The 64,391-nt window shown below is 43.0% G+C and overlaps 1 protein-coding gene across 1 annotated transcript; it reads right to left on the reverse strand.

Moving 5' to 3' along the window:
* Nucleotides 1-16,240: 16,240 nt before the first annotated feature.
* On the reverse strand, nt 16,241-38,714 carry LARP6 (La ribonucleoprotein domain family member 6). The gene is made up of 3 exons (XM_027553098.1): nt 38,439-38,714; nt 22,991-23,201; nt 16,241-17,819 (listed from the first exon to the last, which is right to left on the reverse strand). Exons 1-3 carry the CDS (start codon nt 38,636-38,638, stop codon nt 16,752-16,754), a joined length of 1,479 nt encoding a protein of 492 aa, XP_027408899.1. The 5' UTR covers nt 38,639-38,714; the 3' UTR covers nt 16,241-16,751.
* Nucleotides 38,715-64,391: the final 25,677 nt, after the last annotated feature.

The raw sequence follows: 64,391 nt of genomic DNA on the forward strand, positions 1-64,391 counted from the left end.
GCAAAGTGTGTCCAGTGGTTCCATTTAAAAGGGAACTTGAAATTGAGCCACGGAGCTTGGCTGCAGTCCTCATGCTAAGTGATTCCAAGAGGAGACATTCGCTCATGACCAAGGTGACCAGGGCTTTGAAGAGGAGAAACAAAGCAGGAAAGAGGTACAGAAACAATTCAGGAACTAAATGAAATGCCCCCTTTGAATGGGAATTGGCTACATGGGGGAGATAAAAAGGAAGGAATCCGTGATGTGCAGGCTTAAACCTCTCTCTCTCTCCTCTCTCTCTCCCCCTCTCTTTCTCTCTCTGTCTCTCTCTCACAGGATTAATATCTGTATAACCATTTTGTTGGTATTTGAGTTGGCATTTTTGCTACCAGCCACAGGGTCCAGCAAATAGACACTTCTATTGGTGCTTAAGCATCATCTCTTTTCTGCATTAAATGAGAAGACACTAAAGTGGTGACTCATGGGCCTTCCAATAGTCTCATTTTCCAGTGCTTTCTGAGGTCAGAGGTGCAGGCCCTTCCTGTGATGCTCTGTGCTCCACGGTTGAGCCTCCTTTATCCAGGGGGAGTCAGGATGACATAGAAACAAGTTCCAGTAGGTGTTCAAACTTGCCCGGGGCCTCCTGAGTGGTGTGTTTATAGCAACAGGACCCACACTGTAAACTGGCTGTAAGGCTCCTGTGGTCTGGGTTGGATCACCCTGTACCTGGGACCCTCAAGAAAGCTTGGAGACACCACGTTTGTTTATTCTGAGACAGAAAGCCAAGAAAAGACATCGAGAGGAGCCCTGACCCTTCATCCTCAGAGTTAGCTAGACATGGAAATTCTCTCTAACCGCAAGACAAAACCACATTTTAAATGCAGACTGTTTTTTGTCCCTCCCAGTCCTCAGTCCCAGTTCAATGTTCCAATTATTTTGACCTCTCTTCTCAAGCTATGATAACATTTCTTTTTAATCAATCTTTTTTTTGTAATGAAAAATCCCTTTTCCCATAATTCACTGTTACAGATTCATTTTCCACATCGCGGCATGAACAGATTCCTTTCCAACTCTTTCTATGGCTCTCCATGGGCTCGCCCTGCCCTTCTGTCTGAATTCACTGTATCTCCTCCCATCCCCTAGCTCCAGCCACACTGGCCTTGGTACCAAGTGCTTCAGGTCTGGGGGACTGATGAGGATGGGCTTCCCAGGTGGTAAAGAATCTGTCTGCCATTGCAGGAAATGCAGGTTCATCCCTGGGTGGGGAAGACCCCCCCAGGAGAAGGAAATGGCAACCCACTCTAGTATTCTTGCCTGGAGAATTCCACAGACAGAGGAGCCTGGAGAGCTACAGTCCATAGGATCACAAGGAGCTGGACATGACTGAGCATAGCACAGCTAGCCAGCTAAGGATGGATTAGGTGGCATATACTCATCAACCATTTTCATTACTTTTTAAAAAAATTTACATACAGTAAACTCCATTTTTGTTGTTGTTCAGTCCTATGAGGTTTTATACATGCATAGATTTTTGTAATCACTGCCATAAACAGGATACAAAACAACATGTACACCCAAAAGAATCTCCTCATGCTGCCCTCGTATAGTCAGTTTCTGGCCCCTCCCCATGGCAACCATTCATCTGTTCTTACAGTTTTGCCTTTTCCAGACTGCGATATGAAGGGTGTCATACAGTATATTATCTTTTGAGGCTGATTTCTTTTACCTAGAATAATGCATTTGAGAGTTATGCAAGTTGTTGTGTGGTAGCAATAGCCCATTCCTTTTTTTTTTTTCCTGACTAGTGGATATATTGGAGAAGGCAATGGCACCCCACTCCAGTATTCTTGCCTGGAAAATCCCATGGATGGAGGAGCCTGGTAGGCTGCAGTCCATGGGGTCACTAAGGGTCGGACACGACTGAGCGACTTCACTTTGACTTTTCACTTTCATGCACTGGAGAAGGAAATGGCAACCCACTCCACTGTTCTTGCCTGGAGAATCCCAGGGACAGGGGAGCCTGGTGGGCTGCCATCTATGGGGTCGCACAGAGTCAGACACGACTGAAGTGACTTAGCAGCAGCAGCAGTGGATATATTTCTATATTCTATATGTATTTCTATATATCCACAAATATATTTCTATTTGTGGACAGATCACCATTTTTTTTTCCAATCCATTTACTCACAGGAGAATATTTGAGTCATTTCCAGTTTGGGAAAATTATGAGTAAGGCTGCTGTTAAAAATTAATACACAGGTTTTTGTGTGGATATAAGTTTTCACTTCTCTGTAATAGATGAATACCTACAGAGGAGATAGCTCAGTCAAAAGGTAAAATATATGTTTTTAAGTATATTTTTATCTTTATAAGAAAATACCACACTATTATCTAGAGGCCTGTCCTGTATCATATTGCATTCTCGCCAGCCATGTATGAGAGTTCCACTTGCTCCATATCCTTGTGGACATTTTGTATTATCAGAATTTTTATATTAGTTGTTCTGATAGGTACATAATGGAACATCACTGTGGTTTTTAATCTACATTTTTGTGATGACGACTGATGTGGATATCTGTTCATATATTTACTTGCCATCTGTATATCTTCTTTGGTGAAGTACATGTTCAATTCTTTGGTCTGTTTAAAAAATTGGGTTGTTGGTTTACTTACTGTTGAGTTTTGAGAGTTCTTTATATACTCTGGATGCCAGTCTGTGGCTTATCTTTTCATTCCCTTAACAGTGTCTTTTGTAGAGCAAAAGTTTAAGGTGTTAGTTGCTCAGTCATGTCCGACTCTTTGTGACCCCATAGACTGTAGCCCTCCAGGCTCCTCTGTCCATGGGATTTTCCAAGCAAGAATACTGGAGTGGGTTGCCATTTCCTTCTCCAGGGGATCTTCCTGACCCAGGGATTGAACCTGGGTCTCCCATATTGCAGGCAGATTTTTTTACTGTCTGAGCCATCAGGGAAGCCCCTTTAATTCAATAAACTCAATTATTTAAAGGATCTTTTGTGATCCAAGAATCCAAGTATTTTCTCATATATTTTGAATCTAAGAGTTTCATAACTTTTAAAATTTTACGTTTATATTTATGATGCATTTTCAGTAATGTTTGTATATAATTTGAGGAATAGTTGAGGCTCAAATTTACATATGAATATCCAGTTGTTCTAGCACTATCTGTTGATAGACATCTATTGAATTGCTTTCAAACTGTGAACAGACACTTCACAAAAGAAGATATACCGATGGTAAATAAGCATGTGAAAAGACATTCAATTTCCACATTAGGAACATTCAGATTAAAACCACAACAAATAATCATCATGCACTTTTTAGGCTAGCAAGAGTGTCACAGAGCTGGAACTCTGCTGGTAGAAATGTAAAATGGTATAACAACTTAGGAAAACAGTTTGTTAGTTTCTTTGAAAGTTAAACACACAGTTCCCATATAATCCAGCCATTATACTCCAAGATATTTACTCAAGAGAAATAAAAGCATATTTCCATACAAACACTCATACAGGGTACTCTTAGCATCTTTATCCCTAAAAAGGAGACTAGGTAAGCCCTGAATGCCCATCAACAAGAGAATGGATAAGCATGGTTACAACGGGGTACTGCATAGCAATAAAAAGAATGAACTATTGATAGATGCTACAACACGGATAATTCTCAAAGTGATTATATCACATTCAAGAGGCAAGACAAAAAAGTACATTCTGTGTGATTCCATTGATATAAAATTTTGAGAACTGTAAGCAAATGTAAATGACAGAAAGCATATTGGTGATTGCCAGGAGATAAGATGGGGAGGTGGAGAGGAGAAGACATAAGGCAACCTTTGGAGATGAGAGATATGTTCATTACCTTGATAGATGTGATGGTGTTACAGATGTATATGTATGTCAGATTTATCAAATTGGACACTTTAAGTATGTGCAATTTGTTATGTCAATTGTACCTCAATAAAACTACTTAAAATTGACCATATTTTATGAATCTATTTTTGAAGTCTCTATTCTGTTTCACTTTTAGTCAATACCAAGGTATTTTGATCACTGTAGTTTTATTATATATATATTAATTAAATATACATATTATATAATATATTCAGTTCAGTTCAGTCACTCAGTCATGTCCGACTCTTTGCGACCAGGCCTCCCTGTCCATCACCAACTCCCGGAGTTCACTCAAACTCATGTCCATCAAGTCGGTGATGCCATCCAGCCATCTCATCCTCCGTTGTCCCCTTCTCCTCCTGCCCCCAATCCCTCCCAGCATCAGAGTCTTTTCCAATGAGTCAACTCTTCGCATGAGGTGGCCAAAGTATTGGAGTTTCAGCCTCAGCATCAGTCCTTCCAATGAACACCCAGGACCGATCTCCTTTAGAATGGACCGGTTGGATCTCCTTGCAGTCCAAGGGATTCTCAAGAGTCTTCTCCAACACCACAGTTCAAAAGCATCAATTCTTCAGCACTCAGCCTTCTTCACAGTCCAACTTTCACATCCATACATGACCACTGGAAAAATCATAGCCTTGACTAGACAGACCTTGGTTGGCAAAGTAATGTCTCTGCTTTTTAATATGCTATCTAGGTTGGTCATAACTTTTCTTCCAAGGAGTAAGCATCTTTTAATTTCATGGCTGCAATCACCATCTGCAGTGATTAAATTATATATATAATATATATTATAGAAAGCCTTCCTCAGCGATCAATGCAAAGAAATAGAGGGAAACAACAGAATGGGAAAGACTAGAGATCTCTTCAAGAAATTTAGAGATACCAAGGGAACATTTCATGCAAAGATGGGCTCGATAAAGGACAAAAATGGTATGGACCTAACAGAAGCAGAAGATATTAAGAAGAGGTGGCAAGAATACACAGAAGAACTGTACAAAAAAGAGCTTCACAACCCAGATAATCATGATGGTGTAATCACTCACCTAGAGCCAGAGATCCTGGAATGTGAAGTCAAGTGGGCCTTAGAAAGCATCACTACGAACAAAGCTAGTGGAGGTGATGGAATTCCAGTTGAGCTATTTCAAATCCTAAAAAATGATGCTGTGAAAGTGCTGCACTCAATATGCCAGCAAATTTGAAAACTCAGCAGTGGCCACAAGACTGGAAAAGGTCAGTTTTCATTCCAATCCCAAAGAAAAGCAATGCCAAAGAATGCTCAAACTACCGCACAATTGCACTCATCTCACACGCTAGTAAAGTTAATGCTCAAAATTCTCCAAGCCAGGCTTCAGCAATACTTCCAGATGTTCAAGCTGGCTTTAGAAAAGGCAGAGGAACCAGAGACCAAATTGCCAACATCTGCTGGATCGTCGAAAAAAGCAAGAGAGTTCCAGAAAAACATCTATTTCTGCTTTATTGACTATGCCAAAGCCTTTGACTGTGTGGATCACAATAAACTGTGGAAAATTCTGAAAGAGATGGGAATACCAGACCACCTGACCTGCCTCTTGAGAAATCTGTATGCAGGTCAGGAAGCAACAGTTAAAACTGGACATGGAACAACAGACTGGTTCCAAGTAGGAAAAGGAGTACATCAAGGCTGTATATTGTCACCCTGCTTATTTAACTTATATGCAGAGTACATCATGAGAAACGCGGGGCTGGAAGAAACACAGGCTGGAATCAAGATTTCCGGGAGAAATATCAATAACCTCAGATATGCAGATGACACCACCCTTATGGCAGAAAGTGAAGAACTAAAAAGCCTCTTGATGAAGGTGAAAGAGGAGAGTGAAAAAGTTGGCTTAAAACTCAACATTCAGAAAACAAAGATCATGACATCTGGTCCCATCAGTTCATGGGAAATAGATGGGCAAACAGTGGAAACGGTGTCAGACTTTATTTTTGGGGGCTCCAAAATCACTGCAGATGGTGACTGCAGCCATGAAATTAAAAGATGCTTACTCCTTGGAAGGAAAGTTATGATCAACCTTGAGAGCATATTAAAAAGCAGAGACATTACTTTGCCAACAAAGGTTCGTCTAGTCAAGGCTATGGTTTTTCCTGTGGTCATGTATGGATGTGAGAGTTGGACCGTGAAGAAGGTTGAGCGCCGAAGAATTGATGCTTTTGAACTGTGGTGTTGGAGAAGACTCTTGAGAGTCCCTTGGATTGCAAGGAGATCCAACCAGTCCATTCTGAAGGAGATCAGCCCTGGGATTGCTTTGGAAGGAATGATGCTGAAGCTGAAACTCCAGTACTTTGGCCACCTCATGCGAAGAGTTGACTCATTGGAAAAGACTCTGATGCTGGGAGGGATTGGGGGCAGGAGGAGAAGGGGACGACAGAGGATGAGATGGCTGGATGGCATCACTGACTCGATGGACGTGAGTCTCTGGGAGTTGATGATGGACAGGGAGGCCTGGCGTGCTACGATTCATGGGGTCGCAAAGAGTTGGACACGACTGAGCAACTGAACTGAACTGAACTGCACTGAATATATATTAAATTATGTATAAACATATATATTATATTTATATATAATATATATTATAATATATAATATATATTAAAATCAGGTAGTAGAGTCTCAACTTCTTTTTCAACTTTGTTTTGGGTATTTTAGTGCTATAAACAGCTTATCTATATCTATAAATAATCATACTGGGATTTGTTTAAGATGATCTTAAATTTATGGATCCATTGGTTGAGTGTGACATATTAGCTATAACGAACCTTCTAATACATGAACAGAATATGTCTTCCCATTTATTAAGGTTTTCTTTGATTTCTTTCATCAGTGTTTTGTGGTTTTTACCATATAGACCCTGCACATGTTTTGTTAGAGGTATAGCTGAGTATATGATATTCTTTTGGATGCTATTATAGGTGTTAATGTTCTTAAAATTTTGATAAACCTTTTGAATGCTTTGAATTTCAGTTTCCAATTGTTCATTTGTTGGTATAGAAAAATGGTTGATTTTGTGTGTTGACCTTGATCTTGCTAAACACACTTAGTTCTAGAAGTGTGTTTTATAGATTCCTTGGGATTTTCTTCATAAACAATAATGTCATCTGTGATCCCAAACAGTCTTATTTCTACCTTTCCATCCCAATGACTTTTATAGGCTGTCTATTACTTGCCAGGATTTCCGGTGCAATACGGAACAGTTGTGGTTAGAGTTATTATGGTCCACTGATCATTTTTAACATAACAAAAAGAGAGACAGCCAGACAGCAAGCAAGTCAGTTTTAACATGATGCACAGTCAGCTATGAGGTATTTTTGACAAAAAATTGAGCCTGAGACCAATCAAGCCTTTAGCCAGAGCTGATACTAGGGGATGCCAAAAAAGTCAGTGATCAAGATAAACAACATTTTAATGCAGGTTTTTAAAAATAGAAATTACTGCAAAACAATTAGGAACAAAATAGTTTAAATAAAGACAGAATCAGAATCACTGATTTCTCCTTTGCCCCAGGCTCCATTACGGCTCAGCACCATTGCTGATTTGACCCTGGTCTAGAGTCTGGATCTCATGACCACCTTAGACAACAGATAGAAATAGAAGAAAGATTGAACAGGTCTGGTATGTGGGAAACTATAAAACAATGAGATATTTCTTTAATAAATAAATTGCAAAAGAAGAACCCTGAAGTGCCATAGTAGTAGTTACACAGATGTGTTCACTTAAGGACTCTTCAGCCGACTATAACCTTATGATGAAGTGTACTTTTCAACAGTATGTTATATTGTAATAAAAATATTTTTTAAAAGATGGAAGAAAAAGCATCTAGGGACTTCCCTGGTGGTCCAGTGGCTGACTCTGCGCTTCCACTGCTGGGGGCACAGCTTAGATCCTTGGTCTGGGAATTAAGATCCCGAATGCTGCATGGCAAGGCCAAAAAAATTAAAAAATACAAAAATAAATAAACTGTTTAATAGAGAAATAAGAAAACTCACGTCTCCATTTTTTAAAAAAAGCACCTAAATTCAAATAGTCACTAAGTTTGGGTGACTAGATTATAGCTATTACATAATTTAATTTTTAATGTTGTTTTATAATGTTAATTATTTAATAATTTATAACTTTATAATAGTATATATAATTTCTATAACTATTATTAATATTAAAATGTAAGGTTATGTTGTACTCTCATATGTTTATAATTTATACAATTTTTATGAATTACAAACTTATTTCAACAAAAGTTAAAAAAAAAAACGTTACCTAGCCCTTAATTATTACAGATGCATACTGAAGAATGTAGGGGTGACGTGAATGAAATCTGGAATTTATTTTTAAATATTTCAGAAAAAAAGAAGAAAAAAGGAAGGGAAAAATGAAAGAAAATCGGAATATGGCCAAATGAAATAAATGTGGAGAACACTGACAATCGTTAAATCTGGGGAATGTACTAGTATTCATTGTACTCTACTTTTGGATTTCTTGAAATATTTTCATTATAAAAATAAATATAATATACAGCCTCTCACCCTCACCTACTGTCATCTTCTGCTCCATTACATTGTTATATTTTTAAAACTATTATCTGAAATTATCTCATTTATTGGTGTATTGTCTGCCTCCTCCCAGAGGAGGCAACTGCAAGTACCACATACACAGAATGTACCTGAGCCATATTCACGTCTTTACTCCCAGCACAGCTTAAAACAATGAACTTTATCAGCATCTTACATCTATTGTGATTGCCCAAACAGGGGATGTGTTGAGTTGGTAGGTATTTTATTTTTGATACTATTTAAAGAATGGGCTTTCCCGGTGGCTCAGACAGTAAGGAATTTGCCTGCGATGAGGAGACCTAGGTTCAGTCCCTGGGTCAGGAAGATTCCCTGGAGAAGGGAATGGTAACCCACCCCAGGGCTCTTGCCTGGAAAATTCCATGGACAGGAGCCTGGCGGGCTCCATGGGGTCACAAAGAGTTGGACACAACCAAGCAACTAACACTTCATTTAAAGAATAAGATCTCAGGATGGCCTCACTCTTTGTCTCAAAGTGATCCCAGCCCTTCACACACACGCCCCAGCTCTTTTCTCCTTGGATGGACAGCAAGGATTATGATGATGTAGGGACTATGTGCCCTCCAGAAGCTCTTCACGGTCATTTCATGGCCCTCAGATTTGGTTATCTGCCAATATGTAAAAGGCACCAAAGCCCAGCACTTTCATCTGACCTACTGTTAAGTTCCCCTGTGAGGTTGTTGATTTCAAAGATGTTTAGGTTTTATAGGTTCTATCTTCCTTACGTTGTTTCAAGGCTATACACGAAGAACAGATGGTGTGCTCTATAAATCTGCAATTAACAGCGTCTAATCAGTCAGTTCTCAATGCCAAATTCACCTTCCCCATCTTGAGAAGGGGCTGTGCAACTCAGAATAAGCACGTGTCTCTTCCAAATTTAGGTCGTTAAAACTGAAAACACAGTGGACATTTCTGCATATTTATTGTGCTTAAAACTAATCTATTTGTGTCATTTATTTCCTCTTCTGGGTTTTGGGTTTCTGGACTTGTGATATTAGAATAATCATTTTTGGATAAAGAAAATATTCATGTTCCTAACAGTTCCTATTCATTCTCTCTGAAGTCTGCCCCATGGCCACTCAAGACAACATTTACAGACATAAAGATATGTGTATAATGGAATTCATCCGGGCGCTTGTTAACTGGGGTTGACCTTTCATGTGTACTCCAGGTGCTTCAGGTTAGGACCATCACCCTCTTTTTATCGAGAGAGGCAGCTTGGGTGGTCTTTTGGTCCTGACTTCCAAAAGTCTCTATTGCATCGCCAAGTTCCCCTGCATCCATCCTAGGGACTCATGCTCATTTTCAGATTCCTCAGTGATTCAGAGCTCAAGAGTCCCCATTCCAAACTTAATCACACAAAAGATGCTTTTCCATACCTTTGACTGGATACTCCAAGGTGGAGTCCAGGGTCAGAGTATTTCAGGACAAGGTGAAGTTGTCAAATGGTGCAGGAATGTAGAGCCCTTAGAATCTATATGCCCTGCTTGGATGTTTGGAAACACTGAATTTATATTATAGTGCACAATAATTTTAAGACTGGAGAAAATAAGTTTTTATTCGGGATCCATTCAACAACGATTTCCTGAGCTCCAGCCGTGGACTAGATTCTAGAAGATGTTTTGAGATATTGATTCTTACCTTGTGGTTCATAATCCAGCAAAGAAATGGGCAAAACAACTGCTATAATGCAAAGTGACTAGTGCTCTGAATAAGTCTTTCTCTCTTATTAGGATGAGTTTACGGCCAAGAGTTATGATTATGATGTACTTTGGGGAACTGTTGGGTTTTTTTTTGGCTGTGCCTGGTCATTTTGGTGTCTGGCTTTTCTCTAGTTGCTGTCAGAGCACAGGCCCTAGGGCACACAGGCTCAGTAGTTGTGGCTTGGGGGCTTTTGCTGGCAGCATGTGGGATTTTAGTTCCCTGACCAGGGATTGAACTCAAGTCCCCTGCGTTGGAATGGTGATTCTTAACCACTGGACCACCAGGGAAGTCCTGATGAGCTATTTATTCACAGAGAGAAATTTCCATGTATTGCAGTATCCCCTTTAATCCTTACAAGAACAGTGATGTTGTAGTATTATCATTCTCATTTTACAGATGAGGAAACTGAAATTTAGAGATATGAGACAGGCCTCATAATTTGACAGATGGCAAGATTTTCATTTGTTTCTCAACCATGAGAATACGCGCTGGACTCGGACTCTGCAGGTGCCAGGTTATGCTCCCCTTAGACAGGGCTATGTCCCAATCTGGACACTAGAGGGCACTGAGAGAGTATAGGAATGAGAAGAATTTGCCTCTGGGCTACCTCTCCGTGAACAGCTACAACAAATTGCCCTTCCCAAAGTCATCTTTGAAGGTGGATTAACTGTAACTACAACAGTGAGAAGGCAGGTCTGAACCTACCGCACATTCCAGTTACAGAAAAGGGCAAGGTTCACTTAGGATTAATCTTTCATCCAAAGCACTTCAGCTCACTACTACTTTTACGCATCGTGGGGAATGTGTGTCGAATTTAACTGATGTTTGTGTACAATTACAGTTTGTGTACAAGCCTGTACACCACGACAGGCTTGCTTATGCTCATCCTGTAGCTGATGCCATAACAGGGCTGTTATGCAGACAGTTGATCAAAAAGAAATTCATCCAAGCAAAAGTAGCCTAGTTCATCTGGGGGCTACATACACTCTCCTGAATCGTCCCCCACAACCCCATTTATTCCAGCTCCCAGAGCAATGAGTGGCTGGCATAGCCCCCATTCCATTGGCAGCATTTAAAAGACTGTCCATCAGCATGATTCTCAACCTGAGGGATGCTCCACAGGGAGGAAGTTCTCAGGCTGTCACCTGCAGGATTACCTCTCTGCTTAGAGAAGGAGCATTCGATGGTATCAATCAGTATTGGAAACAAGAAGTCAACATTCCCTGCTGTTTCAATCCTTTCCTTTTTAGAAAGTCAAAGTGGTAGTTCCTCAGTCGTGTCTGACTCTTTGCGACTCCATGAACTGTAGCCCACCAGGCTCCTCTGTTCATGGGATTCTCTAGGCAAGACTACTGGAGTGAGTTGCCATTCCCTTCTCCAGGGGATCTTCCCAACCCAGGCATCGAACCCAGGTCTCCCACATAGCAGGCAGATTCTTTACCATCTGGGCCACCAGGGAAGCCCCTTCCTTCTTAGAGCTTTGCCATTAGTTGCTAGGTATTAATAGCTTTTCCAGCATGTTTACAACTCATAAGCAGAATATGTAGCTGAAAACTACTGGAAAAAACTAGTTCACATTTTAGGGAGAGGATTTAAAAACAATCAGTGACCAATGTATCTTCAAAAAGTACTTTCTCACATGGTTCAGTCCCGCATGGCAAAAACCAAACAGAGCCTTCTCAACCCACCACACCCTGGGGTGATGCAATAGTAAACAAGACAGAGGCATGGACATGTTTCTGGATGTGAAGCTGGCCAGCAGCTCAGGTCACCCTACAGTCCAACAGGCTGTGGATCAACCAAGCTAACGATCAGACTTCCCTCCAAGATGAAAAGCATGGCCGGAATTTGAGGCAGTTCGGCACTTATTCTACGTTCAGGAAAGGGGCAGCCAGCAATTTTTTAAGTAGGGAAATTATGCAAACAGAACTCTCCTTTAGTAAGATGGGTTTGGTGGCACGATGGGGGGATAGATTAAAAATGGTGACTGAAGACAGGGAGGAGGGTATGTGGATGTAAGTAAGCACATGGGAAGGGAAAGAACACGTAAGGAACATTTCAAGGATGGAACTAACAGTTCTGAGTTGTTGATTGAATATGGGGGAAAAATGAAGAAGGTATAAACATGATGACCTCACATTCTTGGAGCATTTACTATATGCCCATTCACTATGGGCTTCCCTGGTGGCTCAGACAGTAAAGAATTCACCTGCTGTGCAGGAGACCTGGGTTCAATCTCTGGGTTGGGAAGAGTCCCTGGAGAAGGGAACAGCTACCCACTCCAGTATTTTGACCTGGAGAATTCCACGGACAGAGGAGCCTGGTGGGCTAGTCCATGGGCTGGCAAAGAGTCGGACACGACTGAGTTACTTCCACATGTGCAAGACAGTTTGCATTTTATGGGAATTGACTCATTTAATTATGACAAATTGGAGGTGGGAATTATCATCCACTTTTCCTGGGACAGGAAACTGAGGCACATAGAGGCTAAGTCACTTGTCAAAGTGACTAGGATCTGAACTCAGGTTGTCAAAGTCCTGAACCTCCACTTATCACATCGCACAGTCTCTTCTCCAGTCTGGGGGACAAGGATGACAGTGAAGTCACTGGCTGAGATAGGAAGTCAGGAGCAGTAGGTGTCAGTGTGTGGGTCGGTGGGAGTGGGAGGAGGGCAGACAAGGTGATGTTTTGGACTTGTGAGGAATCTGGATGTTCTGCCAGCACCTCGGGCTTCCCTGGTGGCTGAGTAGTAAAGAATCTGCCTGCCAATGCAGATGCAATCCCTGATCTGGAAAGATCCTGTGGAGGAGGGCATGGAAACCCACTCCAGTATTCTTGCCTGGGAAATCCCATGGACAGAGGAGCCTGGCGGGCGACTGTCCATGGGGTCGCAAAGAGTCCGACACAAATGAGCAACTCAACAAGAAGCTGGCACCTCAAGTGCTGATGTACAGCAGGCTTCAGGTCCCAATTTGGAGAGGGAGCTGGTTTTCATTAAAAATATGAAACATCTGTAAAAATGCTGTTGGCTGACTTCCCTGGTCAAACTATTCCAGAAAGTCCTGTTATGCTCACAAACAGGAAGCCCATGCCCCAGCTGAAGGTTTGGCCAGAAATTTAGGAAGGTCAGGTTCATCAGCAAGGTGCTCAGGGTCTCTGGGCTGCAGAGAGGTCTATAAAGGAGACCACACCCCAACCTGAATAAGGGGGAAGGATCGGTGTCTCTGAGACTGTCAGTTATCTCAAGTCCTCTCCTTGTTCCAACGAAGCAGTGCTTCTCAACCCTGCCCACTCATCAGAATCACTCAGGGAGATTTAAAAAGCACTGATGCCCAGGCTGCACCCCAGATCCAGTTAAATCAGCCTATGTCAGGGTGGGCACAGGCAGTTTTGAAAAGCTCTTTAGGTGACTCCCGTGTGAGACTTGAATTAAGCACCAGAGCACAGGAGGAGGACTCCGTCTGGAGATGATCAGAGAGCAGGGAAATGACTAACATCTATAAAGTACTTTTCAATTCATAAGAAACTTTCACATACATGGCCTTATGGCCTTTTTTAAGGAGTATCGTCTCATTATCTACAAGTTAGAAGGGGAAACTATGACTTAAAATGAGAGAACTGACTTGCTCAAGGTCAAACAGTTACTGACTGGAAAAGCCATGACTAGAATCCAGATCGGCTGAAGTCCAGTCCAGAGTTCTTTCATAAGGCCACACAGGGCAGCGCCACAGAAGGAAGGCCAAGCTCATCTGCATTCACATAAAAAGGTGAGAGTGTAGCTACCTTTTAAAGTAATAATGATCACAGGAGCAAATCTTAAAACAAGAGCTGCAGCTGTGGCCAGGGCATAAAGGAGTGGGACACTGGGAATGTAGCCAGGCCAGAGATAGTTGGTGAGGTCTGGGCGTCCCATTGTCAGGGGGTGATGGGAAAGGTCAGGGAGACGGTGAGTGGGACTGAAGGTAAGAGAGGGAAGCCCAGGGCAGGACCCGGTGTGGCACTGTCCAGAAGGCCTGGGGGCCTGAGCTCCAGATATGAGTCTTGGGCGACCTCAGTTGTAGTGGTGGAAACAGCAAATCTGAGTAATTCCTGGAGGCATTTACCAGTTAATAGGAATTCTTCTGGAAATTTAGGGACACATCATCTTACTAGCCAGATAACAATCACCTGCTAATTTGCATTGAGCTGTGTAATTAAGAATACACTTTCTCCATTTTCACAGTGGCCTGAGGTATTATCCTGCCATAGCAGCTTCATGAGTAAAACTGTATAATAATTCTTCATGGAGACACAGAGGATAAATGAAAGGATGTGTCTAGCTAAACGCCCAGCACATGCTGTGCTGTGCTCAGTCGCTTCAGTCGTGTCTGACTTTGCAACCCCATGGTCTGTAGCCCACCAGGCTTCTCTATCCATGACATTATCCAGGCAAGACTACTGGAGTGGGTTGCTGTTTGCAACCCAGGGACTGAACCTGTGTCTTTTGCGTCTCCTTCATTGGCAGGCAGATTCTTTTACGACTGTGCCATCTGGGAAGCCTGTCTAGCCCATAGGAGGTGCTGAATACATGTTAGCTCCCTTTGTGGTTGCTTCTTTTTAGGATGTGGATGGTGAGGTCCCACATGCTGAGTCCCATCTGGTAGTGAAGAGTGTGGGCTCCACAGCCAGACTGCTAGCTTCAAGCCAGCTCCGCCAATCATCTAGTCCTTAAACCTTGGACAAGTTAGTTACCCACACAGAGCTTGTTTCTTCCAGTAGGAAATAGAAATAACATGTGAATCTTTCTTGTGTGGTGGTTGGGAGGGTTACATGAGATAAAGCATGGAAAGCTCTTGGCATAGTCCCTGGCATCCAATCGCTGTTCAATAGTTGTTGACAAATTTCATTAAGGATGACTTGCCTAAAATACCCCCAATAGCAAGTGGATTAGCCAACACTGGAATCTAGCACAACACTCTTTCTGCTACACTGTGGCAGCTTCCATTGAAAATGAGCTAACATTGATGGAGGACCACCATCTCAAGACACTGACATCAAGGCAAAGCACTTCACAGGGATATTATGAGCTGAGGAGGGGCGAGTAAGTCTCTTAACGTCACAGAACTAGTTAGCTGGGAATATGGGAGTCAGACTGTCTGACCTCAAGTCCCACAACCACTGTCTATGCCAGTCACTCTTAAAATTCTAGTGTGGATCAGAGTCACCTGGAGGGCTTGCTAAAATTCAGATTACAAGCCCTTCTTCCAGGGATTTCATGGGGTTTTTTCTTTCACTTCTGAAATTAAAAATGGGTTTTATTCCTAAGAAGGAAATATGGCTCTGATCCTACTACTACAGTCTTAACAACTTTCAAATATACAACAGGGTATTACTAACTACAGTTACCAGACTGGACATTGCATCCCCGGGACTTATGTATCTTATAGCTGAAAGTGTGCACCATCTTAAAAAGTTTTTTTTATTGGTGTATAGTTGCTTCTCCCAGAGTTTTTGATTCAGTCAGCCTGAGGTAGAGCCTGAGAATTTGCATTCTTAACAAGTTCCCAGATGACGTCAATGAATTTGGCCTATACTAAGCTGCCTTTGTTGGGTACAATTCATTGTGATGAGAGATTGTGGTGGTCTACCCTGAATAGTCATTGGAAGGACTGATAGCTCCAACACTTTGGCCACCTGATGCGAAGAGCTGACTCACTGGAAAAGACCCTGATGCTGGGAAAGATTGAGGACAGGAGGAGAAGGGGGTGACAGAGGATGAGATGGTTGGATGGCATCATTGACTCAAAGGACATGAGTTTGACCAAGCTCCGGGAGACGGTGAAGGATAGGGAAGCTTGGGATAGGGTGCTGCAGTCCATAAGGTGACAAAGAGTCGGGCACAACAGAGACTGAACAACATCTGCAAAAACTCCGCTGACCTCTCAGGCTGCTAGGAGCCCCAAGGAGAGCCCTGGGGCACATTCAGGAAATGTGTCTCTGTTAAGCTCCTTGGAGCCTCATGACACCACCGACACCTTGTCAGATGCACATTAGGCACAGTCTATGGGTTCAGAGCCAACACTCCCTGTTAGGTGTTTTATTATTTATTCACTTGACAGGAAACATACATTTGGTCATATAAAACACCATGCTACTGGCTTAATTCGTTGCGGTTGTACAACAGAACTCCTTTGGGCATTCAGGAAGCCCTTGCATGGCCAACTGAGGACAGCTCAGTCACTGGAGAGAAGAATCCTGCCCCGAAGAAGAGACCCACTGCCAGGCCCTCTCTGGGCAGCCTCTGTCCCAAAGCCCTGCAGAGCCATTCACACAAGTTGGGTATTATCAAAATAATGGTCATGCTGGGAGGAATGGGTGTTCTGAACTAGAAGATGGTCTTAAAACCAGAGCATACCAGGCAATTCATATATATTACAAATATATAAATTAAGAGGTCTACAGGTATACAAAATCTTTCCAAGGGGACATTAATTTCTTTCAATGTCATGCCAGGTATTTGTCAGAACCTTGAAAACAAAGGCGATGTTCAGTGGAGCTGGTATTAAAATTAGAAGGTATTTATACACAGGCCCTGCTCCTCTCGTGTCCACCATGGAACCCTCTGGTGTTGTCAGGGCCTCTGGGCAACCTCAGTACCCCCACAGGTAGCCCATCCGCAGTCTGCATCTTCCGAGAGAGCAGGGGACTCGCTCGAGGGCTCTTCTCCTGCGGCCCCATCTCGGCTTGACGGCGCCTGCGAACCCAGGGGCTGCCAGAGGGAGTGACGCTGCTGTCCGAGGAGTAGTCCGCGCACTTGCGGACGATCTCAGGACTGGCGCTTGTGTTCGGCCTGCCTTCTTCGGCCAGTGGGGATTTTCTGGAGACCCCTTTGCGCTGAGCCAAGGGGCTGCTCCAAGGACTGGAGCACGGGGAGGCATTGGGGCTCAGAAAGAGATTCTGGTGGCTGGAAGGGCTGAGCTTGTTGGCAACGGCATGTCGCCGGCCAGCCATAGGGGACGTCGGATTACTCTCAGGGTCGGAGGAGCTGTTGGCGGAAGACTCGTCCCCCATGTACTGCAGCTCCTCGACTCTCCTGTTGAGGGACTTATTCAGGTGGATGCTCGAGGTGGGTTCTTCGTCCTGATTCTTCTCTTTGGATGGTTTCTTTTTGGGTGGCTTCATGCCAATCAGGATAGCTTTCATGCTTTCCCTGCCCTGAGACTCTGTGATCATGAACTCGTGGGCTTTGATGGCTGCTTCCACCTCCTCGAACTCCACAATGGCACACTCTTGGGTCCCCACTTGGCTGTACCGGTTGCTGATCCTGCGGATATCAGGGGGCAGCTCTCGCCCGGGTTTGAGCATTCGCACTGACGAGATGACTCCGAAGGTCCCGAAGAGCTTGAGCAGGTGTTCCATCACCTTCTCCTGAACCCTTCCATTCTTCTGGGGGGTGGCCAGGGCCCACAGCTTGGGGGACAGGTAGAGGTCATAGACCAGGAGCATCTTGCTGGGGAGGTTCTCGTTGGGGAAGAGTGGGACAGGGGTGGTCCTCCTCACCTTGCGGTGGTCCTCGTTCAACTCCAGGGTCACTGAGTACTTTAAGGCGTGAGCTGTGGTTCTCCAGTCCCGGGTAAGGTGTTTCACCTGAAGAACACAGAGCAAATTGGAAATGGTACCTATTGTCCTTGTCCTCTTGGCGCCCTCTATAATCGCCCTCCCTCCTTTCCCTACCCCCGTAACACCAGGATCTGGAATCATACCTGGTGTGTGCAGGCACTCAAAAACCTAGTGAGTGAACGAACACACTCTCTATAATTATGAACAAGGTGGGATGGTTTAGAGCACTGATGCCCAACAGACCTTTCTGAGGTGATGGAAATATTCTATTCTGTGCAGGTGGAGAGGTTAAATCCAAAACAAGTCTATTGGATACAAAATTCCAAGGTCCACCTCTGGCTGGCAGTAAGACCTGAAGACTAATTCAGTCTCTCAGTACCCCAACTTTCTCATTTGTAAAATGGAGATATTAATATTGCCTACCTCAGAGAACTGTCATAAGAATTAAATGAATAGAGAAATATATACATATCTACACCCAGATACACATTTATATAAAACTTAGGGCAGTGTCCAGCTCACAGAGTATTCAATAAATATTATGTGGTATCCATATTTCAAATATTACATGCTACCGTTTTGACAGGATCTGGAGATTTTAACATTCGAATCCTTCTCTGAAGTGATATTTCTGCATTTAATACACAGAAGGTGCCAAAAGATCTTTCAATATCTCCCTCACTCCTCTTCTTTTAGTGGAAATTGTGTGTATCAATGCTACAGCCCAGGGAAGCTATATTTATACTGTAAAACAGTAATTTTCGAGAGGCCCACTTCCGGGAAAGGGAATGCCATGGAGAATGAGTCATCCCAAAGAACCAGCGGAGGCGGGTGGGGTGGGTAACCTGAGCCAGTGCAGACAGTGGGCAGAGGCACCCTGACTCAAACAGAAACTTCCCGGAACGAAGAAGGGAGGGCTCCCAAACAGGGCAGGTGTGGGAACTGGTACTGCCAAGCTCCTGTGGAGCGGGCACCGTCTACTGTCCTGTGGCCTCTGGGTGAAATGGCCCAGACTGGGGCTTGGGATTCGGGAATCACGTGTCACCTACAAACAGACTCAGGGCTGATCACGGTAGCATGAGCCAAGGGCAGAGAGAAGCAGATCCAGGCAAAAGGGTGGACTTCAGGTGGACAGAGTCAATGAGGGACCCAGAAAACGTGAAGAAAATGACCAAGGGACAGTTCTGGGTCATGGGACACCCACACAGTGGCCCTGTAGGGTGAAACATAGGGGAGCCTTGTCTGTTGCTGGTCAGGGAGGGAGAACTCAGGAGAGAGGTGAAGACAAGGAGTGTTGGGGGAGGCCAAGGCAACCTGGCTTTAGAGGGCTGGAGAAGCTGCTGGAAGACCATGCCCAATCCAGAGAGAAGCAGGACCCAGCACCTGCTGCTCAAAGCCAGGAGTCAGGGCCACTAGAAAACTTCAGTTAGGACCAAGCATCCCAAGCCTGGGTCTGTAAGCCTGGAGAAGGAGTGTCCAGGTATAATCTGGGAAGAGGAGCCAGGCAGCTGCCATCTTTGTACAGTTACTAGAGCTTGGTAAAACTTTGTGAAGCTCTGTGATTGCCCTGTTAGTTACCTTTGTAACGCTTGGCAGGTTAAGTTGCTTCAGTCATGTCTGACTCTTTGCGACCCTATGGACCATAGCCTACCAGGCTCCTCTGTCCATGCGATTTTCCAGACAAGAATACTGGAGTGGGTTGCCATGCCCTCCTCCAGGGGATCTTTCCGACCCAGGGATCGAATCTGCATTTCTTATGTCTCCTGCATTGGTAGGTGGGTTCTTTACCACTAGTGCCACCTGGGAAGCCGCTGCTGCTGCTGCTGCATCGCTTCAGTCGTGTCTGACTCTGTGCGACCCCATAGACGGCAGCCCACCAGGCTCCCCTGTCCCTGGGATTCTCCAGGCAAGAACACTGGAGTGGGTTGCCATTTCCTTCTCCAATGCATGAAAGTGAAAAGTCAAAGTGAAGTCGCTCAGTCGTGTCCGGCTCTTAGTGACCCCATGGACTGCAGCCTACCAGGCTCCTCTGTCCATGGGATTTTCCAGCCAAGAATATTGGAGTGGGGTGCCATTGCCTTCTTTGTAGGAAGTCCCTACCTTTATTATATATGCTTCCTATTATGATTAGCAGGAAATCTTTTAGAATGAAAAAGGTCTTTGCTATTATTTTGGAGCTGTTGGAGAGTCTGTGTCTATTCTGCAGCCAGTTTTCAACAGAGGAGAACGCTCCTAAACAGATCCAGTTAAGTGGCAGCTTAAAAGTGAAACAAAATACAAGTCAAGTGCGTCGCTAAGTTGTGTCCGACTCTTGCGACCCCATGGACTGTAGCCTGCCAGGGTCCTCTGTCTTTGGGATTCTCCCGGCAAGAATACTGGAGTGGGTAGCCACGTCCTTCTCCAGGGGATCTACCCAACCCAGGAATTGAACACAGGTCTTCTGCATTGCAGACAGATTCTTTCCTGACTGAGCTACGTGGGAAGCATGAAACAAAATTAGGCTCACTTTAAAAGTCCCTGTGGAGGAAAAAAAGGAAGGTACAGGATGATTCCACTGGGGTCCCCCACAAACACCTTCCATGTGAGGGCTTGCTCACTGTTCTCTGGGCATGTGTGATCTGTGATTTACACTAAGAAATATATTTATTTGGTCTTCATCCCTGGTATTAGCACTGAGTTCCTAAGACCTTTATAACTTTTCTGAGTGATAAGAGCACAAGAAGCAGCTTTCCAGAGGATGTAGTGATAAAGAATCCACATGCAATGCAGGAGACTTGGGTTCGATCCCTGGGTCAGGAAGATCCCCTGGAGAAGGAAATGGCAACCCACTCCAGTGTTCTTGCCTGGGAAATCCCATGGATAGAGGAGCCTGGCTACAGTCCATTGGGTCCCAAAAGGGGCGGAAGTGACTCAGTGACTAAACAACCACAGGAGCATCTTTTGTTCTAATAAGGTGACTCTGGGTGGGCTCTTGGATGGGGCAGGGCTGGTTACCAGAAAGACCAGTCATGATTTGAAGCTTGGAGCTTTCAGCCCAGCCTGCCATTCTCCAGAGAGGGGAGAGGGGCAGGAACTGCAGTTATAACTGATCATGACGACTTGATGAAGGCCCAATAAAAAGTCCAAACACGCAGGGTTTGGAGAGATTCTAGGCTGGTGAACACATCCAACCTGCCAGGAGGGTGTCACAGCCCAATTCCATGGGGACAGAAGCTTCTACACTCAGGACCCTCCCAGACCCTGCCCTATGTGTCTCTGCATCTGGAGGTTCATCTGTATCCTTTACCTTATTCTTTAATAAACTGGTAAATGTAATTAAGCTTTTTCCTAAGTTCTGTGTGCTGTTGTAGCAAATAATCAAAGCCAAAGGGTCATCAGAACCTCTGATTTGTAGCCGGGTTGGACAGAAGTTGTGGATTCTGGGGATGTGCTACTTGTGATTGGCACCTGAAGAGGGGTACAGAATCCTTAATCTGTGGGACCTGATGCCATCTCCAGGTAGATGGTGCCAGAACTGAGTCAGACCACAGGAGATCCAGCTGGTGTCGCAGAATTGCTTGGTGTGGGGAAACCTCCTTTACATCTGGTGGCAGAAGTACTGTGAGGAGGCAGAGTGGGCTGTCCTTCATAGCCTGAAATGCCCCTTCCCTTCTCCTCTACCTTGAAAACTCCTACTCATCCTCCAAGATCCTATTTCAATGTCACCAATTCTGGGAAGGCTTCTCAATCTTCCACGCAGGGTTAGCTGTTCTGATCAATTAGCTCCGAACAGTACTTTGTTCTTTTCTGTTGCAGGTTGATGGTCTATTGTGATTACATTGGTGGCGATATCTTGATGTGATCTATTGATGGTCATATTGTGATCCTTTGCTGGTTTCTCTCTCTTACTGGACTTTGCCAGGGCATGGAGAATGCCATATTCATTCTGTATATCCTATGACTAACACAGCATTCAGCATATAGAATAAATATGTTTGGTGAATGAATAAAGGAAGGAGATCAAGAGAAGAGGGCAGAGAATTCTAACAGGCAAGGCAGAGAAGAACTCTGGGAGGAAAGCGCCCTCCAGGGCTCTCTAACCAAGTACACCAGCAGCATAGGCTGGGACCCACTCGTTACACATCCCGTTATGCCAGGCCACACGGGCTTTTCCATTCTAGTAAATACACTTCTCCCAAGGGAGACACCGAGTTCTTACTCCAACTGGCCTGTCACCTCATCAACAAGTAGGAAAGGTACAACCCAGTTGCTGGATCTATACAGCAGAGAAATAGATGAGGATGTTGGCATTACACAGCAAAGGTGGCTGAAGTCTTGGAGAAGGCCCATCTCCCAGACTGAGATGGGCCTTCCTGAACCTGAACCTCTTATTTACTCAATTCCACAAATGAAAAGCTTAGATTTCATGTATTTCTAGGCCTGGTAGCTGAAGCTCCAATACTTTGGCCACCTGATATGAAGAGGCAAGTCATTGGAAAAGACCCTGATGCTGGGAAAGACTGAAGGCAAAAGGAGAAGGGGGAGGCAGAGGATGAGATGGTTAGATAGCGTCACCGACTCAATGGATACGAACTTGTGCAACCTCCAGGAGACAGTGAAAGACAGGGAAGCCTGGCATGCTGCAGTCCACAGGGTTGCAAAGAGTCAGACAAACTTAGCGACTGAACGACAAGGCCTGGTAGGTGTCTCTCAAGGCCTCTGAGCCCCCCTGTCCTGGCAAAGCATGCTCCCGGCCACCCACTTGCCCAGCAAGAGTGCTTAAACTTTGCTAAGACAAGGAATGTCATGCCATAACTGCTACCAGCTGAGATTTATCTCGATACCCAGGACCCTTTCAATGGTGTAGGAGGACATTCTTTTCATTTATTTATTTGGTTGTGTAGGATCTTAGTTGCAGAGCACAGGCTCAGTTGCCCAGTGGCATGTGGGATCTGAGTTGCCCAACCAGGAATTGAACCTGTGTCCCCTGTAATGGAAGGCAGATTCTTAACCACTGGACCACCAGGGTAGTTTCTGGGAGGACATTCTTAATAATGATCCTAAATTCCTTCTTTGGATCATTTTTTCCCTCTTTTTCAGGGCTCAGAGGAAATAAAAAGTTGTTAGTTATCAGGTTTCAAGGGGGTAAAAAATATTTAGAACCACAACCCACAGCACCCCTGAAATCCTCAGAGCAGCTTCTGAGAATGAAGCCTCACCTTTTTGAAGGAGGTGAGTAGCTTGACACTCACATATCCCAGCTTGTTCCTCCTCACGTGCTTGAGCAGGAAGGCGTCTTTCTCCAGGTTTTCATCAGAAAAGTAGAATTCGATCTGGTCCACCAGCTTCTTGATTAACTCCTCGTCTGGCGGCTGCCACTCCTGCTCCAGGTCATCACGCTCATTCTCGCCCCCACTTGTCGTGGCACCACTGAGAACCAGAGGGGACATGAAGTGTTAGGGGTTGAACTCTAATCTCCCCAAGTTTCATATGTGGAAGTCTCAACCCCCAATGTGTCAGAGTGTGATGATATTTGGGAAAAACGTCTTGCAAGTGTAATGAAAGGGTGAGATCATACTAGAGTTGGGGGTGGGCCCTATTCCACTCAGAGTAGGGAGAGTACCGTGTGAGGATTAATGAAGGCAGAGGTCGGGGAGGTGTGGCACAAGTCGAGGAGTGTCTTAAGATTGCCAGCAAACCACCAGAAGTTAGGGGACAGGCCTGCACAGACCCTTCCCAGCACCTCAAGAGGTAGCCAGCCCCTGCTGACATCTTGATCTTGGACTGCCAGCCTCCAGAACTCTGAAGCAATACACCTCTGCTGTTCTAAACCACGAAGTTTGTGGCTCTTTGTTAGAGCGGCTGCAGGAAACTGTAATGGCTCGTATCTGAACTGGACTCCTCAGAGGTGAGAATCACATGGCCACAAGGGGATGGTTTGCCCCTAACTAGCTAAGAAATCAAGTTTTTGTTTAACCGTCTATTAACAGTTATGTTGCTCTGCCGTTGACAGCATGCTTTTCATACACCCTGCTTATTCTTCCCTCCCCACTCCACCCCACAAATCCCTATTTCTACAAGACTGTTCAGCAGAGTGACTAAGAGCCCTGGGGTTCTAGAGTTAGGCTGCCTGAGTTTGAATCCTGACACCAACATTTATTAGCTGAGTCAACTTAGGCAAGAACTCCACTGCCACACCTCAGTACTTACTAGCTGTAAATCGGGATTCACGATTATCACTTTCTTAATAGGGCTGTATGAAGATTAATTAATTTGTGGAAAGATCTATGAACACCCTGACAGCTCAGTAAGTGATACATTCATTTATTCATTCATAAGTGCCAGATAAAGGATTAAAACTCAAATTTTCTGTCTCCAAAGTCAGCTCAGATGATACCTTCCATATTATGTTGGGACACTGCATGGAATCTGGAAACAATCTCATTCACTGGGGCCCCTCTGAATGAATCCCTTTCCCCAGCAGCTCCACCTGGACACACTTCCTCTCCCTCTCTCCCAGAATATTAGGACAGGAGGACTAGGCAAAGAAGTACTGGGGCAAAGCTTTTTTAAGAAGGCCAATATTTCATGAAGAGACTACAAAATCTTCATAATATTTTAAGGAATTTCTGGTTATCCACATCATAGTTGATACGATTATTAGAAGTTATCAAAAGTGAGTTCTCTTTTGTATATTTAATTACCAAATTATGTATTATATAAACGCTGTATTTATAATTCAATACAAAGGACTGGTTAAAATTACTTCCAGAGAAAAGAAAAAGAACTGCTCTCCTTTGTGGCAGTTTGATGTCTAGGACTTTGATGTCTAGGACATCAGACCCAGGACTTCTGTCAACATGTTCTGAGCAGAGAGCATCTCTTGGGATGGAGGCACACACCTAATCCCCTAAATGATCCTGGTCTGTCTAAAGCACTCAAGGCACTTCCAGTGTGTTGGGAGAACTTGCCAGGCTCCCCAAAGGGCTTGGTGGGCGCATGCGTGCTCAGTCGCTCAGTCGTGTCCGACTCTTTGTGACCCCGTGGACTGTAGCCTGCAAGGTTCCTCTGTCCATGGGATTTCCAGGCAAGAATGCTGGAGTGCGCTGCCATTTCCTTCTCCAAAAGGAATTAGAGAGTTCATATAAACAATGAACCAATTAAAAATGAGGTTCGTAAAGTAAAAGAATCTATGAATGTGACAGTTGATAGTCAAAAAAGACTCATACACATAAGTCCTTCAACTTCAGTAAAATTTTCACTGGCTCACAACCTTAAAAAAAAAAAAGCAATTGTGTAAGAGTCAAAATGAGAACAAAAATCAAATATTCTGGCAGGAGAGGAAAAAACTAAATAAATCTACCTTAATTTTTCAAATCCAGAAATTATATTTAGCATAAAATACAGACATTGGTTGACTTTTAAAATGAAGTGTTTTATTTATTTGCCTGTAGATAGTTTGGAAGTGGTTTTTTAAAATACCTTACTGATGTCACAAGACAAATGTGTACATTTGTAAAGAAAAAAGAAAACAACAGAGAGACTAACTTTAAGAGTATGTTTTTTAGAAAGGCTTTTTTAAAATGTGATGATAAACTAGGAGCATGCATTAAGGCAGCCCATTAGAGACAACAGGTCAAGTGCAACTTAAACAGATAAGCTGAATGTTTCAGAAGTCCTAAAGGGCACCTGTGGCAGACACCAGTCTGACTCACCTGACGTTTAACAGCAAACTCTTTCTCACTTACCCTCCTTTACTGTGGAGGTTATGAAAACGAAATGCTCACTTTCCCGTCTCTCTTACACATGGCAGCCATTGGTCACGTTATGGCCAATAACATACCAGTGAACATCTCTTGGCCTTGTCCTTTCACCTTTTATCTGTTTTGAGTGTGGATGTAATGGCTGGAGCAATAGCAGCAATTTTACTACCATAAGGAAAAGGCTAAGAGAATCAGCTTCGTTTGGTTTATTTTCATTATTGGTTTTCTGACATTACCAAGTTACTGAACCAACTGATACAACTAACTACTTGCAGAACTATTATTATAAGAGAAAGATAAAATTCTGTTTAATTCACTTGTTAGTTGGGTTTTCTCCTACTTACAGCCAAATCCTAGGATAGTAAACTATACTGAGAAAAGAGATCTTCAAAACATGCCACAGGAAAAATATCAGTGGGACAATGAAATGAAAAAGGTAATGCAAGATGGAAAGATAAATTTTCATTTTAGAGAAAGTGTCTATTGCCCTAGACAATAGTTAAAATAGAGCAACCTAGATGTCCATCAGCAGATGAATGGATAAGAAAGCTGTGGTACATATACACAATGGAGTATTACTCAGCCATTAAAAAGAATACATTTGAATCAGTTCTAATGAGGTGGATGAAACTGGATCCTATTATACAGAGTGAAGTAAGCCAGAAAGAAAAACACCAATACAGTATACTAACGCATATATATGGAATTTAAAAAGATGGTAACAATAACCCTGTATACGAGACAGCAAAAGAGACACTGATGTATAGAACAGTCTTTTGGACTCTGTGGGAGAGGGAGAGGGTGGGATGATTTGGGAGAATGGCATTGAAATATGTATAATATCATATTTGAAACGAATCGCCAGTCCAGGTTCGATGCACGATACTGGATGCTTGGGGCTGGTGCACTGGGACGACGCAGAGGGATGGTATGCGGAGGGAGGAGGGAGAAGGGTTCAGGATGGGGAACACATGTATGCCTGTGGCAGATTCATGTTGATATATGGCAAAACCAATACAATGTTGTAAAGTTAAATAAAATAAAATTTAAAAAAAATTAAAAAAAAAATAGAGGCTGAATATACAAGGTAAAATAACTACAAATGCACACGGAATTCTAGGCCCAGCTGACAAGAGTGACAATAACTAGCAGGGAATGTGGTGATATGTGCGATAATGACCAGCAAAGAGTTTTGGGTGGACTCAGGGGTATGAGCAAAATGACCAAAGTTATGACAAATGGCTAATATCAGAGGTGACCAGACCATCGAAAGGACCCACAGACCAAGAAGTCCTACTCCCAAACCAGAGCAGTTGATGCTATCACTAATCAAATAAAACACAGCAAACAAAACATAACGGAAGGAAGATGATGTGCCTTCTCCGTTTCTTCAGTGCCTATGCTAGATCTTCCCATTCTTCCCAAGGTTGCTATTCCCATGGGAAGACTTTATTCTCTGCAGATGATTCTACCTCCAACTTGACTGAGAAAATAAAATTCATCCAGTCAGATTGCCCAGGCCTTCCTCAAGCTTATCTGCATGTCTGGACGTCCACCAAAAAATTCATTCGCTCTACCTGGGTGCCTTTTCTCCATCTTAGTCTCCCACCCCCAGCTATAGGATGGGAAACAGTTGGTCACCTTCTTCTTGACAGTCTCCCTCTGGACTTATATGAGTTGTTCTTTTCTAGTTTTTCTCCCCATTTGACTGCCCTTTCAGGTTTATCTTTCTCCTCCCATTTCTAAATGCAGGTATTCCCCAAGAATCTTTCCTTGGGTTCTTTATTCCCTGGCAATCTCCACACTTCAGCTGCTGGTTGGTTCATCTGATTCAAGGCTGCCTCTCCTCCCACCCCTCCATCCTGCTCTCACTCAAGTCCACTCATCAATTCCCAACTGCTGGCCGGATGTTTCCATGTGGATAGGCCGATATTGCTTCAATATCAATATATCCAGAATCAAACTGTCACCTTCTGCAGAACTCAGCCTCGGGTAGGACTGAGCCTAGGTCTGCTCACCAGGAGACATTCTACATGGGCAGCTCATCTTATTTTCACACAGTCTCTCAGTAGATAATCCATAATGTGTTGGGAGGTGACTCCTAGGTTATTTGCACCTGGTGGGCAAGTAACCAGAAATTCCAGAGCAGGTGGGCAGTACTGGAAGGCGATAAAAAAAATCCCTGTATGAGTGCAGAGGTGAGCTGCTTGTACTCAGAGGACCCCTCCCTCTGCATGGGTGCTGTCAGAAGCAACTGTGCACCTCCCAAGGGGAATCACGGAAGAGCAGGAAGGCCTAGTTTAAATATGGGAGCCTGCTGCACTATTTTCTGGTTCTTGTGACAGCCTTTGAACACAAAAGACCATGTATCCTTCACAAACATTAAAGAAGTTTATAGTCTTTATATACGAACATTGGCAACTTTTTAATCATTGTGCAACGATCCTGTAATAGCCACATATCTTTCCTCCCAAATTGTCCTGCCACTTTCCCTATACTCTCTTCTCTGTGCTTAGACTCAAAACCTAAAATGCATTTTTCAGCCTCCTCTTTTGCCCCCAAATTGAGTCGTTATCAAGTGCTGATTTTATTCTGCAGTGTCTCCCATCTGTTCTCTCTTTTTCATTCCAACTGTTCTCATTACTTTCCCTTGGACCCTATTAATAGCTTATAAAAAATAATTCTTAAAATTAAAGTAATACATATATATAGAAAAAATTAAAATAGTAGAGAACCTGGAGAGAGAGCAACAATCTCCCACTCCACCCCTTCCTAGATGCAACCTCTGTTCAACCATTTAATTTCTATAGGAGATCCTTATAGTTCTCTAGACTTTATTTTTCTGGGCTCCAAAATCACTGCAGATGGTGACTGCACCCATGAAATTAAAAGACGCTTACTCCTTGGAAGGAAAGTTATGACCAACTGAGATAGCATATTGAAAAGCAGAGACATTACTTTGCCAACAAAGGTCCGTCTAGTCAAGGCTATGGTTTTTCCAGTGGTCATGTATGGATGTGAGAGTTGGACTGTGAAGAAGGCTGAGCGCCAAAGAATTGATGCTTTTGCACTGTGGTGTTGGAGAAGACTCTTGACAGTCCCTTGGACTGCAAGGAGATCCAACCAGTCCATTCTGAAGGAGATCAGCCCTGGGATTTCTTTGGAAGGAATGATGCTGAAGCTGAAACTCCAGTACTTTGGCCACCTCATGTGAAGAGTTGACTCATTGGAAAAGACTCTGATGCTGGGAGGGATTGGGGGCAGGAGGAGAAGGGGACGACAGAGGATGAGATGGCTGGATGGCATCACCAACTCGATGGACGTGAGTCTGAGTGAACTCCGGGAGTTGGTGATGGACAGGGAGGCCTGGCGTGCTGCGATTCATGGGGTCTGAAAGAGTCGGACACGACTGAGTGACTGAACTGAACTGAACTAAAGTTCACAGCTCTACATACCACTCGGCAATTTCCAAAGTTCTCTGTTCACATCCTATTATACAAAATGATTTCGGGGGGTGAAAGCCTCCTCTTCCAACTTTTAAATTTTATGCTATTTTTGTTTTTTTCTATTAGCCTTCCCTGTATTTTTAAATAATATATTTAAAATTCTGTTTCTTATTCCACCAACATTAAAAAATATTTCTCAGTTCCTCATAACATACAATGTGCATATTATTATCTCTCCTTTTCCTTCATCTCTTCTTACATTTCCAACTTCCCAAATTTTATCAGATGTGCCTTTATTTCCTAGCATCATGGTTCTTGATATTCATTGTCTCTTCCAGAACAACTATTTCATTCTTTGTCTATATTTAGTAAACACTTAAAAGTCAATCAGTTGTAGGTTATTATTAATATTATGACTACATAAACACTGGTCACCACAGGGAGAAGGCATTTGCTAAGATTACACTTCTTTTCTTAAAATACTGTTAGTTGGTTGACTACTTGTGTTGATCCTCCACATCTATTATTTTCACTCATATTTTGTCTTTGAATGTAAATCCAAGACATGCTAAGAGATTTCCTTGACATTATTTTCTAACCTTTTCCAGTAAATTTTAAAATTTCAGTAATTATTTAGTCTTTAAAACATTTTTTTATTTCTTCAGGCTGTTCGTCTTTAAGAGCATCCTGTTTTTACATGTATGTCTTATTTTATTTCTCTTTTTTAAATTGGAGTATAATTGCTTTACAATGTTGTGCTGGTTTCTGCTGTACAACAAGGTGAATCAGCCATACGTAAACACACATCCCCTCCCTCTGGGGCTTCCCTCCCATCCTCTCCCCAGCTCACCCTTGCAGGTCATCTCAGAGCACCGAGCTGAGCTGCCTGTGCTACACAGCGGTTTCCCATTCACTATTTTACACACGGTCCTGTTGCTGTTTCATGGATACAATATCTTAAATTCCCCCAGGGCACTAACTGGAGTATATGTAATTTTTAACAGTCTCCTTTGTTTCAACAGTGTTGCCTCTATATCCTCTGGGGTCAGTTTTCCCATTTAATTTTCATGTCATTGATTTCCTTCACATGACAGGTAAACAAGTCATCTTTTTCTGCTAAAAGGTTTTTCTAAATTAACTTACTTTAGAATAGTTTTACATTAGAGTTTAGAGAACTTGTGAAAATAGCATAGAAGTCCCATATATGCAACACCAGAAGTCTCCTATTATTATCTTGCATTAGTCTGGTACCATTAATGAACTAGTATTGATACATTATTATTAAAGTCCACACTTTATTCAAATTTCCTTAGTTTTCACCTGATATCCTTTTTCTGTTTCAAGATTTCATCCCATACTACATTTAATCACTGGGACTCTTTTCTCTCGGCTATGACACTTTCTCAGACATTCCTTGCTTTTGATGCCCTTGACAATGTTGAGGAGTACTGGTCAGGTATATTGTAGAATGTCCCTCAATTCAGATTTGTCTGATATTTTTCTCATACTTAGACCAGAGACATGAATTTTTGGGAAGAGGGCCACAGATGTAAATGTCTATTCTTATCATGTCATATGGTAATACTGTCAACATGACTGATTATTGTGGATGCTGACCCTGACCACCTGGTTGACATATTTGTCAGGTGACTCCACTGTAAAATGACTCCTTGTTCTCCCCTTCCATACTGTACACCTTGAAAAAAGTGAAGTCGCTCAGTTGGTTCCCGACTCTTTGTGACCTCATGGATAGTAGCCTGCACCAAGCTCCTCCGTCCATGGGATTTTCAAGGCAAGAGTACTGGAGTGGGTTGCCATTTCCTTCTCCAGGGAATCTTCCCAACCCAGGGATCGAACCCAGGTCTCTCACATTGTAGACAGATGCTTTACTGTCTGAGCCACCAGGGAAGTCCTCGGAAAGAAGTCCATATATAAGGAGTATGGAACTATGGTTCCATAGCTATTCATTTTGAAGAATGAAGGTCTAAGGTGTGCAGGCTCCTCTCGCTGTATGCTCCTATTCCTTTTCTACCTTAGGTGGCTCTACATATGTGGGTGGGGCATGCCAGATGGCAGACTTTGCTTCAGAGTGAGCAGGAAGGGAATCATTAAGTAGGAGCCTTAAAACAGGTGCCAGCTCTATCTTAGCAGCCCTAGATCACCAGGTAGTTCATTCAATTCCTTTAGAAAATTATCCGGTTTCTTTTTCCCTGGGAAGTAAAAGGGCATGTTGCTTGCTATCTTTCACTGACAAGCAGAGAGACTGGGCAACTGTTCTAAAGGAAGAATTTCAATTATCTCTCAGATATCAGCATCCCTTTTCACTGTTGCATCCTCTACATACTTCCCCACAACAGCCTTTCTAGGCTCCCACCACCTCCTGTTGTATTTTGGGCTACAGTCTCTTCTATTTTGTGTTTTATTATACGTTTTCAAGACCAGCTATAAAATACCACTGCTCTGCATTAATACTAATAATTTTTCTATTTCTTATTAAATAAAAGCACAATCCTTAGCTCTTTATTCAGATGCACTTGGAGTCTGGCTATAACCAGCTTCCAAATTTACTTCTGTCTACTTTCATGCAGATCCTTTGAAGCAAATAAAAGACTTATAGTTCCCTGTAAACAGCACAAGGTTTCTTGACTCTATGCCTTTGTGCATGCAGCCCTCATCTCCGTGAATACCCCTCTCTCTCAGGTCTGAATCCTAGCCACACATCAAGATCCATCTCAAATGCAACTCTTCCAGGAAGAAAATAATTTCAACTTCTCCAAGTACTTGTGTCTACTTGTATTAGAGATACTTGTGTGCATATATTAGTGTCCTGAGTTCTAAGTTCTGGGATGGTAGGATTCATATTGATTTTTTTCATTCTACCCAGAGTCTTGCACATAGCAGAAACTTAAAAAGCATCACCGAGGTAAGATGAATTGTTTTTGTATGGGCAAATCACTTATCAGGATTCCTTTAGAGATAAAGTATGGTTTCTAGTGAGTATGTCATTAGTGGGTTTCACTGTGAAAAAGTTTTATGCTTATGTTATTGTTTTGCTTTAAATAAAACATTATAAACTGGGAGTGGTGATGAGTTATTATATCATGACTGTAAACCTGCTAGAAATGGAAACAAAGCATAGAAATAAAGGATACATTTTAAATAGATGACTGGGCTGCACAGACCAGTGGTGAAATATTTATTACATTTGTAAATTATTTGGAGGAACAACCCTGGGGGCTCAGATGGTAAAGAATCTGCCTGCAATGTGGGAGACCAAGGTTTGATCCTTGGGTTGGGAAGATCCACTGGAGATGGAAGGGCTCCATGCTATGTATGGCTGGTCCATGGGTTCCTACATACGTATTACAGAGATCAGGACCTTCCTTCCTCTGTAATCCTGTCTTCTGCAATCCTGTCTTCTGCTATGGTGTTCTGGCATATTTCCTAGGGCCTAGGAAAAGTATAGCAAGTGAATGTCTCTCCACATCTAAATAATGGTTTGTGGTGCAGAGCAGAGATAATGTATACAAGGTACATAGCGACAACCCTGGCCTGCAATTGGCATTAATAAATGCTTCTATTAGCATCACCCAGAACAAGGGAAAAGACAGCTTTGTGCAATGGCCCTGAAACATCACAGAGAGAAAGAAACCTAGATGTTTTTGTTTGTTAAATGTAGGGCAGGTATGCTCAGTGGTTTTATTATTCATACTGATATTTAGTATTATATTTTAAATCATTTTTACATACTGTAAGACAATGCAAATAAGTAAATGTAATGTTACCAAGAATCAGATTTTCAGTATTAAAAAAACTAAACAAAGCAAAAACCCTGAAATGTTAAATCTGAATTGGAATTATCAATATAATCTTATTTGTTAAAAATATATTTCCTAGCTCTATTGAAAGGACTTGAAAGCAATGATGCCCCAGTAGAGATTAGCACTTTTAATTCCAGGCCTTGGGTTCTAATTACCTCCCACCTAGTATTTGAAAAAACAGGGATTCCTGTGGAAATGGATACATATCATGACAAAAGTATAAATTAAGCCTAGACTATCTAGTATCAGAAAGCAAAGAAGACAGAGAGATGGCCAACAGACACATTAAAAAATGCTCAGTATCACTACAGGGACATACAAATCAAAGCCACAATGAGATATTACCTAACAGCTGTCATAATGGCTATTATCAAAAAGACAACAAATAACAAGTGTTGGCAAGGATATGCAGAAAAAGGAACCCTCATGCACTGCTGATGGGAATGTAAGTTGGTGCCACCACTATGGAAAACAAGATGGAGAGTTCTCAAAAAATAAAAATAGAACTACCATATGATCTAGGAATTCTACTCCTATTTATTTGAAGAAAATGAAAATATTAATTATAAAAGATATATCCACCCCTATGTTCACTACAGCATAATTTAAAATAGCCAAGATATGGAAGCAACCTAAGTATCCATAAACAGATGAACAGATAAAGAAGATGAGGAATACATACACACACACACACACACACACACACACAGGAATTTCAATCATTAAAAAAAAAAAGAATAAAATCTCCTCGTTTGCAACATGAATGGAACTAGAGGGTATTATGCTGAATGAAATAAGTCAGACCCAGAATGACACACGCTGTATGATTTCACTTATATGCAGAAGCTAAAAAACAAGTGAACAGACAGAACAGAACAGATTCAGGGAACAAACTGATGGTTGCAGGGGAAGGGGCAGAGAAGGAGAGAAATGGGTGAGGGAGATGAAGAGGTGCAAACTTTCAGGTGCAAAATAAATGAGTCACGGGTATGAGATGTCCAGCATGGGGAATATAGTTACTAATTATGTAATATCTTTGTTTGGTGAGAGATGGTAACTAGACTTAAGTGGTGATCATTTTGAACTGTTCAGAAGCATTGAATCACTACAATCACTGTGTAACAGGAAATAACATAGTGTTGGAGGTTAATTATACCTCACAAACAAGCTAACAAAGTCAGAAAAAGAAATTAGACTTGTGGTTACCAGGGGCAGAGGATGGGTGAGAGAAGGGGGAATTGGATGAAGGTGGTCAAAAGATAACAAACTTCCAGTTATAAGATAAATAAGTATGAGAGATCTAATGCACAACATGATAAATATAACTAACACTGCTGTAGGTTACATATGAAACATGTTCAGAAAGTAAAGCCTAAGAGTTCTCATCACAAGGAAAAAATTATTTTCTATTTCTTTAATTTTGTATCTATATGAGATGATGGATATTCACTAAACTTACTGTGGTAATCATTTCACGATGTAAGCAAGTCAAACCATTATTTTGTACACCTTATACAATGCTGTAGTCGATTATATCTCATTGAAACTGAAAGAAAATAAAAATAAACTTAAATAAACTTTCAATAAATGAGGGGAGAAAATAAACTGAGGGAGAAAAGGAAAGGAAGTGCTCGTTTCTGCTTGCCTCTTTTTTTTGTTTAATTGTAGGATAATTGCTTTAAAATGTTGTGCTGGTTTCTGCCACACAACAACACAAATCAGCCATAAGTATATGTATAGCCCTCCCTCTTGAACCTCCCTCCCACCTCCCCATCTGCTTGCCTCTTTAAAAGGAACACTTGTTCAATCCCAGATGATCAGGGAGAGCTCTATTTTACATAAGAATGTCAGCTAATAAATGTACCAAGAATAATAAAATGAGAAAATCATCAATGTGTAATTTCCAATGAACTGACTCAAGTAAGTAAGCATCGATCATCCGTGGATGCTAACAGCATTAGGTGAAAAGTCAAAGAAAATCCACAAGAAGCCCAGATGTTGTCAATCACAATGGAGGGATCACCTTAATTAAGAAGTCGTTTAGCATCACAAATGCTGGATGCTGCCTGTGGTCATAGGACAAGTTCATGGCAGTGCCCACAAATTGTTCTTGCCAAAATGTTTAACTGAATCTAACCAGTCCTTTAGCACTAACTTGAGCTCATGGGAAACGCGTGGTACAAAGGAGCAAGTTAAGCTAGAGGATGAGAACATAACCAGACCAGTTCAAAGAGTGAAACATTCATCAAGACATCTGGGCTCTCATTTCTAAACTAGGAAACCATTTTAAAAAGTGGGGATGCTCTAGATTGAAAGATTCTAAAGAGAGATAACAGGCGACTGTTTTGATCTGGCTTGTGTTCTGGTTTGAAGAGGAAAAGAGCAGCTGTAAAATGTAATGTGGGACAATTAGGGAAAACCTGAATACAGAACTTGGCTATCAGATTATTTTAGGGATTATATTAGGTAGTTATGAAGCTGAAGCTCCAATACTTTGGCCACCTGATGCAAAGAGCCAACTTAATGGAAAAGATCTTGGTGCTGGGAAAGATTAAGGGCAGGAGGAGAAGGGGGCGACAGAGGATGAGATGGTTGGACGGCATCACCGACTCAATGGACACGAGTTTGAGCAAGCACCGGAAAATAGTGAAGGACAGGAAGGACAGGGAAGCCTGGTATGCTGCAGTCCATGGGGTCTCAAAGAGTCAGACATGACTGAGGGACTGAATAACAACAGAAATGGTTAATTTTCTTAGTTGCAATAGCAGTATCATGATTTTATAGGAAAATGTCATTATTAAAAGCTACAAAATGAAGTACTTAGGGGATAAATCTTGTGTACAACATAATTCCAAATAGTTTAGGGAAAAATCACACATTATATATCCATCAAATAAATATGGCAAAATACTAACAACTCTTTAATTTAGATGGTAGATATACAAATGTTCACATTATTTCTCTTTCACATTTATGTCTGATTTTTTTTTTATGTTAAAAAGGTGAGAATAAGAGAAAAGACACTTTTTTAGTAAGCAAGGTGAGGGGTAAGACTAGTGAACATTTGGAGGTTATAAAGATTTTTCCTTAATTCCATTTTTCCCCTGTTCCCCAGGGATAAGTCAGGAACTGGGCTAGGTACTGGGGATATGAAGAAGATTAAGACAAAGTTGCTACTTTCAAAGACCTCACTGTCTAGAAGAGGAGAAACACACAACTATTTCAACTTCCTGGAGTGACTGTGATGAGAGAGACATTCATCCAACAGATATATACAGAGCACCCACAAGGTGCCAGGTGCTGTGCTGGGGAGCTAAGGATACAGTGATAACAAGGTCAATGTGGTTCCTGAATTCATGGAGCTCATATTCTTACGAGGGAGACAAAATTAGCACCGTGGTATGTACAGAGTATTAAACAACACAAAGAAGAGAACACAAACTCGGCTTTGGGGTAGGGACTGAGGATGGTGGGGATGATGCAAAGTTTTAAGGTGACTAGAAATTAATCAGAGGGATCAGAGGTGGGAGTGCAAAGACAGATGGACACAGAACAGCACCCCGTGTTCAGGGCTCTGGAGGGGCTCAGCACTGGGGAGCAGGAATTGTTAAAACAGGCAGGGAAGGAAGCAATGGGTTGAGGGATGATATGGGTGGACGCCCACCTCAAGGAGTGGGTTTAGGAACCTGGGCTTTCTCCTGCAGGCTCTGGGAGTCCAGAAGTATTCATAAAGGGCGGTGGCGGCTGCTGTGCCAGGCTGGCCCAAACAGGGGACAGCATGGTTCCTATTCTTGGCTGCACTCTCCTTGTGCTCTGGGTGTTTGCCGGCTGGGCTCTGTCAGCTCCACCACCCTGAAGAGCCCCAGGGATTATCTGGGGTCAACTCTATGCCAGCGGGCAGCAGGAGGGTTCAGGCTGAATACTCCACGACACTCCAGCCCTGGAGCTGGGAGAGAGGATGGCTCTGGAGGGAAAGCGTTAGGGGTGAGGATAAGAAGCCCCTGCCCCCTGAAAGAAGGGGGGCCCGTGTTCTCCTAGGGCTCCCTAGGGAAATAAGGAGGGCTTTGATCCCTGCTAATGGTACAGTCTCAACGTGTAGTCCCCAGGATATGTAACAGCTCTTTGCCACAGTCATAGGCAAATAAAGGCAGCAGAATAAGTCACTCTGGGTTATTTGACACAAACTCTGAAATTATTTTGACTAGGTAGCTGCCTTTTTAAGACTGTGAGATGTCAGTGACTCATTATTTTTATACTCTCAATACTCAGCATGGGGACGTCCATGGTGGTCCAGTGGTTAGGACTCTGCACTTTCACTGCAGGGGGCCCAGGTTCAACCCCAGCTCAGGGAACTATGCTCTCTCATGCTGCAATCAAAAAATAGGAAAAAAAAAAAAAAGCACAGAGCTGAGTGAATGATTAAATCAGACCTTACAGTAAAGTACTGATATTATGTACTAATCTCTTGTGTCATCTGCTATGGCCCCGCTTTCCTGCACTAAATTGCTGGGCTGGACTTTCCTCCTAGAATACTCTGGGTCCTTAAACCCAGATCTCTTCCACTAGGAAAACATCAGGTTGTGAAAGGGAATAGTTCTGGCCCCTGTATCCTCAAACCCTTGAGTATTCTCCCAATGAAGTAAAAATGAGCCTGCCAGGGAATAATGCTGCAGAGCTCTGACAGCTCCAAGTGTGTGCACTGAGTCCCTGAAGAAAGAGGGCTCTTAAGAAGTGCCTCGTGGAATTTCCCAGAATTTACAAGTTGTAGCACTGCCCTACCCTCATTTCTATGGATGCTCCATACCGCATCTCCTGTCAACAGCAGTTAGAAAAACCACAGTCCTGAAAGGCCTGGGTGTTAGTGGAGGCAAAACTAAGGTCTCTGGCTGATAATAGAGATGAGGGCCCAGAGGTGAGGTTAGACAGGTGGTTTCTTGCGCTAGACTGACCACCCATTACCCAGGAACCCCATGCCAAGGCAGCAAGATGATGATGCAAGCTCAGAAATCTGTAGAAGGTGAATGAAAACGGGAATCCCCCAGCAGGGCAGGATGAAGCAGCATGCCCTGAACTGATCCCAAATTGGGGCACGTGAGCTCTCTACATCATGAAATCAACTGTCCTCGGATCTCCCAGCAGCAAGTGTCAACTCTGCCTGGCCTGCCCCCCACGCCCCAGCCCCATTCGGACCGAGAAGCACACATGGCAATGGTGCCAGTGAAGGCTAGGTGGGACCACTCTCCTGGGGAGGCGGGGCGGCTCCGGAAGTGAAGGCTGGGCTGGGTTAGGCTTTTTTGGAGGGTCTTTGGTTGAATTCAGCAGGCAAGCAGAGTCTCCTCCGGAGAGAAGATGGCGAGGCTGGCCCAGGAAGGACTTACCCCGGGTCCCAGAGTATGCCCACGTCCAGGCCCCTCAGATCCCCGTCGCCAGCCCCGGGAGTCTTGGTAGGATTCCCGGACTGCGGACCCGGGCACCGACTACCGCCCAGAGCCGCTTCCGACTCCGCGGGACGGCCCGGGGCAGCGCCCGGGCGGCCGGGCCGACGACCCGCCGGGCCCGCGGAGTTGTGGCCCCCCAACTCGGGTTCGACCAGGACTCGGGGTCGGCGGCTACCACCCCGGCCCGGGCCGCGCCTACCTGTGCCCGCGGCTCGGCTCCTCCTCGCTGGCGCTGCCCCAGCCCGGACTGAGGTACCGAGCCGGGTCCCCGGCGCCCCGCGCCTCCGCCCCCTCCTCCTCGTCCTCCGGCTCCTCCACGTCCTCGGCCTCCTGGATGGCGACGCGGATCTGCACCGCGGTCTCGGGCCCTGGCAGAGTCTCCTCGCCGGGCTGGGCCATGGCTCGCGGGCCGGCCGGGACTGCGGCGCGGCCGGATCCCCGCGCCGCGAGGCCGAGCCAGCCGGGCGGCGGCTAATGCGACGAGGGGCGGGGGCGGCGCGAGCGCTCGGCCCCGGGAAGGACGGGGGTCGCGGCGCCCCGCCCCGCGCTGCAGCCACCACCCCGTGCGCCCGCGCAGGCGGGGCCGCGCAAGGGGAAGGCCCTCTCTGCTGTCTTCCCGCAGGGGGCTGTCCGGGACCGATTCCCCGACCCCCGATCCTCACAGTGCGCGCCCGCGGCTTGCGCGGCCCAAGCCCGCGAGGACGTGCCGGGGCTCCCTCCTCCCGCCCGCTCCTTTCCAGGCTGCCCGGAGGAGGGGAGCGGCGCGGCACATCTGACTTCACAGTTTGTGGATGAATCTGAGGGTGGCAGGTACAGAGAGGAGCTTAAGGGGCTTCTGTGCTTCCTGCGCGTCTCCCCGTCTGCCTCGCACAGACGACTGAAGTCTCCACCTTAGGTCTCTTTGGCATAACCACCCTATACTGTGCGTCCTGTGAAGTCAGGGATTTGGCTCTGGCGGTGCTCCGGTGCAGTGGTGCCCGGAGTGTGGTCCCCAGACTAACAGCTTGAGCTTTACCTGATTAGGAAGCTATCAGCATGATTCAGAATTTTGTGTTTTACCAAGCCCTCCAAGTGACGTTGAAATTCACTAAAGTTTGAAATCCACTGCCCTATATATGCCTCTTAGAATATGCCCTGCACATAGCTAGTAAGCATCCAAATATTTGTTGAATGAATAAATGAAGCTATTGAAATGCCAGTATGGTCGAAACCCTGCCACTTTTCCACCTTTAGCTTATATTGAATTTTATCTCAACCCTTCAATTGTGACCCAGAATCTAGGGACGGGGCCATGCTGCTGCTGCTGCTAAGTCGCTTCAGTCGTGTCCGACTCTGTGCGACCGCATAGACGGCAGCCCACCAGGCTCCCCCGTCCCTGGGATTCTCCAGGCAAGAACACTGGAGTGGGTTGCCATTTCCTTCTCCAACGCATGAAAGTGGAAAGTGAAAGTGAAGTCGCTCAGTTGTGTCTGACTCTTAGCGACCCCATGGACTGCAGCCTACCAGGCTCCTCCATCCATGGGATTTTCCAGGCAACAGTACTGGAATGGGGTGCCATTGCCTTCTCCCGGGACGGGGCCATAGCTATGTATAAAACCTCAATCTGCTTTCACAAAGCTCTTGATTGAGTGACTTACGCATAATCTGTTGTGTTAATTTGCCACTGTAGGGCTTCAGAAGAATACCTTTTGACTCACGAAATGGGGTCTTGGAAAGCAGCATCCTTGAAAAAGAACACCACACAGGAGGCTCTTGGCATCTGAGCTGGGCCTGGAGAGACCTGGGGCTTCCCTGTGGCTCAGCTGGTAAAGAATCTGCCAGAAATGCGGGAGACCTGGGTTTGATCCCTGGCTTGGGAAGGTCCCCTGGAGAAGGGAAAGGTTACCCACTTCAGGCTACCCAGGCCAGTATTCTGGCCTGGAGAGACTTTGCAACTTTCACTTTCAGGAGAGACCCAGGGGTGCAATAGAATAGCCGCTCAAGATCTCACTGGAATCTGCATCCCTTTCTTTTTCAGATCTCTCTTTTAAATTTTTGTTTTAAACTTTTTATTCTCTATTGGGGTATAGCCGATTAACAATGTTGTGAGAGTTTCAGGTGAACAGCAAAGGGATTCAGCCATACATATACATGTATCCATTCTCCCGCAAACTCTCCTCCCATCCAGGCTGCCACATAATATTGAGGAGAGTTCCCTGTGCTATACAGTGGGTAGGTCCTTGTTGGTCATCCATTTTAAATATAGCAGTGTGTACAGGCAACCATAAATTCATTCTCTGAGAGTCTGTTTCTATTTTGGAGGTAAATTCATTCGTATCATTTCTTTGTAGATACCACATATAAGGGGCATCATATGATATTTCTCCTTCTCTCTCTGACTTATTTCACTCAGTATGACAATGTCTGCTGTTGTTCAGTTGCCCAGTCGTGTCCGACTCTTTGCGACCCCATAGACTGCAGCGCACCAGGCCTCCTTGTCCCTCACCATCTCCCGAAGTTTGCCCAAGTTCATGTCCATTCCATCTGTGATGCCATCCAGCCATCCTTTCCTCTGATGCCCTCTTCTCCTGCCCTTGATCTTTCCCAGCATCGGAGGATTTTCCAATGAGTCGACTGTTCACATCAGATGGCCAAAATGCTTGGAGCTTCAGCTTCAACATCATCAGTCCTTCCAATGAGTATTCAGGGTTGATTTCTGAGGATTGACTGGTCTGATCTCCTTGCTGACAATGTCTAGGTCCATCCATGTTGCTGCAAATGACTTTATTTTGTTCTTTTTAATGACTTTTTAATGTTCTTTTAATTCCTTTGTGAGGCTTCCCTGGTGGCTGAGTGATAAAGAATCTGCCTGCCAATGCTGGAGACCCAGGTTCAATCCCTGGTCCAGAAGATCCCCTGGAAAAGGAAATGGCAGCCCATTCCAGTATTCTTGCCTGGAGAATCCCATGGACAGAGTATACCACATGTTCTTTGTCCAATCCTCTGTTGATGGACATGTAGGTTGCTTCCAGGTCTTGGCTGCTGTAAATAGTGCTGCAGTGATACATGGGGTGCATGTATTCTTTCAGATCTCTCTTTTGAAAAAAGAGGTCCTAGAATGAGTAAGTGAAAGAAGAGGGAGACCCTTGGTGTTCTGCTCCAGAACAGCTCACAGCCTGCAGTCTGAGCTACTGGAAGAGGCAAAAAGTTAAGGGGATCTTTTTCCAACTCAGCTGTGCCTCCCTCCAGGTCTACAGTGGTTATAGGACCTCTGCACACCTGGTTCACAACTGCAGTGAAGAGCAAGAGAGAGATTTGTAAGCCGCTCCACACATCCTGATCTGATAAATTTAGTTCCTAAATTCACAAAACAATATGCATCTTCTCATTTGAACTGTTCTGTGTGACAAAGACTTCAGGGATTATTGTCTTTACCCATGATAATGGCTCCATTGTTTTAATTTATGTAGAATTTATGCATACCTTATATCAGGGTTTCCAATTGCCTGATCATAAGAGTCCCCTGGGGACTGTTCTGAAAATGCCCATTCCTAGTCCCCTATAATTTGAAAACTGGCAGCTGGTAAGTATATTTGATCCTCAGAAGTGTTTTATTTGGTTGGAGTTTTGAAAAAATAAATTGAATTTATATGTCCTTGAGTGTGTGTGTGTTAGTCAGTCATGTCTGATGACTGACTAAGCTCAGTCTCTGTTCATGGAATCCTCTAGGCAAGAATACTCAAGTGGGTAGTCATTCCCTTCTCCAGGGGATCTTCCCTACCCAGGGCTCAAACCTGGGTCTCCTGCATTGCAGGCAGATTCTTTACCGTTTGAGCCACCAGGGAAGCCCTTAGATCCAAACTGTCTACCTATGCCCATTCTGGTATTTTTTATTTCTGACTCTGAGTAAAGGAATTTTGGATTTAGAAAGGATGTAAGACACCATCCAGCCCTGAGTTCTTCCTGTTCTGCACTGGGTACAGCAAGAGTACAAACCTTTCTGCCAGGCTCCCACTGAGAGAATCAAATGCAAAACTTGCATGAAATTTTTAAGGCAACTTCACGTTTGATTTGATTAATCCTACCCACACACCTCATCATCTTGCGTCACTGATGAAGGAACCATGCCTTTTAAAGGGCCCCTTCTGGTTTCCAGCTTCTTCCTTCACAGGGCTGTGGCCAGGGAGTGAGGCCAGTTCCACCCAGGCCTGTGTTTAGCATCATTGCTGGCAGTTTGCATCAGTATTGAGATGATTAGCAAAGTCTCCTTCAACAAAATCATGACCTCAGCTCACAGTTGGCACCATTCCCTTCTCCTGGAATCTTGAGAGCTCATTTTTATAGTAAACTCAAACTGGGACATAGCTTTTTTCCATAGTTTCTGAGGATAAAACAGAAGGAAAAACACTGAGAAGGCATAGAGATGGCCTGAGGTTAAATTAAAGCAAAAACTTAACTCTGAAAGACCCTTCCAATAACTGTAGGTGCAGGAGGCATTTTATTTACTTATTCAATCATTTGTTTAAGCATGTAACAAATACCAGGCCCTGTGCTGGCCTCAATTTTGTAAAGTGACTAAGACATGATCCATGAATACCAGAAGATGGAGGAAGCCTGGAAAAGAGAGCCTTCAATAACAAGAATGTGTCCACTGCAATAAACGTTGTAGCAGAAACCTGAACAAAGAGGCACAGCCTATAAAAATATCACCAGGGATGTCTTGACACTTACTAGAAAAGCAGCAGAGTGTAGTGGAAAAAGTACTTGCTCTGTTATCAAATAGACCTGGAGTCAGACACCAGCCTTGCCACATCTTAGCAACATAAAGCTCCTGCTGCTGTTTTCACACCTGTAAAATGGTCTGAATGATCCTTATCTCATCAAGTGAGAGATACAGATTAAATCAGGGTGTTTGTGGAAAATGCCTAGCACAGCACTTGGCCCAGATGAGGTGCTCAGTGTATGCTGGTATATGCTATGATACGGCCTTCTAAGTACTTTCATTCAAGGAAAGTCTTAGCCTGTGTGGGGAACACAAATGTTTCAGTTACTACATATATATCTTCCTCCATTGTAAATCAAGAAATTGGTATTTTTTTGTCTAAATGCAAAAATCTTTATAAATTGAGGTAGCCTTTTAGAGCCAACTTGATTCTGAATATACTGACAAAACAGAACATCTCTGGGCAGGAAATCAGGATCTTTTCTTTTTATAGTTCATTTCTGGCTTCAGTAAGAATTAAGACATTCATCCACAGATATGAGGTGTTTTAAGAGCCTTTTCCATCAATATACTGCTTTTATTAAATAATATAAATCCCCAATAACCACCCAACTAGAAATTATTTTTCCCAGAATGCTTTGTGTATTGTCCTAATCATGTGACTAAATTCTGGTTGATGAGGTGGGAGTAAAATGCTTTACATGACTGAGGCGACTTAGCATGCACAATCCCTTTGCAATAGCATCACCAGCATTACTAGTGGAAGTCCAGTCATTTTTGCACATGGCAAAAACAGTGGGGGCTTCCAAAGCTCTCAGATACTGTCTCCTACTCCCTTAAGTTTGAGGTTCCCTCTCCCCAAAAGAGCAACACCCCAAGCCTGCATCCCACTATTTCAAAGTAACACCTTGCTATTTTAACATTAATTTCTTTGTGGCATATTATCAAATTGTTTTGGCACAACTTCAGAGAGATAGCGTTTAAACTTTGCCTGCCAGTATGCCTTGTAGAAGACTAGTCTATCAAACTGCTGGGGAGTATGACACATTAAAAATAGATGGATTTTGTTTGGGATGGGAGGGAAGTGAGAAGAGGGATAGTTCTAGGAGAGTATTCAGAAATGTCAGGGGTAAAGGTGATTGGCAGAAGTGCCAAAAAGCACAAGCAGAGATATTCAATTAGGGAAAGTCTGAAGAACTAGAACAAAGCTGGATCACTCAGACCAAGAGAGTCAGTTGCATTCTCTGATCAGAAAGATGAGTGCATCCCCAATCCTCCAGTTCCTAGGAAGATGCACAGCAGTGAAAGCTTCAACCTGATTGGGGTGGGAACCCTAGTGGGTCTGAGATTCTTGTACATTAGTATCACCTAGGGAGCTCTTCAAAAGTCTGATGCCCAAGTTGTACCTCCCTCAATCTGGGGGTAAGATTCAGGCATTAAAATCCCCCGGAACTCTCAATGTGATTCTAATGTGTGGCAAAGGATAAGAACGTCTGTGTCAGATTCAAGTTCATGTTCCTTCCCAGGCCTCTCTTAAAAGATCTGGAGACTGGCTACTGGCTCACCTGATTTCCAGGTGTGAGTAAAGAGTCCAGTTCAGTCCCAGCAGTTTCATAGAGTTAACTGAGAAACTAGATGACTCAAAGGTGAATTACCATCTCTTAGCAGAAACAGACTTCTGACCAGGTTGCTGCGAACAGTTGTGTAGGTTGTACACAGTACAAGGATGCTTGGTAAAGGGTAGGAAGGGACTGAAACTACAGCTTAAACTCTGCTCAGCAAGCTGTTGCCCTGGCCTTGGACTTGATACCACTAGAAGGGGAAAAGGGGCCTATTTTTAATACTCACAAAGGAGCTAAAGGGCTAATAGTGTCTATATTTTAGGCCTGCCTGAGGTTGAAGCAAAGGGAGATTCAAGAACCATCTGTATTGGAATTACCTGCAATTTTACTAAAACACAAATTCCTGGACCTTTATTCCAGATCTAATGAATCAGATGTTTGAACAGGGCTGAGAAATCTGTTTTTTAAACAATATCCTGAGTGTATTCCATCAAGCTGAAGTTGGTGACCACAGGTAAGTGTATGGGATGTTCTTTCAATAAACATAAATTGAGTACCTTCTACATGCCAGGTCTGCGCCACCTTTCAAGGATACAAGAGCAAGTAAGATCCTGTCTCCTTTCAAGCATCCTGATCTAGTGGGAGACACAGACAAAAGTGTGGGTTCTGCTGGGGCTCATATGGATCTGGCACATTCAGAGAACCAGCCAGCAGGCTCAGAAATCTCTACAAGAGGAAGCTCCTCCCAGGAGAATAGTCATCCCAGGGACATAGGAGCCAGGCACCACCAGCCTGTCCCACTAACAAAGGTTCCACTGTCTGAAAGGAAGAGTGATTTGCAGACCACTCAGTTCTGATGTGTGTTTGCTTATGGGCCAAAGCCCTGCTACCGAAACCCTGTTGATGCTCTGTGGTTATATATTCAAGTTCCATGGAAAACTGGGGGCCCGTGTATTAAAATGGGAAGAGCTGTTTTCTTATAACCAATATAAACTATTTGGGCAGAAGGAAAAGGACCGTGGAACCCCACTGGTTGACATGCACATAAACGGGGAGGCATTCTTTGCCGCTTGCCAGAACATTTCACAGCTTTGGCACCTCCTGTGCCCCTCCTCAGCTGCAGGACGGAGCCTGTGGTGCCTGGTGGACACAGCTGTGCCCAGGGGAGGGGGCACTGTGTAGCCGAGAAACACTGGGCAGCAGAGGAAGGAGGACCTACAACCACCAGGTGATGACTAGGTACACTCACCTGTGGACACATGTGAGACCCACCCCCACCCAGGGAATTCCCACTGGTGCTTGGCCGTGTTTGGGGTGGCGCAGGAATGAGGATCCATATTAATGGCATTAGTGAGTGAGAAGGGGCGGGTGGAAGGAGCCCCAAAATCATGGGTAACAGATACAGAAGATGGGGCTTTCCTTCATTGTCACCCCTTTTGCAGAAGGAACTTAATGCCCAGTCAGAGTGACTTCTCATTTGTAGCCCAGACCAAGCACTCTGGGATCCCTGAGGCTGAAAGCTCTAGCACATCCTGACCCCTGCCCGCCTTCCCACCCTTATCTCCTGTCACCCTGGCCCTAGGTCTCTGCTCCAACCACGTGGAGCTTCTCTCAGTTTACCTTAAGCCACCAACACTCTCTTGAGCTTCAGGTGCTTGAAATGCTAATTTGGCACCCCCTCATCTCCCACTACAGGCCAGTTCCTACTAATCTATCAGCCAAAATGTCACTCACTCAGATGGACCTTTCCAGAGTCACCAGCTCAGGGTCTAGGACATTAAATGCAGTCCATAAACTCAGCAGAAAAAAAAAAAAAAAGACGTTTGCTCCTTGGAAGAAAAGCTATGACAAACCTAGACAGTGTATTAAAAAGCAGAGACGTCACTTTTCCAACAAAGGTCTCTATAGCCAAAGCTAGGGTTTTTCCAGTAGTCATGTACAGATGTAAGAGTTGGACCATAAACAAGGCTGAGCGCCCAAAAACTGATGCTTTCAAATTGTAATGCTGGATAAGACTCTTGAGAGTCCCTTGGGATAGTAAGAGATCAAACCAGTCAGTCCTAAAGGAAATCAACCATGAGTATTCATTGGAAGGGCTGATGCTAAAGCTGAAGCTCCAATACTTTGGCCACCTGATGCAAAAAGCTGACTTGTTGGAAAAGACCCTGATAGAAGATAGAAGCCAGAAGGGAAAGGGGGCCACAGAGGATGAGATGGTTGGATGGCATCACCAACTCAATGGACATGAATTTAAGTAAACTCCAGGAGACAGTGAAGGACAGGGAAGCCTGGTGCGCTGCAGTCCGTGGGGTCACAAAGAATCAGACATGACTTAGAGACTGAACGACAACATAAACTCAGATGTGGAAAAAGTGTAGCTCTTTGGGTTGCTGGAAATTGAATCTCAGTTTTAGTTTGAGCTTTTCTCATAACTTGGATTTGGATCAAAATTCCACACAGTCATCTGGTCGCCAGTTGTCTGTTTCCCCAGGAATCGATCTACCAAGATCATCCTCAGGCGGAAGCTGTCTTGGCTGCTTCAATGCCAAGTTTGCTGCTGCAAGGCCCAAACTGGAGCATGGGGATCTTTGCTGGGTTTGCCATGATTTGGTGTGCCTAGAATCAACACCCCTGACACACACCCATTTTCTTCCTTTCTCCTCTTGCTTTCCTTCTAGAGGAATCATTTTCTAGTTCCCAGAGAAGTTACTCTCATCTCAAATCGTATTCAGCTCAATGGTCGCTAACTTCTTTCCCAATACTTTTTATTATTCTCATAGATAAAGGAAGGTTGAAAGAATAAGAAAAAGTGATCATCCTTATAAACTCTACTGAATTAAAAGATTGTTGATATTTTGCCATCATTACTTCCTGAACGCTAAGTACTCCAGACTATGTTTTCTAAAAATAAAGTCATTTGTCTTCATAACCACAACAGCTCCATCACACCCAACAAAATTATCAATATTTCCACAAAATCATCTAATATCTACTTTGTATTCAAATTATTCCCAAATGTATCATTCCAATAATTTTTATGCTTAAAAACAAAAACCAGAGTCTGAGTCACACATTCTTAACCTTATACTGTTCTAGAATATAGTTTTAATCTAGCAAACTTTCTCTGCCTTTTTATATTGTGGCTGATATTGCTTTTTGAAATTGACTTTTTTGAAGGTTTTACGCCAGTTAACCTGAAAGACTAAGGTTTTTGTAAACCAAAGTCAAAGAACTCTGCTCCAAAGTTTCCCTAAGACAAGTGCAGCCGACTGTCATGGTTTGCTCAGGACTGAGGGTTTTCTCTGACCACAGAACTTTTCTGTCCAAATCAAGAACGTTCTGGGCAAACCCGGATGAGCTGATCACCCCAGAGGCAAAGAGGCACAGACTTGGATATTTACTTTAACGGTTATAAGGTTCAGATAAATCCCTAATAATAATAATAATCCAGGGACTTCCCCTGGTGGTTCAGTGGTTAAGATTTAAGACTGTGCTTCTAATGCAGGGGGTAGTTTCAATCCCTGGGGAAACGAAGATCCCACATGCTATGTGGCACAGCCAAATAAAATAAAATGAAAATTAGAAAGAGGCTACCCTTAAAAAACAATAATCCAATATTATTCAGTCACACTTGATTGATAAATGGTTTGATAAGCATCCTATGCTTATGCTTTTGCAAAACTCATCATGTTTTTGACTCTGCTTCATGTCTGATTTTTCAGTGGACAGTAAACTCCATGAAGGCAGGGACAGGCAAGTCTTTCTCCCTACTCTAACCTCACTGTATTCCCATAGTTCAGGTAAATAGCAAGTTTTATTAACTATTTGTTGAATGAAGGAATAAGTTAATGATGTCAATACTTCGCAATTAAATATAGAAAGCAGAATTCAGCATATATTTTCTGAATGCCCAGCAAAGACAATTTTAACCAGTATTTAAAACTGCAGCCCTGGTTGGTAGATTATGTTGCCTGCACGGAGATCTGGACAAGCATCCCATGCAACCATCCTAGCCTTCCAGGTAAGATTCTGGACATTTAAATGATCTTCAACATCAGATGCAGATCTTAGCCTCTAAGACCTCAGAGGCTTCATGCAGTGAGGGTACAGATAAAAGTAGGGGGTATTAGGGAATCTGGAGACACTTTACCCAATGCTAAGCAGCACTGGTCCATGTACGAGGGTCCTAAGGAGATCAGTAACACTGCAAGAAAATTAAACTAAATCAAGTAGAAATTAAAATAGTTCCACTCAGTCCTTGTCCCTTTCTCCAGAGTTGAACCCCTCAGGGCCATTAAATGATTGGTCTCTGATAGACCAAGAAGGAGGGGATAGGGTTAGGAGGGCAGTTGAAAGGTGGTTCAATTCTGGACCTGGTCTGAGCTTCAGATGGACTCAAAGTCATGTCTGGCCTTTGGGAAAATCTGGGTTGAAGATTTGGTGACAGACTTGAAGTAGCACTGGGTCAGTTGGAGGCTGACCTGAAGTAGAATCTTGAAGGCACAGCGCCCTGGACTGGGAAGTCCAAATGGGCGATACACATCTCAATGAATGCTCTCTCACTCCTTTCTCCTTTTCCAGAGGAACATCCGGGTGGGACCCAGGCTAAGTCATAAAGGGATGAATTAGTGGCAAGAATCCTTAGTTTAGATGCTCACCGGAAAAAGAGGTGTGAGGGGCTCTATGAAGTATCAGTTAAAGACTGATAGACAAGAGTATTTGGAAAAGAACTTCCTAACTGTGAAGGAATTTCGAAATGTATGATGAGATTGGTTTTTTAAGCATCAGTGGAGTACTTTGCATGTGTCTGTCACACTAAAGTGGGGGACAGAAGTACTAAGACACCAAAGTACAGTAAAGGAGATAAAGGGAATGACCACTTAAGAGCAAATACTGTTTGCTGTGCAAATGACCTTACTGAATCCTTGTAGAAATTCCAATGAAGCCTTTTTCAGGGAAACTGAGGTTTAGAAAAGTGGCTTTTTCTAAAGGTCATATGGCTGGGATGCGACAGACATGAAGAGTTATGCTATCTGACTTCAAATCTACACTTTTCCCATTATACTACCCTGCTTTCTTTTGGAGATGCAATGGCACTAAGGTCTCAACAGCCTTAGAAATGGGGAAATTATTAAATCTGGGTGAAGAGGATCATCATGGCTGCCATGCTATTCGAAGGGCACTGCAAAGACTTTTATCTCCCTAATTTTCTCTTCTACACTCAGCACACTGCCTGAAATTCTGGCACGCATTGCTTTGAGATGAATCCTGGGGTCATGGTGCTCAGAGTCATTCTGAATGGACTAGTCTGATCCAGAGGTCGTAGGGCGAGGTGCTCTGTATTCCTCCTCTCTGTCACCTCTATTCTGATATGTTCCAGATGCTCCAGCAGCGCCATTTCTTAATATTAGCTGTGAACTCGGAGCCCTGTTTTCTCTTCTCTTTGGTGAGATTGTCCTTTGCCCTTGAGGGAGGGGGAGGGGTGCAAATAGCCTGGAGGGTGGCCAGATTATTCCATTTTGCAATCTCCAGCCACAGCTGCTAAAGAAAACTTATATTGTGTTTTCATTCAGTGGGGAAAACATGTTTTGTTTTGCACTCTTGCGTAACCATGAAACATCTGGGGTAACTTAGCTTAAAACTTCCCTCCAGTGTCACATTTGGGCTAAATGATATAGAAAAAATGTTCACCTTGAAATGTAAGCTCTAACAGTATAATAAGTCATTATTACACGTGTTTGGATGCAAACCCAGTAGGGAGTCATCCAGGACTTAACAGCCCCGGCCCTCTAAAATAAAGCCCTGCCTTCATGCTTTGTCACATTGGCCCTTGTAAATAAATGTTGTTATTGTTCAGTGGCTCAGTCGTGTCCAACTCTTTGCGACCCCATGGACTGCAGCACATCAGGCTTCCCCGTCCTTCACCATCTCCCAGACCTTGCCTAAACTCCTATCCATTGAGTCGGTGAAGTCATCTCATCCTCCGTAGTTCCCTTCTCCTCCAGAAAATGGGTATTTGGATACTCAAAAGGGAAAACACTCAAGAGAGCTTAGAAAGGACACTTCAGTGCTTTCAAATGGTGGTTCTCAAACTTGGGTGGGCAGCAGAGTCACCTGGAAGACCTGTTAAAACTCAGGTTGGCTCCCATCTCCTGGGGGTTTCTGATTCAGCATCTCAGAGAATTTGCATTTCTAATCAGTTTCCAGGTGATACTGAGGCTACTGGTCTGGGACCATATTTTAAGAATCTTAGTTTTAAACCTTGGTCAGCCTGAGTGAGGAATTGAATGCAATACAAAGATGGGTAAAAATTGTACACACTGGCAATGCCCAGTTTCATGTTCTGTTTTGTTTTTATAAATGGGTAAGAATTGGTGACAAAATGAGATGATGACACTTAGTCATTGATGGTGAGAGGGCCTTTGATACAGACTTTCTAAAAAACTGCTGCTGCTGCTGCTAAGTCGCTCCAGTCGTGTCCGACTCTGTGCGACCCCATAGAGGGCAGCCCACCAGATTTCACTGTCCCTGGGATTCTCCAGGCAAGAACACTGGAGTGGGTTGCCATTTCCTTCTCCAAGCATGAAAGTGAAAAGTGAAAGGGAGGTCACTCAGTTGTGCCCGACTCTTAGCGACCCCATGGAGGACTGCAGCCTACCAGGCTCCTCCATCCATGGGATTTTCCAAGCACTCTAAAACACTAATTGGGGGTAAATAAATATTTACAGGTATTGAACTAGTAATCCCACTTCTAGGTATCTCTAAGGAACCCATCAGAAATGTATGCAAAGACTAAGGTATAGGAATATTTACCGCAGTTTATATAAAGTGGTAGGGACTTGAAAATCACACTGCTGCTAAGTCGCTTCAGTCGTGTCCAACTCTGTGCGATCCCATTGACGGAAGCCCACCAGGCTCCGTCCCTGGGATTCTCCAGGCAAGAACACTGGAGTGGGTTGCCATTTCCTTCTCCAATGCATGAAAGTGAAAAGTGAAAGTGAAGTCGCTCAGTTGTGTCCGACTCTTAGCGACCCCATGGACTACAGCCTACCAGGCTCCTACATCCATGGGATTTTCCAGGCAAGAGTACTGGAGTGGGGTGCCATTGCCTTCTCCGGAAAATCACACAAATACCCAATATTTCATAAATTCCAGTAATATCCATACAATGGAGTATTATACCACTACCAAAGGAAATTTTTTTAATGATGAGAGGAAAGGTTTGTGATATACTATTAAATGAAAGCTCAAGGCACAGAGCTACATATATAGTACATCAAATACAAAATTCATATATCCTGCTGTAAATAGCATATCAAGTAAGAAAATGCACTGAAATGTTAATAGTCATGAATTCTGGATTGCATTACATTTGCACAATAGATATTAATCATTTCCTCCCTACTTGATCTTCTAAAACAACATGTCCTACCCATCGCCCCATCCTTCCAAATACAGAAGGGGAATTTTAGGCCGCCATATGTGTAGCAAGTGGCCCCACCCTTCCAGTGATAGGTGATTGGACCTGAAAGTGATTGACCCAGGGTGAACCTATCAGAGGCTTCAACACAAAACTGGACTACCAAATCCAGAAACTGTGGTTAGGAAGCTGTGGGATACATATGCAGACTTAGGACTGGTGACCCCCTCGGGTTGTGTGTCATTAGAGGCCGCTGATCTGTAGCTCTACTGGTTATTATCATCTACAAGTTCAGTAGCTAAGCAGCACATGCACACACACACACAAATCCTCTTTAAAAAGCATGGGTGGGGAAAGGTTGTAAACATTAAACAGTAACACTTTTGTCCCTGATACATTTCCAACAACCTCCCTTTTTTTTTGACTGGAGCTAACTAGTGTGTGTGTGTGTTCAGTCACTCAGTCCCGTCTGACTCTTCGCGACCCCATGGACTGTAGCCTGCCAGGCTCTTCTGTCCATGGGATTTTCCAGACAAGAATACTGGAGTGGGTTGCCATGCCCTCCTCCAGGGGATTTTCCCTGGGTTGGGAAGATGGAAATATAACAGAGACAAAAGTGTTACAGTTTAATCTTTATAAACTTTCCCCACCCATGCTTAGGCAGGGTCTTAAATTAATAGGTGACTTTGTTTATTCTTGCCTATTTGTTTATTCTTAATCTCCTACACTCAATACATTGTCCCTTTAATAGTAGGAAAATATTATTAAAATTAAAACATTGAGTTGCAGGTAGAAAAAAAATATTTACTGAAATGTTTCCTAGTTAAGGAAACTCAGCCCCAAACCTTCCTATTTTTGACACGCTGAGCTTCAGAAACTGAGAGATTGTCTTGGTTTCTTTTAGTTTGGTTCAAAATCCAGGGGACCGTTTATTAAGTTTGGAATGTGTCCAGGCAAAATTCTTGTTGTATGCAGAGCAAAGCCCTGTCATTTCCCCCAGCAACTCTCTGAGAATTCCAACAGCAAAGACTGATGCTGAATCAAAGATGCAGGGCGTGGTTTTCCCCATTGATTTATAGACTTGAAAATTGGAGGCGTGAGTCATCAGCAAATTGAATTGGGATTGTTGCAGAGCATCCCACACTTTGTCATAAAATTCCTGCTGCAGTGTCACGCTAACTCCACTGTGGTTTTTCATTTTTAGAAATGAGCGAATGCCATATAGTTGGTTACCACTTTTTGGTGACACGTCAGATTCGCGTGAAGTTGCATCAACTCCAAAGAGTAAAACAGTTCAGGACAGAACTATTCTGAATAAGCCTATTAGGTAACTCTTATCCTATCCTATCTTATCTTATCAAGGTCATCATTTTATCCTCTTCCCCACTGGGAATCAAATTCAAACTAAAACATGATTGGAATTGGTTTAAAGAATTTTTAGATATGCTGTAAGGTCTTTAAAGGAAGGCCTGCTTCTGTCATGATTGATTTTATCCTCAGTTTGTTGAATCAGTGAAAAAACATTCATATAGTGCTACGAGGTTAACCCGGAGGATGAATACTTAGAAGGAACTTCCTGAGTGGTCTGGTTTAGGGATCCAGAATAGTGGTGTAGAAGCCTGGGAAGATGTTGGGGATCAAGTTGTGATACAATTTAGAGTTGCCAAAAGTGTGTGTAGTCTAAAAGGATGAAAACATTGTCAAAAAGGAGAAAATTATTGTCACTTTAATACAAGAGGAAATCTAGACCAGGGCAGTTCCATAATTAGAATCTAAGAAAGATGTCATGACCATGAGGAGAGTAATTTTGATCTGAAACCATGGAGTGGATCTATGCCTTGAGTGAAAAGGGACCTTATTTCTGAAGAGTTTCCAAGGCCTGAGAGAGAAACAGCCCTTAACAATGGATTGCCAAGCAGAGGTAATCTAAGTTTGCAGTTGAACCAATACCTATTGTACTCAGCTATTCCCTCATTGAAATTAAACATCATATACAGTCAAAAGAGCTAACTAAATCTATGATGATAGAAGAATAGGAGGATGAGGGTTAAGATGAAGAAGAAAGAACTGATGGACTTTGCCTTAGGGAGCCTTTACCATGACATATACATCAAGTGATATTTGTCACATAATGTGTAACTCCACAGTGTAATGACTTAAAACACAACCAGTAATTCAGCTCACAATTCCATGGGTTCGTTGGGAAGTTCTTCAATTTGGACAGGCTTGACTGATGCTATTGGACTTACTCAAGCTTCTCTAGTCGGTAGGCACATTGGCAGTGGCTAGATGATCTAGGATGGTCTCATTCAGATGTTTGGCATTTCAAGGCTCTTGTAAGAGTCTGATTTCTTCTGCACATGGCCTCTCATCCTCCAGCAGGCTAGCCTGGACTCATTCATATAGTGATATTAGGTTTCCAAGCACAGGAGGAGGACAAAGCTTGATAATCATGCGTTTTCAAAGCTTCAGTATGCATAACTTTTGCTAATGTCCCATTGGTGAAAGTGAGTCATATAGCCAAGCCAGATTCAAGGAGTGGACAAATAAATTTTATCTCTTGATGAGAGTAGAAGACTTTATGGTCACTTAAAAAATGTATTGTAGGGTTGGTAAAGAAATAAACTGTTCCTTAGAACTTAGGTATATCAGGGAGACAGTTCTTGGATATAGAAATTCTTCATTTCCTAGGTGGTGGTAGCAAAAATACCTGAATGTCGTTTAGTCCAGCTGAGGCACACTCTGTTTAGGGACGCCCAGGGTTATGTTATCACACAGTCCAGCATAACGTTTGAGACCCTTAATAGAACCATCTTAGAACAATCCTGGAGGTGTTCTAGATGTCTGGAATCTGTCTGTTCTGAAACTATTAATAACAAGGCAGGGACAGCCTCCTAGAAATATCTGAAGACCCATCCTTGCCCGCATCAGTGGAAAGAGGACCTACTGTTTCTTCAAGGGCAGGGATTAAGATCCAGAAGGACAAAGGGTAGATGGGTGAGTAGCTGTGATAGGGCAGGTTAGTAGTTTGAATGGAATCCGGGGGTGGGGGGGGGGGGCGCGGGAAGGATATGAAAGGTAAGCTTGATCCCAGAGGGAAGTTACAAAAACATTTTTTTTTTCAAAATTAATAATAAGCTGGTGTCATCTGTGACCTGGAGGAAAGTTTAGGGAACATTTAAAAGGAAAGGTGGAAAAAAAAATTGATAGTTTCTTGAAGCAGTTTGAATTTTTATTAAAGACCATGAGTTAGGGAAAATTCTAATCTCTGCTCTGCCACTAATCAGTCAGTTAGCTGACCCCGGACAAATCACCTCATTTAGTTTTCTCGTTGACAATATGAGGGATTTTGGCTGGATGATTTTTCCAAAGTTCTTTTCAGCTCGGACATCTTCATGGAAGCTAGACAGAGAAGAATAGACATGTATGTCAAGGGAATCCACTTCAGACAGCATGGAACAGATATTGAGGAAGATCTAAGATCTCTAGAGCTTTAAAAACATGGTAGATCCCTATCATTCACACAAGAAATATTAACTGAGGATCTACTATATGCCAGACAGAGCAATCAGTGAATGACAGCAGCTTGGTCCCACCTCTTTGGAGATTTCAGTATCATTCGGGCTTGATCAAATTATTTTAGCAAAGAAGTCAGATTTGTAGACTTATCCAGCTTCATTTTCCCATCATTTCTGATAAGAAATTGGATGAGGTTTACCAAAAATGAAGAGACTGGACTGTTGAGAAAATTTCATGCTGGGGTTACATCAGATAACTTCCCTGACCTTTAGTTTCTTAATCTGCAAAACGAAAAGAGCAGACTGGATCATCCCTAAAGTCTCATTCGACTCCAAAGTTCTGCTACGGCTGCCCAGCCTTTCTTAGGTGCTTTAGCTCAGCAACCCCATCTAGTGTCACTGTGTGACTTTATTTGAAAACCTCCAATAGTCCTATTGACTGATGAGAGGCCACTGAAGAGTATGGACGCAACTGAAGACAGGCTTGAGAATCAAGATCTAAGGGGTATAGGGTTGATGGAAGTTACAGTTAACACCGACATCATGTTTATTCTGTGTTGGGCACTGTTCTCAGCAGTTGATGTTCATTTAGTTTTCACAACAAGCCCATGAAAGGTACTCATAACAGATAAGGAAACATGGTACAGAAAGGTAAAGTAACATGCCTGGTAAATGGCAGTGCCAGGGTTCAAGTCCAGATAGTGAGCTACAAGGTCCATCCTCTTAACCACCGCACATCCCCGATTCTAGCTAAGAGTTATGCAGTTCTTACCCTCTGTCAAGCACTGTTTCTGAAAGTTGTGCATATTGTGACTTACTTAACCCTCTCAACAAAAATAGGAAGTCTGTACTAAAATCACAATTTCTTAGACGAGAAGGCTGAGGCCCAGGGAGATGAAGTAACTTGTCTAAGCTCATATAGTTGATAAGTGGTGCAGCTTGCACTCAAGTTTCAGTATTCAGCCAGGATAGGTGCATTCAGGCTGCTGCCATCTTCCCAGAATTTTTCTCCTACTTTCTCAATGTCACTGCTTCATTATTCTTGGCACAGAAAGGGAAGAGGCAAGCATCAAACACCAGACAGAGTCGGGGTCTTTTTGTTTGTTTGATTTTGTTTTGCCAGCTATCTATCTCAAGAGCCAGTTCCAGAATACTCAGAAGTTGTTGATTAATAGATAGCGCAGGCTTGTACAATTTTCTTGGTCTCTCCTGCTTCTTATTTTGGAGCAGTTTCGCTAGGTAAGTAATGAAGACATTAAATGCCACAGGAGTGTTATAAGCTCTCCTTTAGGGATTCTACATCATGGCTTCAAGTACTACTTTTCTGTAAATGCCTCCCAAGGCTACATCTCCATGCCTCACCACTCTTAATTGCCTGAGAAAGGCATCTGCTTTCCTGCTCCATTATTCTCTCAAATTCAACATTCAGCATTTATTAGCAAATAACTTATAAACATGCCAAGCACATCTGCAAACCCCTTAGACCTTTAGAACAGTGCTTGGCACATGGAAATACTAATGAAAGACAATCCTCACATTCAAGATAGAGACTAGTGGGGTGATATTGATAAACAGTCATTTACAGCAAAGTGATAAATGCTCTGGTGAGTTAAGCATGACATGCTTTGCTAGATGCAATGACATTTCATCCAGTATTAAGGGACAGTAAGAGTAGGGTCATGGTAGGTCTCTCGGACAACTGATTCCTAAAATTGAAATCACTATCTTTCTCCACAAACTGGCTCTTTCTTATTTTTACTAATTATACTGCTGTTTTTATGTACCCAGGCTTAAAAACTCAGTCATAGTGTACAAGTCTCTCCTTGCTCACCAATCCAGTGTCTAAATTAATCACTGTGTCCAATCAATTCTTCTTTCTTGTTGCCTCCGTTCTCTATCTTCCCCTACTCTGCTGCTGGTGCTGCTGCTGCTGCTGAGTCGCTTCAGTCGTGTCCAACTCTGTGCGACCTCATAGACGGCAGCCCACCAGGCCCCGCCGTCCCTGGGATTCTCCAGGCAAGAACATTGGAGTGGGTTGCCATTTCCTTCTCCAATGCAGAAAAGTGAAAAGTCAAAGTGAAGTCGCTCAGTCGTGTCCGGCTCTTAGCGATCCCATGGACTGCAGCCTACCAGGCTCCTCTGTCCATGGGATTCTCCAGGTAAGAGTACTGGAGTGGGGTGCCATTGCCTTCTCCTTCCCCTACTCTAGTTCAGTCTTTTATGTCCTCAAGCCAAGACCATTGCGGAAGTCTGTCATCTTAACCCTAGCCAATTCGCGCGCCCTTTTTTTTTGCGGGGCGGGGGAGGAGCAGTGCCGGCTGAAGCATGCTGGATCCTAGTTGATCAGGGATTGAACCCTCCTCTCGCCAAGACACGACTGAGCGACTTCACTTTCACTTTTCACTTTCACGCACTGGAGAAGGAAATGGCAACCCACTCCAGTGTTCTTGCCTGGAGAATCCCAGGGACGGGGGAGCCTGGTTGGCTGTCATCTATGGGGTCGCACAGAGTCGGACACGACTGAAGCGATTTAGCAGCAGCAGCTGCTACAGTGGAAGCCAATTCTCTCGTCAATTCTTTTCACACCATATTCCAGATTCATTTGTCTAACATACTTTCCCATTAAAAAATTGCAAAAGGTCATTCAGAGCTCAAAGGGTAAGGATTAATCCCCTTGTTTTGGCAACATTCTGCCTCTAGCTTTATCCTCCCACATCCTAGGAATCTCATTCTAAGAGCCTCTGCTTTCAATCTAATAACAATAGCGTCTGCCTGCAGTTCAGGAGACCTGGGTTCGACCCCAGGGTTGGGAAGACCCCCAGCCCAGAGAAGAAGAAGGAAATGGCAACCCACTCCAGTACTTTTGCCTGGAAAATTCCATGGACTGAGGAGCCTGGTAGGCTACAGTCCATGGGGTCGCAAAGAGTCGGACACGACTGAGCGACTTCACTTTCACTTTCAACCCTTTTAGAGGAGATAGCCAGCCTTTTTCCACCTGTGAGTGGTTTCATGGAAGACAATTTCCCACTAACGGGGGTGGTCGGGTAGGCGGGGGAGAAGGTATGGTTCAGGCTGCAATGCGAGCTGAAAGGAAGTAGTGGATGAATTTTGTTGAATCACCCGCTGCTGACCTCCTGCTGTGTGACACAGGCTTCTAACAGGCCACCCACTGGTAGCGATCTCCAGACCCGAGATTGGGAAACCCTGCTCTATCCCATTCTCTTCTGCATTCATGCCAGGGTTGACTTTTTTTTTGCTTTCCATTTCTTTTTTAAAAATATAACATACCTATATCCTATTTCTCTTCAAAGGGTCATTGGAGTTTTACCTATTCTGTGAAGCCTACTTTGAATTTATTGTTTGTGTTGGTCATTTGGTAATTAGCGTGTATTGCTTTTTTCTTTAGTCAGCTTCACAAAGGTGTGACTTACACAACTACAACTGTGTGTACCAATGTAACTTTGAACACATCAGAATATAAAAGTCTTGAATAGCCCCCAAACACTTCCTCTACCCTTTGAGGTTCTATTAATACAGGTTTTTCTCTTTTCTAAACTTTCACATAAACAGAAATACTGAGTGTGTACTCTTTTTTGAGTCTGAATTTTTTCTCTCAGTGTGTTTTCAAAATTCATTCATGGTGTTACATGTAAGTTTGTTCGTTTGTTTGTTTTCTTTGCGGAGAGAATTTAATTGTTTGAATATAATACTATCTGTTTATCCATTTGTCTGTTGATGAGCATTTGGGTTGTTTTCAGATTTTGACTTTTAAGAATATTTGTGTAAAAAGTCTTTGTGTGACTATATATTTTAATGTCTCTTGGATAGATACCAAGGAATGAAATTATGTGGTCGAATGATTTGGATATGTTACTTTTATGAAAGTTTGCCAAACTGTTTTCCAAAATGTTGTGACGCTTTATGTTCTCAATAGCCATGTATGAGAATTTCAGTTGCTCTTTCTCTCTCCAACCCTTGGTTATTTTAAATACTTTGCACTTCCATATTATGAGTGGTATGGATTTTTTTTTGTTTTTGTTTTGCCCTGCCATGTGACTTGTGGGATCTTAGTTCCCCAGGAATTGAACCCAGGCCTCCTGCAATGGAAACATGGAATCCTAATCACTTCACCGCCAGGGAATTCTTATGTAAGTGGTATGGATTTCTAAAATTTCATTCTCCATAATTACTTATTGCTACTATATAGAAATAGTTGATTTTTGTACTTTGACTATTAACTCACTTATTGGTTTTAGTAGTTTTCCTATAGATTCTATAGGCATTTCTATGTATATAATCGTGTCATCTATAGAAAGAAACAGATTTTTATCTTCCTTTTAAACATCTATGTATTTTCTTTCTTTTTATCTTTACTGAACTAATTAGGATCTTTAGCAGAATGTTAAATAGGAATATTGAAGAATGGATATTTTTGCCTTGTTCCTGATCTTAAGAATAAAGCTTTCAGCCCCTGAACATTACCTATGATATTATTAGTGTATACTTCACAGCTGCCATTCATCAGATTGAGATATTAAGTTCCCTCCTATCCTATTTTACTAAGAGGTCTCCTTTATTTTTTTTTTTTTAATTATGAATGGATGTTGAGGTCAAATATTCCTTCTAAATCTAATGAGATGATATGATTTGTATCCTTTATTCTCTCAATGTGGTGAATTACATTCATTGGTTTTTTTTTTTTAAAGTATTTATTTATTCACTTGGCTGTTCCGGGTCTTAGTTGCAGCACACAGAATCTTCAATCTTCATTGTGGTATATGCAAACTCTTAGTTGTAATATATGGGATATGGTTCCCCAAGCAGGGATTGAACGTGGGCCCCCTGCATTGGGAGTCTTAGCCACTGGACTGCCGGGGAAGTCCCTACATTCATTGATTTTTTTAAATGTAAAGGTAACCTTGCATTGCTGAGCTGAACTATACTTGGACATGTTATATTAGTCTTATATTGCAGGATATGTTTGCTAAAAGTTAAATATATTTGCATCTATTCCACAGGGGATGTTGGCCTGTAATTTCTTTTAATTTTTTTTTTTTTTTTTTGCCTAGTTTTGGTAATAGAGTGATGTTAAATTCATACATGAAATCAAGTGTTTGCCAGTCCATTTCTCTTGAAAGAGCTGTGTAATATTGGCATTTTTTTTCTTACGGGTTTGATAGAATTTATAAGTGAAGTCATCTGGGCCTAGACTTTTCTTTGTGAAAGGAAGGATAATTATAAATTCAATTTGTTTAATAACTATAAAGCTATTCAGATTTTCTGTTTCTTTTTGTGTCAGTTTTGATAGTCTGTTTTCAGTTCTAGAACTTCCATTTGGCTCTTTTTTTATAGCTTCCTTTTCTATGCAGAGATTCCCTAACTCTTCTTTCCACACTGCTATATTTTCCTATTAAACATATTTATAATATCTCCTTTAAAGTTCTTGCCTGGTAATCACAACATCTGGTTATCTTGGGGTTGGTTTCTATCAATTATTTTTGTCTTGATTATGAGTCATGCTTTCCAATTTCTCTGCATAAATAATAATTCTAAATTTTGCACAGGATATTTTGGATGATAAATTCTGTTTTCTTCTTCCAAAGCATGATGGATTTTGTCCAAATAGCCAGTTAACTTGGCTGGAGTCAAACTCCCTGTTCCCACTATGATGGATAACAACTAAAGTAAAGCTTCCAACTGCTGCTTTTTGCTGGGTCCCCTGAGGTCTCTCCATAAAACATAAAAGTGATTAGTCAAGGATCTGGGTAGAATTTGTAAGCAGATTTTGGTTCCCCCTCCTGAGTGGCTTCTCATTTTCCATGACTATTACTTTTCATTCTGATAGTGCTTAATTTTCACCTTTGACTCAAGCCAGTAAGGCTGCAGTTTTCCGCCTGAGTTCTGCCGCTTTCACAGTATGGAACAGGGAGTGTACCAGGTGGAAAGGCACATAAAGGACATCCCCCCAGTGCAGTTCAACTCTTGAAGACTAACTTCATGGTCCTACTTGCTGTAGATGCTCCCTAGTTCCCGCCTCCAGAGCTGTCTGGTATGTTTCTTCCCCAAATTTACACGTCATCCATGGGAGGGTTAATCTGGTACAAGCTTCTTTGCTACTAACAGAGTAGGAACTACTCTATTTGCTTTCATGGAAAAATTTCAAGAGATTTAAAGAAATGACACCGTTCACTGCTACCATCTTTCCAGAATTCCTAGAGGCTTATTTTTGACTGATCAAATTTTATATTCACATTTGCCATATCTTTCTTCTCTTACCTAAGTCTAACGGTTTTACATGTGTATCTAATCAAGTTTTTTAAGAATAAGAAATAAATACTAGCTAAGCCAGCTCAAAGAACACATTCAAAACAGAATTTAAGCCCAGAATAAAACGCTTGTGACCTTAAATGTCTTAGGTGGTATGGCCCTATATACCACTCCAATCTCATCTCTAATCATTCTCTGCCTAGTTCATTATCTCCAGCAACACCTTAGCCTGCTTGCTATTCCTCAAATTCCAGAGCATGTGCTGTTCCTGGTAGCTCAGTTGGTAAAGAATCCCCGTGCAATGCTGGAGACCCTGGTTCAACTCCTGGGTCAGGAAGATCTGCCAGAGAAGGGATAGGCTACCCACTCCAGTACTCTTGGGTTTCCCTGGTGGCTCAGCTGGTAAAGAATCTGCTGCAACGCGGGAGACCTGAGTTTGATTCCTGGGTTGGGAAGATCTCCTGGAGAAGGGAAAGGCTACACACTCCAGTATTCTTGCCTGGAGAATTCCAGGGACTGTATGAGGTCACAAAGAGTTGGACACAACTGAACGACTTTCATTTTCTTCTGATCATTCAGGTCTCTGATCATATATTGTATCTTCATAGAGGCCTTTACTGACTATACTACCTAAAAGAGTAAATGCTCTCCTCCACCTGAATGATGCTCTACCATCTTACTCTGCTGATCTTTTATTCATTTATTTCTTTGTTTCTTGTCTGGCTCCTCACTAAAAGCTCAGCACCAAGAGGGCAGAATCTTTGTGTTATTCACCAATGTATCCTTAGTGTCTAGGGCAACTGTCTGGCACAAGTATGTTTAGTAAGTATTTATTAAATAAATAAATGAAGAATAATATGGAAGATGTTGAGGTAAATATAACCCCCCCCAATAAACTCATCCAATAATAAAAGAAAATTTGATAATCAAAAATATGTATGCAAAAAGTAAATGGTAATATATAAACTATAAGTTCCGTATATTCTATTTAAAATAAAGCCACAGCCTTTGCACAGCAAAGGACGCTATCAATAAAACTAAAAGTCTGCCTACTTAATGGGAGAAGATATTTGTAAATGATATATCTGATGAGGGGTTAATATCCAAAATATAAAAAGAATTCAACTCAATAACAAAACTCAAATAGCCCAATTGAAAAATGGGTAAAGGATCTGAACAGGCATTTTTCCAAAGAAGACATACAGAGACCAACAGGCACATGAAAAGATGCTCAACATCACTAATCATCATGGAAATGCAAGTCAAAACTATGATGAGACATCACCTCATACCTGTCACAATGGCTATTACAAAAAAGATAACAAATAACGGGTATTGGCAAGGATGTCGGAAAAAGTGAACCCTTTCCTGCACTGTTGATGGGAATGTAAACTGATGCAGCCACTACGGAAAATACAGAGATTCCTCAAAAAATTAAATATAGAACTACCATATGATCCAACCATTCCACTCATGGGTATTTAGCCAAAGAAACCAAAAACACTAATTACAAAAGATATATGCAGGCCTACATCCATTGTGTTTGTATAACTTGATTCTCACATGCAATCTAAAAATATAAATCAGAAGAGAATTATATCAAAGGTAAGGTCTACTTTATATGATTTTATTTCTTTACAGTTATAAGTAGTAAAAGAGTACAGATAATACTTATCAACGTCACATATCAGGAAGGCTGGAATTTGAACCTAGGCAAGCTGGCTTGATAGGCCAAGTTCTTAAGAACTCTGCCATACTGTTCTTTACTATTTCTAAATTAAAAATTGCTAAGCACCCTGGTCAAGCAGAAACCTATTTGCTATTAAGCTATTTGTTTACAACCCATTATATTTTCCCCCAAATTAACAGCTGGAAGAGATACTACTACTAGCTATTATTGTAACAGCACTAAATATTAGAATAAAGCAGTAACATTATTTTAGAAAACATAATCATCAGTCCTCTATACATTATGAGGAATACTTCAGTAAGACGACATGATTGGCTTTAATGTTTTTAATACTTTCCTGAGAAAAATTACAGTGTGAAATGGAAATTTTTATTTGTAGGGAAAATAAGAGGTAGAAAGGAAGAGAATTTGGATATTTAGAAGGTAATACAAAACTGAGTACCTACAAATTACGTGGAGAGGCTAAGAAAAGGTATATGGAAAATGTAAGAAGGGTTGTGGGAGGAAAAAACAAATGAGAGAGAAATGAAAAGAAGTGCTTTGTAATTTTACCTAGACTACTGAAAAAATATTTCAGTGAGCACCTTTGGTTGCTGTTCAGTTCAGTTCAGTCACTTAGTTGTGTCCAACTCTTTGCGACCCCGTGAACTGCAGCATGCCAGGCCTCCCTGTCCATCACCAACTCACAGACTCCACCCAAACCCATGTCCATTGAGTGGATGATGCCATCCAACCATTTCATCCTCTGTCGTCCCCTTCTCCTCCTGCACTCAATCTTTCCCAGCATCAGGGTCTCTTCCAATGAGTCAGCTCTTTGCATCAGGTGGCCAAAGTATTGGAGTTTCAGCTTGAACATCAGTCCTTCCAATGAACACCCAGGACTGATCTCCTTTAGGATGGACTGGTTGGATATCCTTGCAGTTCAAGGAGTCAAGAGTCTTCTCCAACACCACAGTTCAAAAGCATCATTCTTTGGCGCTCAGCTTTCTTTAT

The sequence above is a fragment of the Bos indicus x Bos taurus genome, chromosome 10 (assembly GCF_003369695.1).
Source record: "Bos indicus x Bos taurus breed Angus x Brahman F1 hybrid chromosome 10, Bos_hybrid_MaternalHap_v2.0, whole genome shotgun sequence".
Classification (NCBI taxonomy): domain Eukaryota; kingdom Metazoa; phylum Chordata; class Mammalia; order Artiodactyla; family Bovidae; genus Bos; species Bos indicus x Bos taurus.

Coding starts and splice junctions, on each gene's coding strand:
- LARP6 (XM_027553098.1), bottom strand. CDS start 38,638: ATGGCCCAGCCCGGCGAGGAGACTCTGCCAGGGCCCGAGACCGCGGTG. Junction 23,202..38,438: donor GAGCCGAGCCGCGGGCACAG/GTAGGCGCGGCC, acceptor TCTGGTTCTCAG/TGGTGCCACGACAAGTGGGG. Junction 17,820..22,990: donor TACTCACCTCCTTCAAAAAG/GTGAGGCTTCAT, acceptor TGTGTTCTTCAG/GTGAAACACCTTACCCGGGA.